General features: G+C 46.0%; 1 protein-coding gene and 1 long non-coding RNA gene across 2 annotated transcripts; one reads left to right on the plus strand and one right to left on the minus strand.

Annotated features, from left to right (window-relative positions):
- The first annotated feature begins 3,543 nt into the window (after positions 1–3,543).
- On the plus strand, positions 3,544–45,093 carry LOC137561642 (potassium voltage-gated channel subfamily KQT member 1-like). Its single transcript, XM_068272953.1, has 6 exons — positions 3,544–3,632; positions 13,663–13,738; positions 16,139–16,233; positions 26,660–26,700; positions 26,877–26,938; positions 43,702–45,093. Exons 2-6 carry the CDS (start codon positions 13,706–13,708, stop codon positions 43,858–43,860), a joined length of 390 nt encoding a protein of 129 aa, XP_068129054.1. The 5' UTR covers positions 3,544–3,632; positions 13,663–13,705; the 3' UTR covers positions 43,861–45,093.
- A 15,840-nt stretch (positions 45,094–60,933) lies between these two features.
- LOC137564171 (uncharacterized) lies at positions 60,934–67,515 on the minus strand. The gene is made up of 2 exons (XR_011030543.1): positions 67,398–67,515; positions 60,934–64,684 (listed from the first exon to the last, which is right to left on the minus strand). It is a non-coding gene; the product is annotated as an uncharacterized lncRNA (long non-coding RNA).
- Positions 67,516–68,147: the final 632 nt, after the last annotated feature.

Raw genomic sequence — 68,147 nt, forward strand, 5'->3', positions numbered from 1 at the left:
ACAAACGAAACAAATGTGAACGGATCCAATGTTAACCTATGGAACCGGTCACATGCGTCCGTTTGTTTGGAAACGTTCCACACGATCCACAACTTTTTCCGGACCGATAAACCCAGCGGACCGCAAACGGAAGATGAAGCCCTGCATTTGAGGGCAATGAGAGAACAGAATGTTTCTTCACGCTAGTAGTGAAAAAACAGACCATTCGGAGCGCAAAATCCACGGGGGGGGGGGGGGGGGGGTTTGGGGGTCAACGTCTGGGGGAATGTGGGGACGCAAACTGGGCCGTACCTGAGCGGGCAAGCGGGTGGGTGAGGGAGGGTGCCACGGCTGTGTGAGTGGGTGAGGGAGGGATAAAACATACCCAGGTGTCTTCTTCATTGCAGCCGGGTGGTAAAGAGGGTTTCTTCTAGGCTTCCGTCTTCTGTGACTAGTCATATGACACGTGTAGTCACATGACATGGAAGACAAGACGTAAGCCTGGAAGAAACCCTCTCTACCGCACGGCTGCAATGAAGAAGATGCCTGGGTACGTTTTTAACCCTCCCTCATAGACAGATGGGAGGGCAGGGGAGGTACAAAGAGAGGAATAGAAGAGGAAATAGAGGAGGATATAGAGAACAAAAGAAGAAGAGAATAAAAGGCAAGGGAATATTTAATATCAGTGGGGTGGATTTGACCAAGGAACAGGTGAATTTACTTGATAGAGGGCTTAATTTTGCTCCAGGGAAAACTCTTAATAGGTTCGAAACTTATGTGGATATAAATAAATATGTACGAAAATCAAATATGAAAAAATACTTTCTAAGTAAGCCGGTAACACAAGGAAGCAATGAGGCATCACAAAACGTGTACAGACACACAGGCCTAAGGAATAGATCATTATTTAATCCACAAGACACTGGGAAGAGCAGTACCATTGATACATTTAAAAGAGCGGTCTTAAAGGATCTGGATAAAATTGAGGCCAAATATAGTAGAGGGAAAAGAATTATGGATCAACAGATTAGAGATCTGATAGCTGAAAAAGATATAGTGTTGAAGCCAGCGGATAAGGGGGGGGGGGGGGGGGGTTAGTGGTGATGAGTAAATCCCAATACAAAACCGAAATGGAGAGAATTTTAAATGATGGGCATACATATGCTAAACTACCTGGTAACCCAATTGTGATGTATACAAATACTCTTAAGAACATTTTACTCAGGGGTGAGCGGGAAGGGATTATCAACACCCAAGAATTTAATTATATGCTTCCCAATGTACCTAGGACCCCGGTTATTTATTTTAATCCAAAGATGCACAAGGATACACAGAACCCCCCTGGTCGGCCCATTGTTAGTGGGGTTGAATCAGTTACACAACGAGTTGGTGAATATATCGACATTTTTTTACAAGAGGAGGTCAGGAAGTTACCTGCACTATTAAAAGACACCAAACATTTATTGAGGAAATTAATGGATATTGAGGTGGACCCCGATGATTGGCTGGTTACAGCTGATGTCTCGTCTCTGTATACGGTCATTCCACATGCCAAAGGCATGCAAGTGGTGCACGAGGCTATGATGAGGGGTGCCACTTTAGATATTAGACAGGTTCAATTTATTTTGGATCTCCTTAAGTTCTCATTGGAGCATAATTATTTTTGGTATAATGGGGAATTCTTTCTGCAGAGGGAAGGCTGCGCTATGGGGGCAAAATTTGCCCCCAGCGTGGCAAATCTGTATATGGGGAAATGGGAGGAGTTGGTATTAAGTGGAGACACGCACAAGAGGATTGTACACTGGTCCTGTTTTATAGATGATTTATTATTTATCTGGAGGGGGCCCAAGGAGGAATTGGAAGTGTTCTGCAGTGAGATGAATTGTATTTGGGAAGAAATTAAGATCACGTTCACGGTAAGTATGGATAGGGTGCAATTCTTGGATTTGGAATTATGGAAGGGGGAGGGGAAGCTGGTTACGAAAACTCACTTCAAACCGACAGATAGAAATGGGTACATTCCGATATCGAGTTGCCATCATGAAAGGTGGCTAAATAATATCCCCAAAGGGCAATTTATTCGCCTTAAGCGAAACTGCACCTTTCAAACGGACTATGTTAGTCAAAGTCAACTCCTTATTGAACGGTTTGTGGAGAAGGGTTATGATAGAAGACAGGTAGAAAGGGTGGCCATGGAAGTGGGGGGGCTTGATAGGGGGGGTACTAATTGATGAAACCCACAGACCCCCCATGAATCAACAGGAATATGCTATTCAGCTGGGATTTAGTCAACAATACAGGCAGGTGGCGAGAGTGGTTAGTAAGCATTGGAACATAATTAAGATGGATGGGACATTGGGTAAGTATTTGCCGTTGAAACCATCCTTCATTTATAGAAGGGCACCAAATTTAAAGTCCCAGGTGGTCACCAGCTATATAGATCCACCTTTAAGATCAGGAGGTACTGACCTATTGGGCCAAAAAGGCTTTTTTCCCTGCAGAAAGTGCAGGGGATGCTGTGAAGCTAATGCAGTAAGGGGTGATCAGTTTATAGGGAGGAATTCTGGCCGTGTTCACAAGTTAAAACAGTGCATCACATGTACTACAGTAGGAGTGGTTTATGTCCTGTGGTGCCCATGTGGTTTGGAATACGTGGGCCGTACCACTAGGGTATTGCATAAGAAAATAGGGGAACATCTCTATAATATAGCTAGGGGTTTTGAATCACACAGTGTCTCAAATCATTTCAAAAAATTTCATGGTTGTAATCAATCTCTGTTGAAATTTATGGGAGTGGAGAAATGGGTACCAAAATGGAGGGGTTCTAGTAAGCAGAGGGATATCTCAAGGGCAGAGGGTAGATGGATTCATAATTTGAAAGCCTTAGCCCCCACTGGATTAAATATTGAATTTGATTAAAATTGCTTTATTTCTAATGATTAGGGTGGGGTAGTTTGTAAGATATCCACTAGATGGCATTAGAAATGGATGTATGCATGAATATATAGCAAGGAGAGATAAAGCAAAGAGCTAATTAAAATGTTCAATGGTTAATATTAGGGGGTGGATAAGCTATGGGTAGGGTTATTATGTAAGTGATATTGTTCAACTAGTTTGTGCAGGGTGGTCCTGATATGGTAGGGTTCAATGACAATGTAATTAATGTGAGGCAAGTGATGGTGGCAAGACCGTCGGATTTGACTAGGAGAGGGGAGGGGTTCACGGCGAGGAGTATTTCTGCGGCTGGCGTACTGGCAACGCTAGCCCCTGATGAGTCCTGGTGACGAAACGCGTAGGGCGGAGCCAGTACGCCTGACGCAGGTCACGTGGTGGCAGACCCGGAAGTCCGGAGGCGCGGGAGTCGGCAGAGCGGGACGCCGCGAACGGCTGAGAGAGTTCTAGCGCATCTAAATTGGAGGGACTTGCCGCTGTGACATGCCAACTTACCCCTAGTGGGATCTTGTAAGTTTTATGAGTGCGCGAGAGGCGCAGTGTGTTTTTTAATTTGGAACTGACATGCTGCGCGATGATGTTGTTATATATGTTTTATTAAAGGCTGTTTTTTACTACAACTGGATGTGTTCACTGATGTCCTGAGTGACACACATATTCTGATGCGAGATTGCCACCTGTGATACGGTGGAGTCGATCTGGTGAGCCTTTTAACTTCTAGGGCAGTGGGGATCACGTGTGAGCACTTTTTTCATCACCTGCACTGCGGAGTCTTGATATACCTGTTGGCCTTACAGTATTACGCTATGTAAAGTTGTTTTCATGCAGGTTGTGTTATATGAATGAGCGCGCAGTGGAGTGCATAGCACCAGAAGAAAAGATATATAGACAAGTTACTTGTTATAGTTAGTTTTTCTTCAGAGATCCGCTTTAAGGCCCGATTCACATTAGCGTTACAAAGCGGACCGTAACGGACACTGTACAAACGAAACAAATGTGAACGGATCCAATGTTAACCTATGGAACCGGTCACATGCGTCCGTTTGTTTGGATACGTTCCACACGATCCACAACTTTGCTGCAGCAACAATTTTTCCGGACCGATAAACCCAGCGGACCGGAAACGGAAGATGAAGCCCTGCATTTGAGGGCAATGAGAGAACAGAATGTTTCTTCACGCTAGTAGTGAAAAAACAGACCATTCGGAGCGCAAAATCCACGGGGGGGGGGGGGGGGGGGCGGGGGGGTCAACGTCTGGGGGAATGTGGGGACGCAAACTGGGCCGTACCTGAGCGGGCAAGCGGGTGGGTGAGGGAGGGTGCCACGGCTGTGCGAGTGGGTGAGGGAGGGATAAAACATACCCAGGTGTCTTCTTCATTGCAGCCGGGTGGTAAAGAGGGTTTCTTCTAGGCTTCCGTCTTCTGTGACTAGTCATATGACACGTGTAGTCACATGACATAGAAGACAAGACGTAAGCCTGGAAGAAACCCTCTCTACCGCACGGCTGCAATGAAGAAGATGCCTGGGTAAGTTTTTAACCCTCCCTCGCCAGCCCGGCTGCTGCACCCTCCCTCACCTGCTGGAGTGGCAAACGGAGCAAAAACGGATCCAATCGACAGGTGATCAGATCTGTTTTCACGGATCCGTTTGCCAGTGTGTACCAAGCCATACGGATCGGGTGAAGCGGAGAACGGATCTGCTTTACCAGATCCGTTAGGATGAGTTCACACTGTTTTTTTTAAGCTAAACTGTTATACTAGATACCCACAATGAAATTTTCTGACAGATTTACTGTCAGATCGACTATTTCCAATAATTTCACAGAAAAGCTTTGAGAATCAACCCCTATGTATCTATCTAAGCCATATATTACTGTGTGTGTTTGTCCAAGTACCAGAGGTGCCTTGCTCTCTAAAGTCAATTAGTGTTTGCTGTATATCGTCTTTTATTGCCTTCTTAGGTCTTTAGATGAGTTTTTATGTGTCTGTCTTTGTCTGTCACTTTGTGTAACTCTTTGTTTTGTCTCCCCGACAGCACGATGAGCAGGTGAGGATGTGTTCGGGTTGATGTGTGTAAAAGTGGGCAGAATAGCAGTCATAACTTTCATTATGTCATTTAAAGCCCAACTAAACCCAAACAAGATACATTCTCAAAGCAAATCACAATCATTATTGTAAGTTAGGAGTACAGCAAAGTCCCTGCTATCCGAAACTCAGGCAACTGAAAATCTCAACTCCATGCCTGAGGTTGGTTTCACACTGAAAACCAGCGTTAGCGATGTGCAGAGTTGCTTTCTCCGCACTGCATCGGTCCGCCAGAAACAGGCCTTCAGGGAACACTGTGTTAGTACGCGGTGTTCCCTGTCTGGCCACTAGCCAAGCAGGAGGTGACGCGCGCTTGAGGTCACTTCCTGCTTCGGGGTATGCGGAAGTGCACAGAAGCATATTATAAAAATACACTGCTGTCACGTCGGTAATTCTTTTAAAATCCACGCGCCGCCATAGACTAACATGCTTCTGGGCCGACGCAGTTCGCCGCAAGTTGACGCAGAAGGGGCGCGGTAATGTTATTTTGAAACTACGATAGGGGATGTGGTGAAAACGTCAATTCCATTGCATCGCGGTGTACCGCTGAAGTATGAAACTCTCCATAGAATTTCATTGCCCAGCGGTGGGGTGCGGTAAAAATACTGCACCTCACCGCCCTGGTGTGAAATTGCCCTGAGAGGATGACGGGGACTTTTTGGGGGAGGGGGATTTGCCGGGCTTAAAATACTCACTGCTAATCCAGTGACACCCTGTAGCTCCTAGAAGCTTTATAGAATCTTTGCACGGCTCCCAGTGTGTCACGTGACCCGACCCAGTCAGGTGACACGCTGGCAGTCGTACACAGAGGACACCAGAAAGCCGCCAGGAGCCCGCTATAGGACATTGCTAGAGGAGTGGTGAATATTTAATGATTTTTGTGCTTTTTAGGCCAGTTGCCTTGTAATTTGTGCTTTTTAGGCTGGTTGCTCAAGCAACCAGCAAGCACATGTATCCTGCATCAGACGATCCCTGCTGTGCCGGAAACTGGGGACTCTGCTGTATTATCTTTCAAAATGAGCTTTGACGTTCAGACTGAAAATCCCATTTTGTAGCTCAGCTTGTCAGCAGCTGTGCACCTAGCCATAGATGACCTCTGTTGCCCCTTACTGGCTACTTGCCTCAGACTGAGGTCTTACAAGTTGCTCACCACCTACTTCCTATGAATTTCAAGTCTGCCTTCTCATGTAGGCACATTGTTTTTACTGTAATACAGGGAAGCTGTCATACAAGGATTGCTTTGGGTATCACATGGCCACACCTTATTGACCTGCCCAGCAGCCGAATACCCAGAGGAAAGGAAGAGAACGCTAGTGGAGTCCAGGCCATGTTACAAATATCCTGTCCACTACTTCTACATTCCATTTATATCATCCTTACGGCTTTTAGAATTTTTCTTGTTAAATTGTAAGTTTAGTTTGGTTTTAACTAAAATGTTGGTCAATAGGCCAGATGCTATCTATGAAATCAAACTCAGTAGCCCACTTATACACATGTGCCCCTGCATGATGGAGTGTGTGTGCGCAACTCCCTGAGTGTGCATGCTGTGAGTGACTGCTGAATGAGAAGCAACTCCCTGAGTGTGCATGCTGTGAGTGACTGCTGAAGGAGAAGCAACTCCCTGAGTATGCATGCTGTGAGTGACTGCTGAATGAGAAGCAACTCCCTGAGTGTGCATGCTGTGAGTGACTGCTGAATGAGAAGCAACTCCCTGAGTGTGCATGCTGTGAGTGACTGCTGAAGGAGAAGCAACACCCTGAGTGTGCATGCTGTGAGTGACTGCTGAAGGAGAAGCAACTCCCTGAGTGTGCATGCTGTGAGTGACTGCTGAATGAGAAGCAACTCCCTGAGTGTGCATGCTGTGAGTGACTGCTGAAGGAGAAGCAACACCCTGAGTGTGCATGCTGTGAGTGACTGCTGAAGGAGAAGCAACTCCCTGAGTATGCATGCTGTGAGTGACTGCTGAATGAGAAGCAACTCCCTGAGTGTGCATGCTGTGAGTGACTGCTGAATGAGAAGCAACTCCCTAAGTGTGCATGCTGTGAGTGACTGCTAAAGGAGAAGCAACACCCTGAGTGTGCATGCTGTGAGTGACTGCAGAAGGAGAAGCAACTCCCTGAGTGTGCATGCTGTGAGGGAATGCTGGATGCGAAGCAACTCCCTGAGTGTGCATGCTGTGAGTGACTGCTGAATGAGAAGCAACTCCCTGAGTGTGCATGTTGTTAGGGAATGCTGAATGAGAAGCAACTCCCTGAGTGTGCATGCTGTGAGTGACTGCTGAATGAGAAGCAACTCCCTGAGTGTGCATGCTGTGAGGGAATGCTGGATGCGAAGCAACTCCCTGAGTGTGCATGCTGTGAGTGACTGCTGAATGAGAAGCAACTCCCTGAGTGTGCATGCTGTGAGTGACTGCTGAATGAGAAGCAACTCCCTGAGTGTGCATGCTGTGAGTGACTGCTGAATGAGAAGCAACTCCCTGAGTGTGCATGCTGTGAGGGACTGCTGAATGAGAAGCAACTCCCTGAGTATGCATGCTGTAAGTGACTGCTGAAGGAGAAGCAACACCCTGAGTGTGCATGCTGTGAGTGACTGCTGAAGGAGAAGCAACTCCCTGAGTATGCATGCTGTGAGTGACTGCTGAATGAGAAGCAACTCCCTGAGTGTGCATGCTGTGAGTGACTGCTGAAGGAGAAGCAACACCCTGAGTGTGCATGCTGTGAGTGACTGCTGAAGGAGAAGCAACTCCCTGAGTGTGCATGCTGTGAGTGACTGCTGAATGAGAAGCAACTCCCTGAGTGTGCATGCTGTGAGGGAATGCTGGATGCGAAGCAACTCCCTGAGTGTGCATGCTGTGAGTGACTGCTGAATGAGAAGCAACTCCCTGAGTGTGCATGTTGTTAGGGAATGCTGAATGAGAAGCAACTCCCTGAGTGTGCATGCTGTGAGTGACTGCTGAATGAGAAGCAACTCCCTGAGTGTGCATGCTGTGAGGGAATGCTGGATGCGAAGCAACTCCCTGAGTGTGCATGCTGTGAGTGACTGCTGAATGAGAAGCAACTCCCTGAGTGTGCATGCTGTGAGGGAATGCTAAATGAGAAGGAACTCCCTGAGTGTGCACGCTGTGAGTGACTGCTGAATGAGAAGCAACTCCCTGAGTGTGCATGCTGTGAGTGACTGCTGGATGAGAAGCAACTCCCTGAGTGTGCATGCTGTGAGGGACCGCTGAATGAGAAGCAACTCCCTGAGTGTGCATGCTGTGAGTGACTGCTGAATGAGAAGCAACTCCCTGAGTGTGCATGTTGTTAGGGAATGCTGAATGAGAAGCAACTCACTGAGTGTGCATGTTGTTAGGGAATGCTGAATGAGAAGCAACTCCCTGAGTGTGCATGCTTTGAGTGACTGCTGAATGAGAAGCAACTCCCTGAGTGTGCATGTTGTTAGGGAATGCTGAATGAGAAGCAACTCCCTGAGTGTGCATGTTGTTAGGGAATGCTGAATGAGAAGCAACTCCCTGAGTGTGCATGCTGTGAGTGACTGCTGAATGAGAAGCAACTCCCTGAGTGTGCATGCTGTGAGTGACAGCTGAATGAGAAGCAACTCCCTGAGTGTGCATGCTGTGAGGGACTGCTGAATGAGAAGCAACTCCCTGAGTGTGCATGTTGTTAGGGAATGCTGAATGAGAAGCAACTCCCTGAGTGTGCATGCTGTGAGGGAATGCTGGATGCGAAGCAACTCCCTGAGTGTGCATGCTGTGAGGGACTGCTGAATGAGAAGCAACTCCCTGAGTGTGCATGCTGTGAGGGAATGCTGAATGAGAAGCAACTCCCTGAGTGCGCATGCTGTGAGTGACAGCTGAATGAGAAGCAACGCCCTGAGTGTGCATGCTGTGAGGGAATGCTGGATGAGAAGCAACTCCCTGAGTGTGCATGCTGTGAGTGACTGCTGAATGAGAAGCAACTCCCTGAGTATGCATGCTGTGAGTGACTGCTGAATGAGAAGCAACTCCCTGAGTGTGCATGCTGTGAGTGACTGCTGAATGAGAAGCAACTCCCTGGGTATGCATGCTGTGAGTGACTCCTGAATGAGAAGCAACTCCCTGAGTATGCATGCTGTGAGTGACTGCTGAATGAGAAGCAACTCCCTGAGTATGCATGCTGTGAGTGACTGCTGAATGAGAAGCAACTCCCTGAGTGTGCATGCTGTGAGGGAATGCTGAATGAGAAGCAACGCCCTGAGTGTGCATGCTGTGAGTGACTGCTGAATGTGACATTTTCTCCGTGTTCTAAGGCAGTGTTTCTCAACACTTACAGTATTGGTGAGTACCCACATTGTAACAATAATCTTAAGAACCCCTTGACACGCACACACACACACACAGTATTTATTTGTTAGGAGTCCTCAACATTTGTTTATAAATGTTTTTCAAATATTCTTTTATGCTGGTAAAACACATATGAGCTGAAAATAAACCCCATGATTTACCCATACCTGGGGCTTCTTTCAGACTCCATAATCTATTTGGGCCATCATTTTGTTTGGGTTCCCTTCCTGGTGCCAACCCTCTTTAAAAGCTGCGATTGGGATCAGTCGAAGCTACAGCACATGCTCTGTCCCGTCTGCGCGCCTCTTTGGTTGCGCTCCCGAGCAGCTGTGTAGGGCACCCGTGGCCTGGAGTGGTCTGCGCATGTGCGGTTACAATTCTTGATGAACCGCGCATGCACAGAGCTCTCCCGGCAATGTTTGCTATGCACATTTGCTTGGGGGCGCAATCAAGTAATCGGAACTCAGTCTCAGTTTTTAAAGAGGTGCAACAGCAGCACAACAGAGGTGAGGCCTTCGGAACTGAAGGGCCACAAAGATAATGAGGGGTCAGAAGAAACCTCATTTATGCTTTATCATGTTTTTTTTTAACTCATGAACCGCATATATTATATTATACTAGTGACCTTAGCCTGTTTAAAATCGGGCTCTAGGCCTGTCATCGCCGTCACATTCGCGTGCACACCCGCCCACCCGGCTGGCCCCCCCTGCTCCTGTCCCAGGTTGTGCCTGCGGCACATGTGCAGTAGCACAAACGCAGGAACACACACACATATAGGGACAGGATGCAGAGACACAGGGGTTTTATTATATAGGACACACACACACACACACACACACTTTCTGTACTGTGCCTCCATACTCCCCTCAAAGCAGTAGGATTAGCCATACTATGCCAGGGGAAAAAAAACACATATATAAGTAGATAAATACTTGATCTACTTGTATAACACATGTATTATACTGTCTACGTTTTGATTTCAATTAATTTTTTACTAGTAAATGAAGAGACTTCTGTTCCTGGTGGGAACCATGTCTTTTGCCCACAGTTTAGACTAAATCCTGATGTCATTTCTGCCCTTTACTTTTTTTTTTTCTCCACCAATCGCTGAGTCACCTGAGCCTTACTTGTAAACTCAAGTGAGCAGGGGATCGTGTTTCAGATAGGCAGACAGGCAGGGAAATAAAGGGAAGAGGAGGAATATATTATAGATAAAAAAGAACCCCCAACATGCAACTGTTTGGCACTGACTACTAAAGAGCCAGTGCCTTTTAAAGGAAATATCAGGCAAAAAAAAAATGTAACATCAATTTCAGTTACATGGGGCTTCTACCAGCTCCATGCATCCATCCTGTGCCCTGGTAGTCACTCACTGCTGCTCCAGTCCCCCGCCGCTAGCTAGTTTCGTTTTTGCCGACCTCGGGGTCGGTGGGCCGCATTGCATACATTTTTAGGCATTCCCGCTGTTGCAGGAACATTAACACATACATTTTACGTGTTAGTGGTGCAATGGGTAAATATTTACGCGTTACACCACTAACGCGCAAAAATGTATGTGTTAATGTTCCTGCACCAGCGGAAATGCGTAAAAATGTATGCAATGCGGCCCGCCGAACCCAAGGTCGGCAAAAATGAGACTAGCTGGTGGCGGGGGACTGGAGCAGCAGTGTGACTAGGAGGGCACAGGATGGATGCATGGGGCTGGTAGAAGCCCCAGGTAAGTGAAACTAATTTTTTTTTTTTTTTGCCTGATAATTCCTTTAAGTATGTGATAACTCCAAATCATAAACAGCAGAAAAAGTTTTGAAAGTTTTGAATGCAGGATTAGCATCTTTATCACTTAATACACTCAGACCAGTTGTTGTTGAAATTTGATTTTTATGGTAACAATCCCGCTTTAAGTAAATGCAGCTCCCAAGTAGTATACTACAGAAACGTTTCCAAAGTTGGGATAATGCATGCGGCGCTCTTGTCAACACAAACATTTTTACATGAACCAACGTCTCTTTGTGAGTAGAAGAAATAGTGTAGTTGGTTTCAGCTCTTGCTATTTCTTTTACTGCAAATGCAATTGCACATACTGTGCCTTTTAGATTTGCCAGGAGGCTCTTCCAGTAGCCCGTTATAAGCCAGGCGCTGCTTTGTATTGAGTGCTTACTAATCTTGTGTGTATTAGTGGTCAATATGAGGGGTCAACTATGATGACTGCTGGCAGATATTCAGGGCCATCTATGTCTGTTGGCTAATATTGGGCGCAATCTATGACTGCTGGCTGATACTGGGGCCCACCTGTGACTCTGACAAATATTAGGGGTCACCTATGAATGCTGACTGCTACTCAGAGCCACCTATGACTACTGGCTGGCATGGGAGGCCAGCTATGACTTCTGGCTGGCATGGGGGCAGTCACTTATGACTGCAGCAGTCACAGGGAGGGGGTACCTATGACTGGTGGCATGGGGGCCCACCTATGACTGCTGGCTGGCATGGAGGCCCACCTATGACTGCTGGCTGGCATGGGGCCCACCTATTACTGCAGCAGTCAGGGAGGGGATGGGGGGAAATTATGACTGCTGGAATGGGGGCCCACCTATGACTGCTGGCTGGCACGGGGACGGCCTCCTATGACTGCAGCAGTCATAGGGGGCCACCTATGACGGCTGGCATGAGGGGCACCTATAACTGCTGGCTGGCATGGAGGCGGCCACCTATGACTGCACTATGACTGCAGTAATCATAGGGCGGCCGCCTATGCAGGCCCGGCGCTACCATAGAGGCAAAGGGGGCAATTGTCCTCAAGGTGTCTCCCCCACCAACTTACCTGTTGCTCTCCGTGCCTCTGCAGATTAGTATCTTACCTGCTGGCGGGTGCGCTCCTCTGTCAGAGGCTAGCTCTGAGCACTCCCGTTTTTATCCACTGCTGTCTGCATCTTATCTGTGACCCACAGCATGTTACTGTGTAATAACATGCGCCATGTCACGGAGGAGAGGTGCCCCTGTGAGGATGAAATCGGGGAGTGCCTGGAACTACAGACTGAGAGCAGCAAGATTGAGAGGCTCTGATAAGGACTATCAGGCTGCACTGTCACTCACTTAGCCATACTCCCTAAAGGTGGACATACACTGGTCGATTTGCCATCAGATCGACCAACAGATAGATCCCTCTCTGATTGAATCTGATCAGTGAGGCATCGTATGGCTGCCTTTACTGCAAACAGATTGTGAATCGATTTCAGCATGAACCCGATCACAATCTGTGGAGCTGCCGCCGCCGCATACATTACCTGATCCGGCCGGCGTGAGTCCCCCGGTCTCCGCTGTCTTCTTCTCCGCGCTCGGCTCCAGCTTCACTGAACTTCCTGTCCGGGGAAGTTTAAACAGTAGAGGGCGCTCTACAATTTATACTTCCTACTGAGACAGGAAGAAGTGAAGCCTGCCGGACTCGGAGCCCAGCGGAGAAGGAGCAGTGGTGACAGCGGGGGGCACGCGCCGGCGGAACAGGTAATGTATTGCGCCGGTTGTCTGGCATTCGAACACCGCTATCGACACACTCCCGACCCGCCGGCGATCGAGCAAAATCTTCCACACGGACAGGAACGATTGATTTCGGTCAGGAATCAATCGTTCGGTCAATGTTTGCGCAACGATTTCACAGCAGATCCGATCACAGTGATTGAATCTGCTGTATATCGGCGGGAAAGTCGTTAGGTGTATGGGCCCCTTAAGATGCAGTTCCTGAGAACTTGCCATTCCCAGCTCCACCTCCCCCAAACTGTTTTCCACTCATTGAGACAGAGGTGAGGTTGCATTCTTGAGAGCTGCTGCTTAGCAAAGAGTGTGGCCCAATCAGTATATGTAAATGGCCCCGATGTTTATACAGTGTGACTGTGCTTCCCTGAGTGTGCATGTTATGTGAGGGAATATACAGTGTGACAGTGCTCCTCTGAGTGTGCATGCAGTGTGAGTGAATATACAGTGTGCATGCTGTGTGACTTTGCTCCTCTGAGTGTGCATGCTGTGTGAGTGTATATACAGTGTAGCTGTGCTTCCCTGAGTGTGCATGTTATGTGAGGGAATATACAGTGTGACAGTGCTCCTCTGAGTGTGCATGCAGTGTGAGTGAATATACAGTGTGCATGCTGTGTGACTTTGCTCCTCTGAGTGTGCATGCTGTGTGAGTGTATATACAGTGTAGCTGTGCTTCCCTGAGTGTACATGTTGTGTGTCTGTGCTCCTCTGAGTGTGCATGCTGTGTCAACATGTTTGCTCTATGTTTGCCTTTTGCTGTGGATTATCTATGTCCTGACCTATCATGCTCTCCTACAGGCTAACAGACGCTCATCGGACTGCAGTTAAGGTGACACGAAGGATGCAGTATTTTGTCGCCCGCAGAAAATTCCAGGTATCAGTCAAATGCACTCGTATTGATTAAAAAAAAATGGCAAATTTCAATTTAAACAGAAACCATTTGCAGGAACAGAACCAGAAATGGGCAGGGACAGGAAGGGAAATATGCAGGGAACAGAGTAGAAATGAATGGACAGGAGTAGAAATGAATGAACAGAACCAGAAATGCGCAGGGACAGGAAGGGAAATATTGCACAACAGGCACTTCTGCTCTTATGGTGTTAGTACAGTAGGATAGTGAATAGACCTCAAAGTTTGCTATAACTGGCTTTGTTGTGTCATATCTGCCAAAGTGACTATGCCTAGTTAATCATACAAACTTTATGTACATTTTACTGCTCTTTGTGACCGGATTCAACTTTAATTGTTCAAACCACTGTTTCCAATTGATTTGTTTAATGATCTCACAAAGGGTGACGTGTATAGGCCCATACACACTGCTGACTGATGTCACCCGTCGGGGGGTCGGAACCTGATCCCTCGGGCATGTCTAGACCAACGATGACAGACACAAAGTCAACGGGGTAGCTGACGATTCACTCTGCTGCAGGGACAGAGGGGCGATGCAGGTGTTGTCACACGGCACGCTGGGAATCGGCGTACACAGTGGAGTTGGCCGTCGCTCGCCCAAGTTGATCCTCCTGGCAGATGCTGAGGTGGTTGTAATCGGCCGCCTCAGATGACTTTGATCAAGTGTGTGTTACGTTATGTGTTTGTACGTGACTCCTGGCAACCATTATGAAATAAAGGCCTTACTTTATCAAATAAAGACCTGTGTGTAAATGGTCCATACACATGCTCTACAAAAGTCACCACAAACAGACAACCAATGTCAAAGCAACAAAGGCAAATGACAAGTATTTCAAACAATGTTGTCCGCACACTAAGGCCTTGTTCACATTATAAATCGCCAGCGATATCGCAAGTGCTGAGTGATTTTTTTAAGAGCTTTTCCCTGGGATTTGCGCTTAGAAAATTGATTTTATAAGCGCTTTTTGTGGAGTGATGGATTTTTTCACTTCCTGACTGAACTCTTTGACCCGGAAATGAATAAATACAATGTATTTATTCATCAAAGCGCCCGAGAAATCGCTATACAAATCGCTTTTTCAAGCGCTTCGTGATTTCCCTATTTCTCGTCCATTGAGCCAAACGCTCAAAAAATTGTGCATGTAGCGCGTTTGCGCTTTTAATAAAATCAAAACGCTCACATGTGAACACGGTCATAGGAAATCATTACACAAGTGCTTTTAGAGCGATTTGCAATTTGAGTCGCAAAAATCAGCAAACAATAATAGTGTAAACAAGCCCTTAAGGTGGCCATACATCTAGTATTGATGGGCAGATTCGACTAAGAGAGAAATCTCTCTCTGATCGAATCTGATTACAGAGAGATCTGTCAGCTGCTCATACACCACAGGCCGACTTCTGATCAATTTCAGCATGACATCTCTTGGGAATCGGCCGAGCTCACCGCTGTTCCCCTAATGTATAAATGTGTGTGCATTACCTGTCCTGTGTCGCGGTACCTGTCCATCTGCTGAACCCGCTGCTCTTCCATAGCCGCATATACGGGTATGAGGCTAACGGGAGAGCAGGGATTCGGAAGATGGACGGGCACTGCGACACAGCACAGGTACTGCACACACATTTATACAACGGGGAAACAGCGCCGGGGGTTTCGCCGCTCATCCCAATATTGCTCGCCGATTGAGCAAGTCGGCCCAATATCTTGCAGCATGTCTGACTGATATATGCAACCAATTTCGGCCTGAAATCGGTCATATTGTTGATCAGGCATGCACTTGGCAGCACCGATTTTCATCCAATTCCGATTATAATCGAATCGGATGGTTGATTGGCCACCAAGTTGCCAGATGTATGGCTACCGTAATACAACAGAGGGGCCAAAACAATTAATATACACCAATAATAATTTTCAAAGGGAGGTAGTAATGGACTTCACTTTATTATATATACCAATGTGCTGGGCAACGCGTTTTGCAGGTGTTACCCGTTTCTTCAGGCAGAATAAGGAGTAACTGACACAAGCCCTTTGAAAGCCATCACTTCACACATTTAAATTATATTGTACACATGTGGCTGACCGCACAGTGTCTGCCCAAATGTTGTCTGAGTTGATCCGCTGGGTGGATCGGGCCAAATGCCCAATATGGGTCGTTTGTCATGACATTTTTTTTTTAACATGATTGCCATCCGAAATAGCAAATCTGTCATTCATCTGATGTTTCAAATGCCTTTTGTTGAGCATGTGTACATAACTTTAATTCAGCAAGCTTCTAACTGCGTAGGGTAGTCCACCGGAAAGGTGGTATATGATATAGTGCAATTGCTATCCTAGCAGTGTTTCATCTATTTCTCCCCCACCTCCCAGCAAGCTCGGAAACCATATGATGTGCGGGATGTGATTGAGCAATATTCCCAGGGACACCTGAACATGATGGTCCGCATCAAGGAGCTGCAGAGGAGGTAGGTAGCGCTACAGCCCATGTAAGTGATGTACATGGAGGGGTGAAGAATATATTAGATCAGTCTCTGGAGCGATACGCTGCTTCCACTAATTATTAGGATTGCTTGGTTCAAAATATTGTGGATGCCATTTAACCCCTTCATGCCTTCATGCCACACACCAGTACAAAGTTTGTCACTCTGCAGTATTTAACTACCAAAAACATTTTAAAGACTAAATGTAGCCATACATCAGATGACTAGGTAGCCCATCGACCATCCGTTTAGATAATTATCAAATTGGAAGAAAATCGGTGCCACCAAGAGTATGCCTGATCGACGATGCAACCAATTGCGGACCGCGGCGGAACACCTGGTGCTGTTCCCTCCTCCACGCCCCCTATGACCCCTCCCCCGTGCAGTATACTTTACCTTCCGTGTCCGCTGCCGGCTCTGTCTTCATACACATGCCGGCATTGGCATTATGTAGCCGCAAGAATGATGTTACATGTGCCCATTTCTATGATGGTAACCACATGGGCCGCATGTATGAAGACAGAGCCAGCGGCGGACATGGACGAGTAAAGTATACTGCATCCCCCCAGTGGGGGAGGGACGACATTTTTTATTGGAGTGGTGGGCGGTGGATGCGGCGTCGCAAGGCCGATTCCCGAGAGATTTCAGGCAGAAATTGTTCGGGAATCGGCCTGTGGTGTATGGTCAGCTGACATCTCTCCGATCAGATAGAGATCTGTCTCTTGATCAATCTGCCCATACATCTTCATGCAGATTCGGAAACAGCAAAGATTAAAACACTTATTTTTAAAATGGGTGATCTGTTTAATTATTCAATAAAAAGATCTGCAAATAATACAAAGACAGCAAATGTCTTCTTAATCACCAACAAAATGTTGTAAGTGCTATCATACATTGCCTGGATGCAAGTTTAAACAAATTATTTTATTTCCCCCCAAATTTCTGGAATACCTAACATTCTGCCAAATATGGGTTCATTAGGGCTGGTTTCCACTACATGTGAATTCACGTGCATTTTCTGAACACAGAATCGCAATAGCGATGTATTTCAAGGGGCCTGTTTCTACTGTATCCAGCATCTGTATGCAGATCTGTGCAGAAAAAAAATCTGTGTTCTCAGGTTTCTGCATGACATTTTCGTGTGCGTTTGAGGTTTTATGTGCGTTTTCATTAATGTAATTAGAAACAAGACTAAAAAATTTGCATGCAATTTTAGGTCCAGAAAATAGCATGCACATTTGCATGCTTCTATTGGAAACGGGCTTTTGCAGTATCCCCAAAAATTAATAAAAATGTATACCCCCAAAATAACTTGTTTTAATTTAGCCTACTTTTGGTTTTGGTGGGGGGGTTTTTTGCATATTTTTTTTACATATATTTTTGAATGTATTTTGGAGTTTTGTTTTTTTTACAGTACAATTACAGTATTTCTTTCTAGTTATTAACCTTCCTGGCGGTAGTTCGAGGTAAGCCACACAGGAGGTTTTCTCGGGCCCTGCTGGGCCGATTTGCGCAATTTTTTTTTCCGCTGCGCACTTTGCTAGCTGCGTGAGCACACCGATCGCCACCCCCCTGCCCCGATTCGCCGCTATCCGCCGCGCCGCAGAGTCCCCCCCTAGACCCCTTGCGCAGCCTGGCCTATCAGCGCCAGGCAGCGCTGAGGGGTGGATCGGGACTCCCGATGACGTCACGACGTTGACGTCATCCCACCCCGTCGCCATGGTGACGGGGGAAGCCCTCCAGGAAATCCCGTTCTTTGAACGGGATTTCCTGATCGCCAGAGGCGATCGAAGAGGGTAGGGGGATGCCGCTGCAAAGCGGCTATCATGTAGCGAGCCCTAGGCTCGCTACATGATTTTAAAAAAAATTAAAAAATGGCTGCGCTGCCCCCTGGCGGTTTTTAATAGACCGCCAGGGAGGTTAAGCAAGCAGGACAAAATATCTGGAGATTAGAAGACAAAAACCGGAGGAATAAAATAAAAAAAAAAAATACTACACCTGGTGCATCCATGGTAAAGGGGCATCTTGTGGATTATGCCCTTTTTGTACCTCATGCCCCTTGCACCTCTTGTGTCTCCCTGTGTCCACTTCTGTCCTCCTCTATGCCTCTTTGTGGCCCCCTTGTGTCCTCTATGCCCATTTGTGTCCCCCATGTCCTCCTCTGCATGGGCACAGTACAGGGAGTCCCCGACATTGTGCGGATTGGAGATTCGTATTGGCAGGCATTCACAAGTCAGGAACTCTCTGCATATGGACTAATAAGACCCAGTGACTTTTTCCCCTGCTTTTGGGGGAGAAAAAGTGATTCTTATGGTGGCCATACATGGTACAGTTTTTCTTTTTTTTTTTCGATTAGATAATTTAAATCGATTATTCCATTAGATCAAATATAAAGATTTTTCCATCATGTCCGATCAGATTTTTTTCAAAAAGACGGGATAATCGTTCAGATTTCTTGATCAAAAAAAAAAAATTCTACTTTCATTCGATCATTTAGATCGAAAAAACGGGAAAATCGAACGTTTTTATTGTATCGTGTATGGGCACCATTATAGTCCAAAAAATACAGTAATGCATTGTAACCTTCTTTAACCTCTTGAACCCCAGAGGTTTATACCACCCTAGTGACTAGGCCATTTTTTACAATTCGCAACTTTAACGGTTTATCGCTCAGTCATACAACTTAGCATCCAATTGAATTTTATCTCCTTTTCTTCTCACACAAATAGAGCTTTTTTTTGGTGGTATTTGATTGCTGCTGCTATTTTTAGGTTTTTTTTTCAATTAAACAAAAAAAATTTTTTGCAAAAAATATTTTTTATCCCCCCTTAATTGGCCCTACACCATTTACATATGCCTATGATAAGGATTAGATTGTAAGCCCCTCCAAGCGACAGTTAAGAGACCAGGCTGTCCTCTGTACAGCGCTGCGTAAGATGGCAGCACTATATAAATATATAATTACCTTTAAAAAAAAAAAAAAAGCCTGCCAGCGCTGATCAGCAGCTGGCAGGCTGATCGCTGGGTCCCGCTGTGTACAGTGACGGGAGTTCATGCTCGTGTAAGCTCCCTTCATATCTCTTTTCCTCGCAAGATGATGTCTATAGGCGTCACGGAGGAATGACAGAGCCGCTCTCCCGCCGCCATCCTGCATTAGGTGTTTGGGAAGCAGTTAATTGTCCAAACATTAAATCCAACCCTGACTTTTCACTGCATCCTGACATTGGCCTAGTGCACACCAGAGCGGTTCTGCTGCGGTTTGCGATCCGCTTGCGGGTGCGGATCCGCTAGGGTAATGTATTTCAATGGGCTGGTGCACACCAGAGCGGGAGGCGTTTTGCAGAAACGCATACTCCCGGGCTGCTGCAGATTTTGGATTGCGGATGCGTTTCTGCCTCAATGTTAAGTATAGGAAAACCGCAAACCGCTCTGAAAAACGGCACGTCAGAGCGGTTTGCCAGGCGTTTTTTGTTACAGTAGCTGTTCAGTAACAGCTTTACTGTAACAATACATGAAATCTACTAAACCAAAAACGCTTCCAAAAACCGCAAAATGCTAGCTGAAATGCTACAGAAGAAGAAGAAAAAGCGTTTCAAAATCTGCTAGCATTTTGCGGATCTGCTAGCGGTTTTTGGTGTGCACCAGGCCATTAAGGCCTTCCAACAATATCCTGCGCCTGAATCATGTAAGATAATTATGTCTACCCTATTGTGGGGGAGCCAGTAGTGACAATGTGACACCAGGAACAAACTATGATTCACTACTGTCTGCTTGACATATAAACTTTATTAAATACTGTACACATACTATACCCAACCCATTAAAAGAGCAGTACTGCGGTGCAAGCCTAAGCTAAACACAGCCGGCTGTGTCACATACACGGATCTCCACTGCATACAGCCACACTTCCACACTCACTGATGTTTATACTCCCGGGAGTTTTTATGAAACAGTCTGCATGCAGCAAGCTAGAGTCACATAGCACCAGGAGGTCAGTGGTTAGTCATGCAGGGGCTGTAGCCAGATTGTTAGTGCAGCAGTTCCACGTTAATGGCTGGCATGCGCCTCATCAATGTTTTCATGCAGCGTTAATGGTGCTGGACAAAACTTGCATCGAGCGCATAAAGCATAATATGGGTTGCCACTGAGGGCTCTCACCACCTCCTACGCAATGTCCCACTTCGCTGTAACTGCTCAGCAGTCTCCCGTGGTGCGCTCTGTGTCCTGCTTAGTCCACTCCGCTGTCATGGGTATACAGATGCCGGCATACTTGCGCTATGAATCACGCTTCCTGCTGTTCACAGTCTCGCTGTTCGAGACCCGGATGTGACGTCACCGCACTGCCCCAGCATCACTAGTATCGGCCGCCCACCGGCCTTCGTCAGATGATAGTGGGCGGTTGTTCAACGTTCCATTTTAACCTCCCAGCAGTGCTTGTTATTTTGCATACTCCTCCTCACCAATATACGTTTTCTTTTTTTATATTTAGCAAAGTTACTTTTTCCTTAGTCCCATTATTCCTTCCTTGCCATAATTGTCCCAACATTACAACATTGCAACATTACGGCGTTTTAACGTTTTGACATTTTGACATTATAGTCCCGTGCAGCAAACCAGGTGTTCAGGATTAAAGGGGAACTCTTCACCTCCTCACAAAAGTCCTCTCATCTTAATATGTACTGACAGTTATAGGATGCAGAAAATTTCTGTCTTAATCTGATATGATGGCAATTCTGTGTGCCTCATCTTTCATGCAAGCAACAGTCATTCATCATACACCCACTGTCTAACCTCAAACCTGACTACAAGTGTGGGGCAAGAGGTCACTTCAGACAATATTGGGATGGTTGTTAATCACTGAGGGAGGAAAGGGGCTAAAGGGAGGTCAGAGTTTAACCCAAGTGGGATGACTGTTCCTAACCTAAAGATCCAACTTGATTCAATTTGACACAATTGTCTGTCAAGGTCGCCCCCCCTAGAGGGTATCTGCATTTTGACTATGCCTTTAAATCTTAAACCCTCTGGGTTTTTTCCATGATTCAACATAAAATGTAATCCCAAGGGACTGGTCTCATCCCCCTCTTTTATATTATGTACATGTTGCTGAATTCGTTTTTTGAGCAATTGTGTCGTCTTTCCTACATAGTACAGCCCGCAAGGGCATGTGATCATGTAAACCACGTATCTACTTTCACAGTTGATGAACGCCTGAACCTCATACGTTTTCCGTCCTCGTGAATCACGAAACTCACTCGTTCGATCAACTAAATGGCACACACTGCACCTTCCGCACCGATACATACCCTGCGGTCGCATGGAGGGACCCAACCACATCCGCGTCGATTGTGGTGTGACCGATTTAAACTCAGATCTAACCAACATATCGCGGAGATTCGGCGCTCGTTTTGCCGCTAATTTAGGATAATCTCCCACTGCTTCGACAATCCGCGGGTCCAATCGCAACAAATGCCAATGTTTCGCCAACGCCTTTCTCAATTGGTTCCAGTGCGTGCCATACTTAGTTACAAGTCTAACATGATCACCTTTTAATTTTTGTTTACGTCTGTTGGCTGTTAGTAAGTCGTCTCTTGATGTTTGGTCTACTCTTTGTCTCGCAACATCCAAAGTTTCCTCATCGTAACCCCTCTTTCTGAATCGTTTTGTCATCTCAGTCGCCTCCCTGTTATAGTCATCATTGTTTGTGCAATTCCTACGCACTCTCAACAGTTGCCCTACCGGGATTCCTTTCAATAGGGATGGAGGATGAAAGCTAGTTGCATGAAGTACAGTGTTTCCTGCAGTGGGTTTTCTAAACGTTGTAGTCTTCAGTCTGTCACTTTCCTTCCGTATAGTTAAGTCTAGAAAGGTAATCTCCCGTTTGTCGACAGTGTGTGTCAGGACAATGTTCCTATCATTCATATTCAGGTGATCTAAGAAGACCGCCAAGTCCTCTCCTGTACCTCTCCAGACCAGGAGGACGTCGTCCACATATCTTATCCATGTGGCGACGTGTGCCCCAAACGCCGCATTGGGATAGACCTCCTGGCGTTCCCAAAGGCCCAAATGGAGGCACGCGTAGGCTGGGGCACACGCCGCCCCCATCGACGTCCCCCTGATCTGGCGGTAAAAAACACCATCGAATCTAAAACAGTTACAGGTGAGGACCATCTCGAGGAGATCCATGATCAGCTGACACCTACCTCTCTGTACCATGGCTACGTTCTTTAAAAAGAACTCAGTTGCCCTCAAGCCCACATGATGTGGGATCGATGTGTACAGTCCTTCCACATCTATACCTACTAGTAGGTCACTAGGTCCCACTCTTAAATCCTCCAACAGGCACAATACGTGTCCAGTGTCACGTGCATATGAAGGTAACCCCTCAACCAGATGTTTTAAGTTTTCATCTAGGAAAGTTGCCACTTTCTCAAAGGGGCCACCTATGGCCGACACAATCGGCCTTCCCGGTGGACACTCAGCATTTTTATGTACCTTGGGGATGAGGTATAGAACTGGAATACGGTAGGTGTCCACCTTCATGAACCTCCACTCATCATGATTGATGTATCCGGCTGTCAGTGCCTCGTCAAGTTTACCATTAAGTCCTCGCACTATATCAGGAAAGGGATCTGTTGACAATTTTTTATACACACCATCGTCCCCTAACTGTCTCCACACTTCACTCAAGTATAATTCTTTACCCCACAGGACAACATTCCCGCCCTTGTCGCTGGATCTCACCACAACAGAATCAGCGTGTCGCAACTCCTGCAACGCCCGATTCTCTTCGGGAGTTAAATTAGGCCGAACTGATGGCTGCCAGTTTAGGGAACGCAAATCCCTTTCAACCGCTTCACCGAAGGTCTTTAAATGTGGGTTCAGCGACAAGGGCGGAAAATACCTTGATCTAGGTCTCAAATTTGTAAACGTCACTGGTTGTCCATCATGATCCTGTACATCAGGTACATTAGAGTCCAGCAAGGCTTCTAAGTCAATGAGGGCCTGTCTATCAGAAACCGTTAATTCTGTGTCAATTTCATTGTCATCATCCCTTTCTCTGTCGCGGTCTTGAGACTTCTTGGCCCACATTACTCTAAACATTACTCTTCGCAGAAAAAGTCTTAAGTCCTTGTAGACCTCAAAATGGTCCCCGTGATGTGTAGGGCAGAATGACAACCCCCTATTTAAAACTTTCCTATGGGACTCATTGATCTCGAACTCTGATAGGTTAATAATATTGAGTGTTTCATGGACCGTAGCTTCATCATGAATCTCCATCTCTATGGTTTCTTTTTGGTTTTCACTGCCCGTGGAAGATTTTCCCGTTTCAGAATCGATTTTGGGGTTCGTTTCTCTTTCCTCTTTTTCTTTTGCTGTTTCTTGACAGACAATTGTGTCAAATTGAATCAAGTTGGATCTTTAGGTTAGGAACAGTCATCCCACTTGGGTTAAACTCTGACCTCCCTTTAGCCCCTTTCCTCCCTCAGTGATTAACAACCATCCCAATATTGTCTGAAGTGACCTCTTGCCCCACACTTGTAGTCAGGTTTGAGGTTAGACAGTGGGTGTATGATGAATGACTGTTGCTTGCATGAAAGATGAGGCACACAGAATTGCCATCATATCAGATTAAGACAGAAATTTTCTGCATCCTATAACTGTCAGTACATATTAAGATGAGAGGACTTTTGTGAGGAGGTGAAGAGTTCCCCTTTAATCCTGAACACCTGGTTTGCTGCACGGGACTATAATGTCAAAATGTCAAAACGTTAAAACGCCGTAATGTTGCAATGTTGTAATGTTGGGACAATTATGGCAAGGAAGGAATAACGGGACTAAGGAAAAAGTAACTTTGCTAAATATAAAAAAAGAAAACGTATATTGGTGAGGAGGAGTATGCAAAATAACAAGCACTGCTGGGAGGTTAAAATGGAACGTTGAACAACCGCCCACTATCATCTGACGAAGGCCGGTGGGCGGCCGATACTAGTGATGCTGGGGCAGTGCGGTGACGTCACATCCGGGTCTCGAACAGCGAGACTGTGAACAGCAGGAAGCGTGATTCATAGCGCAAGTATGCCGGCATCTGTATACCCATGACAGCGGAGTGGACTAAGCAGGACACAGAGCGCACCACGGGAGACTGCTGAGCAGTTACAGCGAAGTGGGACATTGCGTAGGAGGTGGTGAGAGCCCTCAGTGGCAACCCATATTATGCTTTATGCGCTCGATGCAAGTTTTGTCCAGCACCATTAACGCTGCATGAAAACATTGATGAGGCACATGCCAGCCATTAACGTGGAACTGCTGCACTAACAATCTGGCTACAGCCCCTGCATGACTAACCACTGACCTCCTGGTGCTATGTGACTCTAGCTTGCTGCATGCAGACTGTTTCATAAAAACTCCCGGGAGTATAAACATCAGTGAGTGTGGAAGTGTGGCTGTATGCAGTGGAGATCCGTGTATGTGACACAGCCGGCTGTGTTTAGCTTAGGCTTGCACCGCAGTACTGCTCTTTTAATGGGTTGGGTATAGTATGTGTACAGTATTTAATAAAGTTTATATGTCAAGCAGACAGTAGTGAATCATAGTTTGCACCAGGCCATTAAGGGAAGGTCCAGGTTGATTGAAGGAATACTGAACTTACCCGTAGCTTGTAATGGTCCCCCGCAGACATCCTGTGCCCGCGCAGCCACCCACCGATGCTCCGGCCCCGCCTCTGGCTCACTTCTGGAATTTCCGACTTTAAAGTCAGAAAACCCCTGCGCCTGCATTGCCGTGTCCTCGTTCCCGCTGATGTCACCAGGAGTGTATAGCACAAGCCCAGTATGGTCTGTGCCTGCGCAGTACGCTCCTGGTGACATCAGGGGAAGCGAGGACACGGCAACGCAGGCGCAGGGGTTTTCTGACTTTAAAGTCAGAAATTACAGAAGTGAACCGGAGGCGGGGCCGGAGCATCGGTGAGCGGCTGCGCGGCACAGGATGCCTGCGGGGGACCATTAGAAGCCCCCGGTAAGTTCAACTCATTTTCCCCCGACCCCCCTACAGTATACCTTTAAAAAGCAAAAATCTACTTACCTGGGGGCTTTCTCCAGCCCCTGGCAGCCGACCTTTGCCCTCCCTGCAGCTCCGGTAGCTCCTGGTTTCCTACTGTGTAGTAGCCGACCTCGCCAGGTCGGCATGTACTTGAGCTTCAGCGTTTGGCTCATGGAGTCGCACTGATGTCATCCGGACTGTACTGCGCAGCGCAGTACAGTCTAGTCTGGATGACGTCAGCGCTCCTCCTATTAGTTGGCTGCTTTGTCTGTTCCTTTTACTGAATGTCCGATTGTTAGTTAATGACCGCTCCAGGCTGGTCTTAAAATACAGAATATCTCACGTGTTATACCAAATCTCTAATCTTAGGGAATTGACATTTATTGAGGGAAGTAACCTCAATAGTCGGCATCTTTACTTTTCCATGTGGTAAAAGTCTTAGTGAATTGACATTCAGCTGTTTTCTGCATTACTGAATGTGGTAATGCTTAGTGAATTGCAGCCTACGTGTGAGAATACTCCTTCCTCGAAAACTACACGGATACATTTTTACTTGAATCCCACTTTATCTGTTTAACCCATTCAAATGAAATCAGCTTCAAATGAAATTTTTCGTTAGAGGAGGTCACTGCACAAGCAGCTTTCAGTCGGGATATCTCGTTTGGCTGCCGGCTTCTTTTACTCAACCGGTGGCACTGAACTTCCAACAGGTCTTCTGGGTCCCGATCACGTCATATCATGTGATCCAGGAGACCGTGTCAGCGTTACAGCACCACCTAGTGGTGGAAGAGGGGTGATGGAAGAGACTCTTCCATCACCCCTCTTCCTCTACTGGGTGGTGCTGTAACAACTACATGGGCTCCTGGATCCTGATCATGTCACATCATGTGATCAGAACTGAGAAGACATGTCGGGGTTAAATCGCCGCTGCGGTGGAGGATGAAAAATCTAATCCAGCCACCTGGATAGGTAACAATAAAAGCCTCCTGCCACCAGCTCTGCATCCCCCCCCCCCCCCCCGGCAGACACTCTCCCCCAAGTAATGGGGGTCCTGCCAGTCACTTATTTACTGCCTACCACTTGTCTCTCTACTAGTTGTTGCGGTACTTATCCGTTAGCCGGGCGCATCCGGCAGGTGGCGACAAAACTCCACCAGAGTTACATCTTTCCCTACTATCCATGTCGGCCTGGAGGGGGAATAGTAATTAGCACCACCTGCCGGATGCGCCCGGCTAACGGATAAGTACCGTTGTTGTTTTTTTTTGGGGGGGGGGGGGGGGGGGGAGTCATGTTAGAGAAATTTAAATAAAAAGAGCCATACTAATAACAGTTGGAACTAGAATATCAGTCTGTACATTTTCTCTTCTTGCAGACTTGATCATTCGCTGGGAAAGCCGGGGCTTTTCCTTCCAGGTAAGAAAAGTGTGTGTGTTTGTATATATGTGTGTGTGTGTGTGTGTGTCCGTCCATGTGTGTGTGTCCGTGTGTGTGTGTGTGTGTGTGTATGTGTCCATGTCATTTCTAAACTCACATTATATAATGGTATTATAATGACATTATGATAATGACTGTGTCATTTTGTTCTGCAGAGAAAGGAGTGGATAAAGGTTACTATACAGTCGGGTCCAGGCTTATGCGTCTGGAGGAAAAGGTAATGGCAATGTAATGTAATGGTATATATTGGCCATACACAAGAATAATTTTGTGGCGGACTCAGTCACTTCAATCATATCTGCTACAGATTGACCTCACAAGCCTGACTGATGTCAACTTACAGCTCATCGACTGAAAGCATGATTGAGTGAGGCAGTACTATTCATACTCGTCTCTAGGTTGTAGCAACTCGGAGGGAGAAGTAAGTTGGGGTCTGGTTGTAGCCGGCACCCACATTACACCATTTATAATGCTGCATGGTCATAAACATTAGGTCTATGGTGGCAACTAGTGCTACGTACACACATGCGACAACGATCGTTCGTTAAGAACGACGAACGAACTTTTAATTGATGAAAGAACGACCTAAGTAAAGATAGTTTTAAAATGTGTGTAACGATCTGATCGTTAGAACGAACGTTACATCACAGAAAGCAACTATTGCGCCTGCGCATAAAAATGAGAAGTTCCATGGAGAAATAGTGAAATGCGCATGTCAAGCCTAGTACGAACGATCGTTTCCAACGATGTACTACTTTTGCAAACAATCGTCGTTGGTTAAAATCCGCCGAGACAGAACTTTCTTTTGTAGCGATTTGGCTCGTTCGTCGTTTGCCTTAATAGTCGGTGGTTCGTTTTTTGTAACGATCGTCGTTGGTAAAGATCGGGGAACGATCGTTACAAACGACTATAGTCGCATGTGTGTACGCACCTTAAGGATGATCAGAGATATGCAAATTCTTCTGATTTGATGCACATTTATGCACATTTTATGCAAATTATGCAGCTTGAAAATGGACCAATCAATTTTGACCTGAGTTTAAATTGATTGGTCCATTTTCAAACTGCATACATTTGCAGAAATATTCACATAATTTCAGAAGAATTTGCATCTCATTGATCATCCCTAGTGGCAACCAGGTTAGGCACAGCATAGGGAACAGTGCGTGCTGAAGTGAATTGCTTCACGGATGCAGGGTTACAAAATGCAAGAAATGCAGGCTTAAAAAATGCATGCATGGAAAAAACGCATGCAAAATAACTGCATGCAAAAAATGCAAATACAAGGAAGAAAGTTGAGCGCATAGATGCAGGAACTGTAGGCACACGAGAATGCAAGCAAAAATATATGCATGCAAATATGAGAAAGAAGTGTGAGTGGATAGATGAGCCAGACAAAGGTGAACTGTCCAGATGCAGGGCTACAAAATGAAAGAACTGCAGGCACACAAGAGTGCATGCATGCAAAATAATTGTGCATGGAAAAATGCAGTGATAGTCTAGTTTAGGAGACCCAGCAGGAAACCTCATAGTAATATTCCGCTAACGTGATTGGGTGGAAAGCACTTTCCCGAACAGCTAGGTTTGAGATAGGTTGTAGCAAGCCACGCCAACACTATTTGGCCAATCACAGCACTTTATGCTGTGGGTGCTGTCATTGGAGAACTGTTCCCTATGAGGTCTCCTGCTGGGTACCCTAAAATAGCGCTAACATGCAAATACAAGGAGGAAGGTTAAGTGACTAGAAGCAGGAAATGCTGGCACACAAGAAAGTATGAGAAAGATGGGTGAGCACTAGGGATGGTCAATGAGATGCAAATAATTTTGAGTTGATGCAGGATTATGCAAATATTGAACACAAATTTATGCAGCTTGAAAATGGACAAATCAAATGTTTCTTCCGCAGAATTTAATTGGTTCATGTTCAAGCTGCATACATTTGCATACAAAATGTGCATAATTCTGCATCAACTCAAAATTATTTGCATCTCATTAACCATCCCTAGTGAGCGCATAAATTAGCCAGACAAAAGTTTGACTGGTGTTGAAAATTGTACACACCTTATATGACATAAACAAATTGCTGCATTACTTCCCAAAGCCAGCCACTTAGCCGTGACACAGACAGCAATAAAAACTACTGACAATATAAGCACTGAATGAAACACAACAAAACTTAAAGGACAACTGTAATGAGAGGCATATGGAGGCTGACATATTCATTTCATTTTAACCAAGACCAGTTGCCTGGCTATCCTGCTGATCCTCTGCCTCTAATACTTTTAGCCATAGACTCGGAATAAGCATATGCAGATCAGGTGTTTGACATATTTGTCAGATCTGACAAGATTATCTACATGCTTGTTACTGGTGTGATTCAGACACTACTGTAGCCAAATAGATCAGCAAGGCTGCCAGCCAACTGGTATTGTTTACAGCGTCTCGTTCCGCATGTCATATATGGCCATTCCTGCCACTGATCATTGTTCAAAAACACTGTGGCTACATGAAGCTGCCACATGTATCTCTAAATGCCTTACCTTGTAATACAGGCTGTCATTGTTACCCTCTTTGCATATAAACATTCACCCACAGGGCTGACAACTGTTCTCTGACTATTGAAGGTGAACCTCCCACAATCCAAACATGCCCCCTACCCACTCCCATACTAGAGCAGAGCAAAACGGACCGGATCCTAACAGAGGGGAACAGATCCTATGTTAATCAATAGGACCCATTCACATTGCTCTGTTAGAACGGATCCATTGGGCACATTCCAGGGAATGAACCACAAGTATGGGGAGGCTGTGATAAAAAAATCCTAGACAAGTCTCATCGACCGCTCGCTAACAAAGTCACAGATCAAAAACTGATGCCTATTAAAAACTGATCCATTTCACAGATCAGTTTTTACACAGATCAGTTTTTTATTCGTCCAGGGTGAACTGGGCCTAATTCACACATGATTACATTATTAGCCAATGAACATGCCTTTCTTTTGGATAAGACACACAAACTCTCACGCAATCATTTCCAAGGCTGCATTTATGGCAACCAATCACAATTTACAAATAGTCATGGCTCTCATGTTTGTCATGCTGTTTCCAGGTCTCACACATATGATGTCATGTCTCAGACATTCCCTGTGTATACCAACCAAATAAATACACTTTTTGATTTAAACCAACTTTATTTACAACAGACATGAAGGGTGCATACACACATCCAATTTATTTGGCCAACCTTTGTCCAATTTTACCATCTCCATATAGCATGAGGGCCAACACATTTTGAATACTAACAAATTGTGTAGGGAAGCTCTAATACTGCATGGCAGTGGTAAAAATTACCAATCAAAATTGGATGTTTGTATGCACCCTTATGCTAGCTACACATTTATGAGATTTTTGGCAGATTTACTGTCAGATCAATTATTTCCAACATGTCCGATCTGCTTTCCGAGCATTTTCCGATCTATTTCCTATTGAAGTGAACAGAAAACGATTGGAAATAGATCGGACATCAGATCGGACATGTTGGGAATAATCGATCTGACAGTAAATCTACCAGAAAATCTCATAGTGTGTACCCAGCATAATGCTAGGTACGCACCATCCTATTTTCTGTTAGATTCTTCTGTTAGATTTACCTATAACATGGAAAAAAGCTATCTGGCAGGTAAATCTAAGAGAAAATCTAACAGAAAATTGTGTGGTGTGTACCTAGCATTACACATACAGAGACATCTGAACATGCTGCTCAATTTCACACATAAGCCTGGTACACACTTTGGACTTGATTCACAAAGCCGTGCAAACTGTTTAGCATGGGAGTGCTAAACAGTTAGCACGTGAAGTGGCGTTCGCGGGCTTTTGCGCGTGCAAAGTGCCGAGATTCGCACGATCACGGACTTTTGTGCGCGCAATTTGCCATGATTCACGGCAAATTGCATGCGCAAAAGTCCTCGATCGCGCGAATTGCGGCACTTTGCGCGCGCAAAAGTCTGTGAACGGCACTTCACGTGCTAACTGTTTAGCACTCCCATGCTAAACAGTTTGCACGGCTTTGTGAATCAAGCCCACTTTGAATTATGATTGGCCAATCACTAACCAATTTTACCAACTCCATGTACTATGAGGGTCAACAGATATTGAATACTATGAGCAGATTGCATAGCTACACTACATGAAGGTGATTGTGCTACATGGAGGTGGTCAAATTGGTCAATGTTTGGCCAATCATAATTGAAAGTGTGAACCAGACTATATTTTTACAGCGAGGCAGGGATCACACTTGAGTATTCAGAAAATGGTAACAGTTTTCCACAAATGATCAGGGCTGTGAAGTCGGCACAAAAATCATCTGACTCAGTTTATGAAACCTCCGACTCCAGGTACCCAAAATTGCCCCGATTCTGACTCCTCGATTTCGAGTCAATAGTTTAATTTTTACAAACGCTATGGATTTGGTTAAAAAATCATCCAACTCTGACTGACTCCTCAGTTTTTTGAAACCACCGACTTCAACTCCAGGTACCCAAAATTGCTCTGACTCCTCAACTCTGACTCAACAGCCCTACATGTAATGCTTTGCATTTTCTGCACACGTCAGCCAGCTGACTGTTGGTAGTAGGAATTGCACGCGGTGTGTGAAAAAAGCAACAAAGCCACTATTTATTGCCTGCTTGCAGAATATTGCCCGGTTCACATTAACGCTAAAACACGGTCTATTCCCGGGTCGGAAGGGAACAGATGTGAATGGATCCAATGTTAACCTATGGATACGTTCACATCCATCAGTTCAAATGGATCCGTTCCGCACGATCCGCTGAACGTACCCCAAGTTTCCTGCTGCAGCAATTTTTCCTGACCACTGAGCCCAATGGAACGAAAACAGACGTTAAAGCACTACATTGGGGGCAATGAGAAAACTGAACATTTCTTTCACTTTGGGGGGATGAGGGAAATGGAACGGAAGCAGTGGAAGGCAAATGGAGTGAAAATGGATCCCACCGACTGGTAATCACCAGTAATCACTGGTGATCTGTAATTAAGTGGTAAAACTGTTTGCTACTTCAACGCAAGTGTGAACCTAAGTGAACATTAACCATTTTCCATAAGAATTATTATATTCCCTAAGCTTCATTTTATTGCACAAAGGCCGGGTGCACACATGGCAGAAACGCTTGCGGAGCAGGAAAGGCTGCATTTTATGCAGCAATGTTAGTCTATGTGACGCAGAAGTACTAGCATTGATTTACAGTAAGCGTTCGCAGACGCTGGTAGTGTTGCATAATATGCAGGCTGGCTGCCAAATGCACATAATGAAAGTCTATGGTAACGCATATGCATTGTGTTTTCATGCGTTTTTCATAAAAAAGTAAAGATCTGTGATATGTTTCCGCTTCCTGTTGTCTTCCTAGTAATTTGCATAAAGTTAAACACATGCGTTTTCCATTAGTGAACCGCAAATGCATTAAAACGCATGCAAAACACATGTAAAACGCATCAGCGCGAAAAAAATGCAAAACGCACCAAAAGCACAATAAAACACAATACAAAAACGCAAACCCACGTTCCTAAAACGCTTCCTTTTCACGCTATGTCTGATGTGAACCCAGCCTCAACCAGAGATGCTCCTGCTTTGCCGTATACAACAATGCCTGCACATCACGTGTCTGCATGCCTGGTCTCTCGCACATGTGCAGTGGTCTAAATTTGGCGCTTAATTTGATGAAAGTCTCATGGCTTAGCTGTAATACATGCAAGCACACTCACAAAACACTTAGGCCCAGTGCACACTGGGCGGATCCGCCAGCCGCATCCGCCTGAAAATCCGCATGGCTAATGTATCTCTATGGGCTGGTGCACACCGGCGGTTTGAGGTTTTTAGCAAGCCGCAAACGTGCCTCTTGTGCCCCAGCCCATAGAGATACATTAGCCATGCGGATGCTGATGTGAATGCAGCCGGCGGATCGCATCAAGATCCGCCCGGTGTGCACTGGGACTAAACTCTGTCATCCGCACCCAAATCCGCTAGCGCTTTGTGGATCTGCTAGCGGTTTTTTTGTGCGCACTGGGCCTTACATCATTTTTGTCTCAGTTTTCAAGTTCCCACTAGTGCACCTGTAAATAAATACTACTAATGATTATAAAAATAACTATAAATAAAATAAATAATAATAATGATATATAATTAATGTGAAAATAATAAAGTACCAACATGTTCTGTAGCGCTGTACATAGTTTTGAAGCTCTTATGTAGCTACAGTATGCTCCCCATTATTTGTTTTGTACTCTGTACAATCAGGACATTCAGCAATACAAATCCAGACAATTCTGATGGGTGGTTTGGGACATCAACAGCACTTGTACGTGTTCCTATCATAAATTACCGGTGCATCAGGGCTGGAACAAGCTAGAGCGCTTTTTTGAGCGTTTAGGGAGCGCTTTAAATCGCTGGTGATTTCCCTAAACGCTCTGCCAATGCACATAAATGTAACAAATTCCACAGTAGCGATTGCAGTTAGCAAAATCGCAATCGCAGAACATGCAGCATTTTGGGAGCGTTTGCACTTCAGTGTAAAGTATTCCATTTTAAATTACTGCAAACTGTTTCAAAAATTAAAACAGTTTGAAAACACCAATCAGAATTAAAAATCGCAATCGCTGGCAAAATGATTAGACTTTTTAAAATCGCTACCAAAATTTATGGAAAACGCTCATGAAATCGCTTAGAAAACACTGCAATTTTTAGTGGGTTCCAGGCCTCAGGAGGAGATCCCTGCCCTTGCAAGCTTACAATCTAGAAGGTAGTGGGTTGGCAACATCAGGGAAGGAGACACAGGAGAGGCAGAAAGCCTCCAATGCTACATAGAGCAAATGATAGGCTTGTTTGTGCAGGTGTGTTTTGAGAGAACATTTGAAGATCTCCAGGAGAGGGGACGCTTGTGAGAAGTCCTGGATGCAGGAGTGTGAGGAAGTGACTAAGCTAGAGGACAAGAGGGCCTCCTGGGAGGAGAGAAGGTTTTGGGTGGGATGGCATTTGGGGTGGTATACCTATGAATATGCTGCCAGGAGATTTGGGCACAGGATAAAGCTTACCCTGCTCCTGCATAAATGTAAGCGTCGTTAATTACTGTTCCTCCTGCAGGTTGCCGTGGATGGTGGGGAATGATCTAATTCGGTTTACAGCAATTGCTGACGGCCGAATTACAGTGTTTTAAAAGTAATTTGAGTTTTAACTTTTGACGGCGCCTAAATTACTCACTCATTACGGCCTATGGAGGCGTCCGCTGCGCCCAAATCTCCTGCGCTATTTTAACAGCACTCATTGGGGTGTTGTGCCTTCATGCTCATCAATAAAACTATATATATATTATAGACAATCAATAAAACGTTATTATATACTATATATATAGACACACTCACATGAAGTATTGTTAAAAAGAATAACTGCAGAAAATTATGGTATTGAAAGGTTCGTAACTGATTTTTTTTTCTCATGGCTCCGCTGTGATACATGCATGCATAGCAACGATATTAAAGATTTAAAAAAAAAACGGATTTTATTTGTTTTTCAGGCTTTAAATTCACACATAAGCAGCATTAGATGTATATAGATTGTAATAAAGGTTTTTTTTAGCGAAGACGACTGGTAATACGTGCCATACATCTTTTTTTCTATAAATGAGTCTTTCGATAATTATGATGAAATGAGTGTACGGTAATAGTTGGCACTGGGGTCAGTTAGCCTGGCACACTGCAGACCCCCTGCCCCCCTTACATTACACTTACATTTTCCCAGGCCTGAATAATGTTATTCAGGTCAGTGCCCAGTGCCCCCCCCCCTCCCACTTTTGGCCTTTTGTTTCCCATTTGGCCAGATTAATTGAGAGTCTTGCTGGCCTAGTGAAGTAGAACGCAGGCTGATGTCTTGGCAGTGCCACGGCCCTGGCATGATCGGCTGGCTGGACTGGCTCAGTGCAAGCATTGTCTGTGCATCCTGGAATCAGCCAGACAGCCAGCAATACACAACCCCTCCGTTTACTCCACATAATGAGTGTCTCTAATTATCTGTGTGTCACTCAGCAACTTGTCCCCAAGTCACCCTCTGACAGGTGAACCCACAGCCCCTTTTCCATGGAGTCCTCGGGTGCCCCCATCATCCAGAGCACAGGCCCGTCCTCTCTGCACTCCTCTGCAGCAGATAAATAGACTCTGGTCCCTGTAAATGACCCAGACTCTGTCCTTTCCAAATAACTGATATATGAAAGCCCACAATCCAGGGAAAGAAGTTATTATTGTATTTGGATAGTGTGGAATGCTTCTGTTATCATTATGCTGTTATATATAGCAAGAAGACATCAGACAATTCACATCACTTATTGTCCCTCAGAGTCTGATGACCCTTACACAAACTAGGGACAGGTTTGGAGGGAAAGCTGATTCATCTATTAATTTGTATCTGGGGTATGGGGGGAAACTCATGCAAACATGGGGAGAACTACAGTGACCAGATGTCCCACTTTACCCTGGACACGTCCCAGATTCAGGGTCACATGTCCCGGGCTGCAATTTGTCTTGAGAAAAGTCCCGGGTTAATCCCTGGATGACCCGGCTGCAGCACTCTGGACACTTACCCTGCCTCTGATTTGCCTCCCAGTCTGCCTCCTATCCGCCCGCTTTGGTAACAGTAACATGGCCAGTGTGGTGCAGCATACACATTCCCCACCCAGCAGGGCCAAGCGTGCTGCTATGCATGTGACTTCACTGACGATGTCAGACACAGAGCTGCAGCAGCCCAGCAAGACCAGGATCAAATTGACACGTTACGAAGGTACAGTTGGTAGGACTCCCAGTGTCACCCTCCCTGGCTCCCAGTGTCACCTTCCCCAGCTCCCAGTGTCACCTTCACCGGCTCCCAGTGTCACCCTCCCTGGCTCCCAGTTAGTGTTGGGCGAACATCTAGATGTTCGGGTTCGGGCCGAACAGGCCGAACATGGCCGCGATGTTCGGGTGTTCGACCCGAAGTCCGAACATAATGGAAGTCAATGGGGACCCGAACTTTTGTGCTTTGTAAAGCCTCCTTACATGCTACATACCCCAAATTTACAGGGTATGTGCACCTTGGGAGTGGGTACAAGAGGAAAAAAAATTAGCAAAAAGAGCTTATAGTTTTTGAGAAAATCGATTTTAAAGTTTCAAAGGGAAAACTGTCTTTTAAATGCGGGAAATGTATGTTTTCTTTGCACAGGTAACAGGCTTTTTGTCGGCATGCAGTCATAAATGTAATACATATAAGAGGTTCCAGGAAAAGGGACCGGTAACGCTAACCCAGCAGCAGCACACGTGATGGAACAGGAGGAGGGTGGCGCAGGAGGAGAAGGCCATGCTTTGTGAGACACAACAACCCAGGCCTTGCATGAGGACAAGAAGCGTGCGGATAGCATGCTTTGTACCGCCATGCAGTCATAAATGTAATAAAGATAAGTGGTTCAATAAACAGGGACCGGCAACGCTAACCCAGCAGCAGCAGCAGCACACGTGATGGAACAGGAGCAGGCGCAGGAGGAGAAGGCCATGCTTTTTGAGACACAACAACCCAGGCCTTGCATGAGGACAAAAAGCGTGCGGATATAGCAGCAATGCTTTTTGCCGCCATGCAGTCATAAATGTAATACAGATGAGAGGTTCAATAAACAGGGACCGGAAACGCTACACCATCCCAGATGTTCATTGGTCATGTTACTTGGTTGGGGTCCTGGAGTGTTGCGTAGTCATTTCCAATCCAGGATTGATTCATTTTAATTTGAGTCAGACGGTCTGCATTTTCTGTGGAGAGGCGGATACGCCGATCTGTGACGATGCCTCCGGCAGCACTGAAACAGCGTTCCGACATAACGCTGGCTGCCGGGCAAGCCAGCACCTCTATTGCGTACATTGCCAGTTCGTGCCAGGTGTCTAGCTTCGATACCCAATAGTTGAAGAGTGCGGATGGATTGTTCGACACAGCTACGTCATCTGACATGTAGTCCTTGACCATCTTCTCCAGGCGATCGGTGTTGGAGGTGGATCTGCACGCTTGCTGTTCAGTGGGCTGCTGCTGCATGGGTGTCAGAAAATTTTCCCACTCCAAGGACACTGCCGATACCATTCCCTTTTGGGCACTAGCTGCGGCTTGCGTTGTTTGCTGCCCTCCTGGTCGTCCTGGGTTTGCGGAAGTCAGTCTGTCGGCGTACAACTGGCTAGAGGAGGGGGAGGATGTCAATCTCCTCTCTAAAGTCTCCACAAGGGCCTGCTGGTATTCTTCCATTTTGACCTGTCTGACTCTTTCTTCAAGCAGTTTTGGAACATTGTGTTTGTACCGTGGATCCAGAAGGGTATAAACCCAGTAATTGGTGTTGTCCAGAATGCGCACAATGCGTGGGTCGCGTTCAATGCAGTCTAGCATGAATTGAGCCATGTGTGCCAGAGTCCTACCAGAATCCTCATCATCCTCTTGTGAGCGTTGTGATAGTTGTTGTGATGCATCATAGTCGTCACCTTCCTCCTGGTCTGCTTCTGCTGACCATTCGCGCTGAATTGTGGAAGTCCAACGTGCACCGCTCTGGCCCTCGTCAGTGGTGGCATGAAATTCCTGCTCCAAATCCAGCTGTTCCTCCTCCTCTTCTTCGTCATAGCTGCTGGGGCCAGCGTTCCCTGAGGCGGATGGCCTGATGTTGGTACCATCACGCTGATCGTTTTCTCCTTCAGATTCCCCCAGTTGCATCATGACAGCTGTTTCCTTGATTTTCAACATTGACCTCTTCAGTAAACACAGCAGTGGTATGGTAATGCTGACTGAAGAGTTGTCACTGCTCACAAGCAACGTGGATTGCTCAAAATTTTGGAGGACTTGGCAGAGGTCCAACATGTTGGCCCAATCGGATCCACAGAAGCTTGGCAGCTGTCCGGATGCGCCTCGGTACTGCGCCGTCATGTACTGGACCACTGCACTCTTCTGCTCACAAAAGCGTGCTAGCATGTGCAGCGTAGAATTCCAGCGCGTAGGGACATCACACAGCAAGCGATGGTGGGGGAGATTGAAGCGCTCCTGCATCTTGGCGAGTGCCCCCGAAGCAGTACTGGAATTTCTACAATGTTTGGCCACTCGACGCACCTTCAACAGAAGATCGGCCACGCCTGGGTATGTCCTCAGGAACCGCTGAACTACTAGGTTCATCACGTGCGCCAGGCAAGGGATGTGTGTCAGCTTAGCCAACCTTAAAGCGCGAATGAGATTACTCCCATTATCACACACAACCATGCCCGGTTTCAGGTCCAGCGGTGCCAGCCACAAATCCGTCTGTTCCTTTATTCCCTTCCAAATTTCCTCCCCTGTGTGCTGCTTATCCCCAAGGCAGATCAGCTTCAGCAACGCTTGCTGACGCATGCCAACAGCTGTGCTGCACTGCTTCCACGATCCTACTGCTGCTGGGTTAGCGTTTCCGGATGAGGTACAGCTTTGAGATGCGTTGGAGGAGAAGGAGTCAGAGAGGTAGGTGCTGCTGTTGTTATCCAGTGGGAGGGACGGCGGTGCAGCTGTTTGCGGCGTGGGCAACACCCGCGCCGTAGCAGGTGAGGAATCGCTGCCAGGCTCCACAAGGTTCACCCAGTGCGCGGTAAGGGAGATGTATCGACCCTGGCCGAACGCACTCGTCCAAGTGTCAGTGGTGAGGTGAACCTTGCAGGCAACGGCATTCTTCAAGCTTCGGGTTATTTTGCTGACCACGTGCTCATGCAACTCAGGCACTGCAGAGCGCGCAAAGTGGTAGCGGCTGGGAACCACGTAACGTGGGATGGCCACTGACATCATGCCCTTGAAGCTGTTTGTCTCCACCACTCGATATGGCAGCATTTCGCAGGCCAGAAGCTTGGCTATGCTGGCTGTTACTGCCACGGCCCGGGGGTCATTTGCTGGCAATTTCCTCTTGCGCTCAAACATCTCCGACACAGACAACTGAACCGTAGCGCTGCACACGGAAGGGCTGTTGGTTGTTGTGTTTGATGAACACTGGGAGACCTCAAGAGCACTACTCCGGAAAGTGACAGTGTCAGCGTCGTCTGATGTTTGTGAATGTTGTGAACCACGCAATGGCTGGGCTACTGCTGCTGCTGAGGCGGGTCTGGTGGTGAGTCTGGTGAACCCAAGGGAGGCAGTGTTGCTGGTACCCTGTCCTGCCGCGTTTGCCCACAGAGTGGGATGTTTGGATAGCATGTGGCGGCTCATGCTGGTGGTGGAGAGGTTGTTAATACTTTTCCCCCTGCTCAGGCGGGTCTTGCACACCTTGCAAATCGCCATGGTAACATCCTCAGTGCAGTCTTCAAAGAAAGCCCAGACTTTGGAGCACCTGCCTCCTTGCTGGCGATTTCTGTTTGCTCCTCTTTTGCCTCTCACTTGAACTTCCACGCTTGTGGTGCCTGAAATTGCGCGCCGCCTACCTTGTGGCACAAGGCGAACTCGTGCAGCAGTGGGTTCTTCAACAGACTCATCTGTGCTGCTGCTACGACGGCGATGTTCTCGTTCACAAACAAAATCTGGGTCTATGTCCACATTGTCCATACCCTCCTCTTCCATCTCCTCAAACTCGTCATATGTCATTGTGGGGGGCCGCCGCCGTGGAGTAGAGCTCCCCAGAACAACCTCTGCGCAGCTCACTCCAACGTCGTCTTCCAGATCTTGTCGGCCGACCTCCTGCAATTGCAACCCCTCCTGCCCAACTTGCTCTGGGATTTGGGTTTCCGAGTCCTCCTCGGACTCGCCTTGTATTTCAGTGCGCGGTGCATTTCCCACAGTTAATGGTTGTGAAACCGGGCACAACATTTCTGGCTGTTCCTCCATTGACCTTTGAAAGGTGGAAGTTTGTTGGGCTGGGAATAGCTCCTGCGAATACCCCATTGTGTCCTGAGGTAATTCATCGGACTGGTTATCTGGCAGTTGTGTGCGTGGTGTCGCTGCCGGTTGTGTCAGCTTTGTGCCCACTGGCTCCTTGTAACTGGCTGAGGACTCGGACCTCGTGCGTGATGTGCTGGTGCTGCTTAACCCACTGCTGGACGCTTGAGAGGTCATCCAAGTAATTATCTGGTCCTGTTCTTTTGGATTTGTGAGGGTTGTTGTCCTGGACAACATGGGCGGTATTGAGTGGGTTTTCTTGGGTGCTCCCCTCTGGCCTGTACGTGAACCGTCAGGGGAAACACCTCTTCCCTTGCCCCTTCCTCTTTCACCGGATTTTTTCCTCATTTCACTTATCCTTACAGTACACGCTGACTGGCAGCAGTACAGTGGCAGTACAGAAATGCTATACAGTACCACTATTCCCAGCAGCGACACAGAGCACAATGCTATACAGTGGCGGGTGAGCGGTGTACCACTATTCCCAGCAGCGACACAGAGCACAATGCTATACAGTGGCAGGTGAGCGGTGTACTACTGTTCCCAGGCCCAGCAGACACAGAGTGGAAGTAAACACAATGCTATATAGTCTGGCTGAGCGGTGTACACAGAGTGGCAGTACACACAATGCTATATAGTCTGGCTGAGCGGTGTACACAGAGTGGCAGTACACAATGCTATATAGTCTGGCTGAGCCGTGTACACAGAGTGTCAGTAAACAATGCTATATATAGCGTGGCTGAGCGAGGTACACAGTGGCAGTACACACAATGCTATATAGTCTGGCTGAGAGGTGTACACACAGTGTCAGTAAACAATGGTATATAGTCTGGCTGAGCGGTGTACACAGAGTGTCAGTAAACAATGGTATATAGTCTGGCTGAGCGGTGTACACAGAGTGGCAGTACACACAATGCTATATAGTCTGGCTGAGCGGTGTACACAGAGTGGCAGTACACACAATGATATATAGTCTGGCTGAGCCGTGTACACAGAGTGGCAGTACACACAATGCTATATAGTCTGGCTGAGCGGTGTACACAGAGTGTCAGTAAACAATGCTATATATAGCGTGGCTGAACGAGGTACACAGTGGCAGTACACACAATGCTATATAGTCAGGCTGAGCCGTGTACACAGAGTGTCAGTAAACAATGGTATATAGTCTGGCTGAGCGGTGTACACAGAGTGGCAGTAAACAATGGTATATAGTCTGGCTGAGCGGTGTACACAGAGTGGCAGTAAACACAATGCTATATATAGCGTGGCTGAGCGAGGTGCACAGTGGCAGTACACACAATGCTATATAGTCTGGCTTAGCGGTGTACACAGAGTGTCAGTAAACAATGCTATATATAGCGTGGCTGAGCGAGGTACACAGTGGCAGTACACACAATGCTATATAGTCAGGCTGAGCCGTGTACACAGAGTGTCAGTAAACAATGGTATATAGTCTGGCTGAGCGGTGTACACAGAGTGTCAGTAAACAATGGTATATAGTCTGGCTGAGCGGTGTACACAGAGTGGCAGTAAACACAATGCTATATATAGCGTGGCTGAGCGAGGTGCACAGTGGCAGTACACACAATGCTATATAGTCAGGCTGAGCCGTGTACACAGAGTGTCAGTAAACAATGGTATATAGTCTGGCTGAGCGGTGTACACAGAGTGTCAGTAAACAATGGTATATAGTCTGGCTGAGCGGTGTACACAGAGTGGCAGTAAACACAATGCTATATATAGCGTGGCTGAGCGAGGTGCACAGTGACAGTACACACAATGCTATATAGTCAGGCTAAGCCGTGTACACAGAGTGGCTGTAAACACAATGCTATATATAGCGTGGCTGAGCGAGGTGCACAGTGGCAGTACACACAATGCTATATAGTCAGGCTGAGCCGTGTACACAGAGTGTCAGTAAACAATGGTATATAGTCTGGCTGAGCGGTGTACACAGAGTGTCAGTAAACAATGGTATATAGTCTGGCTGAGCGGTGTACACAGAGTGGCAGTAAACACAATGCTATTTATAGCGTGGCTGAGCGAGGTGCACAGTGGCAGTACACACAATGCTATATAGTCAGGCTAAGCCGTGTACACAGAGTGTCAGAAAACACAATGCTATATATAGCGTGGCTGAGCGAGGTGCACAGTGGCAGTACACACAATGCTATATAGCCAGGCTAAGCCGTGTACACAGAGTGTCAGAAAACACAATGCTATATATAGCGTGGCTGAGCGAGGTACACAGTGGCAGTAAACAATGCTATATATATATAGTGTGGCTGAGCGAGCGGTGTACTACTGTTCCCAGCAGCGACACACAATGACTGGGGGGGACCCTGGCTAGCGTGGCTGGAGAGCGAACTACCCTGCCTGCCTACCCAAAGCTAAACCCACAGAGAAATGGCGGAGATATGACGTGGTTCGGGTATTTATTTACCCGAACCACGTGACCGTTCGGCCAATCAGAGCGCGTTCGGGCCCGAACCACGTGACCCGTTCGGCCAATCACAGCGCTAGCCGAACGTTCGGGGAACGTTCGGCCATGCGCTCTTAGTTTGGCCATGTGGCCGAAGGGTTTGGCCGAGCACCGTCAGGTGTTCGGCCGAACTCGAACATCACCCGAACAGGGTGATGTTCTGCAGAACCCGAACAGTGGCGAACACTGTTCGCCCAACACTACTCCCAGTATCATCCAGCGATGTGCAAGTTCACACGTGTTATGGAGGTACAGTTGGTGGGGCTCCCAGTGTCACCCTCTCCGGCTGCCAGTGTCACCCTCCCCGGCTCCCAGTGTCAGCCTCCCCAACTCCTAGTGTCACCCTCTCCGGTTCCCAGTGTGTCCCAGTGTCACCCTCCCTGGCTCCCAGTGTCACCCTCCCTGGCTTCCAGTGTCAACCTCCCCGGTTCCCAGTGTCACTCTCCCTGGTTCCCAATGTCACCCAGTCAAGACATTGTATGTGTGTTTCAGGTAGTTTTCTAAGCTTAAAGAGAATCTGTATTGTTAAAATCGCTCAAAAGTAAACATACCAGTGCGTTAGGGGACATCTCCTATTACCCTCTGTCACAATTTCGCCGCTCCTCGCCGCATTAAAAGTCGTTAAAAACAGTTTTTAAAAGTTTGTTTGTAAACAAACAAAATGGCCACCAAAACAGGAAGTAGGTTGATGTACAGTATGTCCACACATAGAAAATACATTCATACACAAGCAGGCTGTATACACCCTTCCTTTTGAATCTCAAGAGATCGTTTGTGTGTTTCTTTCCCCCATGCACTGAAGTTTCAGGCTGCTCTTTTCTTCCTGCAAACAGCTTTGCCCTTGTCTGTAATTCTTCAGTATGTGAAAGCCCAGCCAGCTCAGAGGACGATTTATCCAGCTGATTAGAGCAGCTTCTCTCTTCTCTCTTATCTAAATAATACACAGGCAGTGTGCATAGAGGGGCCAGGAAGGGTGAGTTCATAGCAGAACTACAACACTGAAGAACTTGGCAGCCTTCCAGACACAGGCCGACAAGTCTGACAGGGGAAAGATACATTGATTTATTACAGAGACTGTCATAGTAGAAAGTGCTGCAGTAAGCCAGAACACATTAGAATAGCTTTTGGAACATGTAGGATGATAAAAAACAGGATGCAATTTTTGTTACGGAGTCTCTTTAAATACTCTTGCTGTTATCTGTGTCTACATCAGGAAGTTGACCCCTCACTTTCTGCTCCACGAGAGTTGGCCCCCACAAAGCCTGAGGTGAACTCCAAAATGTATATGTTTGTCACCCAAACAGCAGTTAGAAGTAGATTTCTAATGGGAACAAACCTGTTCTTGTGGCCGCTTTCCAAAGTGGGACTTTTCCATTCTTTGAAAGTATTTCCTCTAACTTCCTCTTGGGCTCCTGTACAGGAACTGGGTAGAACAGTAGCTCTAACCCTGATACATTATATACAGAAAATTAGAAACAGTTTTACATTGTTTAATTTGTGGTGAACATTTTGTTTGCCAGTGATTTTTGCATTAACATGGCGGTTATATGTCCCTTTTCCTGTAGGTAACCCAGATGGACTACAAGCTAGATGAAATTCTGCGAGTCTTCCGTGCTAAATTGGTGCCAGAGGAGGAACAGCTGCTTCCCTCTGTGCCAGCGTCCCCAGGCCCACACAGATTACTGCACCCGTCTCACAGCTCGCCCATGCCTAGCCGTCGATAGGACCAAAGTTCAGTGCTCAAAGCACTTCCGAGGGCAAATGAGAACCTGGTTCCACCTGAACCAGGAGAAGGAGCTACACCTCGGCTAAGAGAGAAGTGCTCTGTGACAGACACTCCAAAGCTCCAGTAGAAAACCCAACTTACTTCTTCAGAGGTACCAGCAGAGATGTTACATAGTTCTCCAGGAATAGCACCAAGGCTGAACAAGGCTTGTACTGAAAACATACCCTCTACAGAGATAAGAGATCTCTACAAGAGTTACCTAATAACTATGCAAGGCCTTCTAGAGTATTGCTTTCCAAGATGCCATAGATGTCTATTACAGGCACCTCTAGTGTCACCAAGGATTGCAGGAGTAGTACTCTCCAGGATGTCACAGATCTCGATCGCAAGGATCTTTAGCCTGCAAAAGGTCTATTTCAGAAATATCCACCTGGGTGGCCAGAGATTTCCACATGGAGCACCAAGAGGTTACATGAGGCCAGTATTAGCTGAATCCATTAGATGTGCAGGAAGTATCAGCAGAAGTCACTTCCTTTCCATTAGGCCGGAATCAGGGAACTCATCAGAAATGTCAGAGATCTCCACAGATGATACCTAAGAAGCCAACAAGGCCTATTTTCAGAGTATCCACCAGAGATGCCACAGAAGTGGAATCTTTTTACACCAACTTCAGAGTGCCCACCAGAGATGGCACAAAGCTCTCCTAGGAGAACCTCAAGGCTTCACAAAACCTGACTAAAAATACCCATTTTTTACCCACTACACAAATAACCTTCTCGTTAAAAAATGGAGCATTCCTACAATTAGGTCACATATCTTGGGTGTCACAATTGTCAATTTACACAAGTGGTACTTCTATACCTCGGAACTTCGCACAACAAAACACTTTGGGCCTCAAGCCCAGGTTCACAGCCACATGAATTGTGTTTGAACGAGTGATCTATGGCAATAGTAATACTGACGTTGCTGGAAACAAAATATGACTGTATGAGATGTGATTATTCTAGTAGCCATGAGATTAAACATAGGACTTGTGTAACATGGAATGACGTGACACAGGAACGATCCTGCGCAGCAGCATTCGCCTTTTTATCAGATTATTGAGCACAGTTGCCTTACGCACACCTCAGGAGACGTTTGCCCCGTACATTTTGTCCTGTACTGGTTAATGCACCAGGACTCAACACTTATGTCTTGTTGTCCCTGCATGTGAATAAAAAAGACTATTTTCTGTGTGGCCCATTGCACCTTCATTACTAATAAAAGATCAGAGTAAAGCGGTACTGTTGTCCCCATCTGTCTGCAGACATGGTGAATCTACAACAGATAATCTACAACACAGGCCGAATGTGGCCCTCCTCACCTCCCATGTGGCCCTCTAGAGCTTCTAAAGTGCATGATTGTAAGCAGTAAAAAAATGACAGCCAGTTTTAGACAGGGTGCAGCAACAACCTACGGACCAAATTAGCATGAGGCCCCCTCCTGAGATCCACAACTCCTACCCCGTCCCCCGCGAGACAGACAAAACACGCACACCTTTTCACTCAACACCCTCTCTCCCCACATTGCAGAGAAGTGTAATGTTTGCCTGCTCCAGCGATGTGTCTTGTCTCTTCTGGCAGTCACACGCTCAGGCTAGAAACCCACTAGGAGAGCTTTTCTGAGCGCTTTGTGATTTGAAAAGCTCTAGCTAATGTAATGCTATGGGTGTGATCCCACTTGAGTGATGTGATTTTCTAAAAATCCCCCATAGCATTGCATTACCAAGAGCTTTTTGAAATCACTCACGCTTAAAAAGCGCTCCGAGTGGGTTTCTGGCCTAGTGCTTGTATATCTGCTTTCTGGTCATGTGACCTGCATCCAGAGGTATGCAGCATAGAGCAGGTGGCTGCCAGGAAAATCAGAGGAGACCTGAAGCAGCACTGGAGCAGGCAAATATTAAACTTAATAACAATATGGCCCGCAACTGAGACCATGTTTTAGATTTTGGCACCTTGAGTGAGTTTGACACCCCTGAGCTACAGGAATACAACGTACAGTGAACCTGAAGTCTGAAGGAAAGCTAGAGAGTTATGAGACATTATAACACAGTTCTGATGGGGTTCTGGGCCTAGCGTCCCACGCTATGTGTACATGCCACACGTCCTCTGCATCCGCTACACCAATCCCGAGGGCAAGCACAGTGCAATGTGGAGTGACCAGCCGGATGCAGGGTCACATGATAGGAGGGGGCGGGGCCACCATAGACATTTCATTAACAAACAATAAAATAGTTTAATTTGACAGAGAATGTACTCAAACCTGAGATTATCCATACCAAAGATGTCACCTTAAATTCTGCTAATATTGCTTATAATGGCAGAAGGAAAAACGTGCCATTACGGTATTCCCCTGATTATTAATGACTGCCAGGGGCATAACTACAAATCATGGGGCCCCCCAATGTTCCCACTTCTTACCTTGCCAACCCCTTGTGACCCTCACAGTCTGGGCCCCATCTTGCAAGGGTCATATAACTCATATAACAAGTGTCGTTTTTAAAATCTTCACACCATAACCAATGCAGCCTCAAAAACACCTGATCTGAAGGATGAGCCCTTTTATCGGAGGGAGTGAAGTAGTAGTTGTGGCCCCCGTACAGCTCTGGGCCCTCCTGAGGTCACATGGGCTGCTCCCCTGTAGTTACGCCCCTGATTACCGCCGCCCACTAGCTTCTCAACAACAGAACAAAGGAGAGCTGACACTGCTTATTCCACAAACACAACCTCTTAGAAAATGGGGAAAAAAGTAATCAGCTGAAAGCTGGTTGAGTGCATAACACTAGTGAGACAGGTGCTCCGGGCTGGATTTACCATAAGGCACTGTAGTCACATGCCTACAGGCGCCTGTTGTTGAAAAGGTGGCTCGCTTCCCTCTCCGAGTGTCTCCTTCCCTATGCAGAGTCCTGAGTAGAGCATAACTGAGAGGTCACTCACTCTGCTCTTGGCATTCCACTGACGAGATATCCCTTCAGTTGGGGGCACCTCTAGCCACTTAGCATTAGGTAGCCAGAGGAACCTTCTGTATTAAGGGACACCTGTAACTACCTATGACGGGCAAGGGAACTAAAGAAAAAGTGACAGCTGGACCAGCCAGCACACTTGTGGTGTGGTTTGGTAGGGGTTTGTAGGCTCATGCAAGGCAAAGTGTAGGGTGCCAGGACATCTGTGCTTATAGGCTCCTGGCCTGCAGGTGATATTTAAAGTCTAGGTTCACATGAGCCAAAACAGAGACCAGAGGATAAACATTTTTATCATTCATCCATTGCCTTCACTGCAGTAGTGGAATGCAAAGCCCTGTCCTGTACAACTTATCTGGACACTGCAAGGAAAATGGACATATATTCTATGGTCTTCCTTGCTGTCCAACACATACCAAAACAGAAGTGTCCAATATGATAGGGCTAGACAATACACACTATGACAGATTGACAATCTAGATGGTCACAGGCACAGCATAACATTCACCCAACATATTTTGGAGAGGAGTTGAGTCCCAGTTTGTACTGAATTATGCGCCTTAGCATTGCAGTTTCTAGTTTAAGTAGCTTTCAGGGTGATTAAACCCCCCTTTCCTTGGGCACGCTATTGAGATGAGGTAGCCTGAATTGTCCCCCAATGGTTAATAGGCAGAGGTACCCCAGTATAGGTGGCCAGATGTGATCCCCAGAGCAGGTAGCGATAGAAAGCCCCTACAGTATAGGTAGTCACATATGACCCCCTTCCCCAGTGCAGGTAGCCAGAGAGCACTAGCACCACCCACCGTAGGTAAGCAGAGGAGCCCCCAGTTAAGTAGCCCAAGAGGACTACCCCCCACCCCTTCCAAATTTGCCCATATGGTCCCCTGTGTACTCTGTATGGGTGCGTTTATCCTTCCTGCACCACTTCACCTGCATAACAAACATTACCATAGCAATGCTTATGTTAATCATGTGTGTGGGTCAAGCTAGTAATGCAATGCGGGTACACTTCTGGCGGTAGTAACTAATATTGCCGTGTGTTGTCAGCAGTTAGTACATCAACCCCCTAGTGCGGTTATTCCCCAGCAAGCAACCATATTATACCATGTGTGTGGCCACAGCTGTGCTAAGGGATAACTCAATGCAACAGCCAGCTCTCTACTACATGTGCCAAGCACTGGCAAGTGCCAGGCCAGAGTATGTGAGACACTGACAGGCGGTGGATTCACCATGTTCAGCAGGGTCAGAATTCAGGAAAGGCCCTAAGTCTCTGTGTCAGTGCTTTTTTGCACTGCCCATGTGCAGGGACAGACGCAGAGACACTGCGGAGAGCCGGAGGAGGACGGGGCCAGAAGGGGCGGTCGTGAGTGTGCGGGCGGGTGCGCATGCATGCGCGTGGCGGTATTAGTGACAGACCTAGCCCGTTTTTAAATGGGCTAAGTCACTAGTGATGAATAAACTCACAGTGAGATGGGGTGGGTAAAAGTGAGATGTGTAACAAGTAAAGTTTAGTAAAACTTAGAAAAAGAATCATCATACCTGGAATGGGATGGAGGACACACTCTGATTAGTGCACAGGAACAGTGCAACCAGGGGAGGACTGGGACCTTTTGGCCTAGGGGGAAAACACAAACTAGAGGCTCGTGTTCATGGTAGCCTCAGCATAAATGGTGTCACACATGCGCCCCACTTGCTGTATGCCGCTAGTCACATGGGGCGCCCATGCGGAAATACAGCAAGGACACTTACAGGACAGCGTGACAGGTAAAATATAACTGCACAAGCATCGGGTGTCACATAGTACATTTGGAGAGACGACAGCCAGGGGTTTCGGCCGTGTTCGTTGTTCGTGATTATCGCACTCTGTTACCGATGTGCACCGGATTAACCACATCAGCCTGAGATTTCCCAGCATCTCAGACTCTACCAATTTCCACTCCAAAACAAAAAGTTGTTGATTAGTTAGGCAAGCTTGTGGCAGCACTGATTTTCATCCAAGTCGATAGTAATTATCAAAACAGTTGGTTGATCACCGAGTCGACAGATGTATGGCCACCTTAATTCCCCAAGGCCCTCCCCCCACACACACACACACACACACACACACTTATATCCAAAGAGGGAATGTCCCTTCAAAAGAGGGACAGTTGGGAGCAATGATGGTGAGAGAGCAGGCAGAGTTCTTTTTATTCCCACTGACCCTCCAGGCAAGGCTTTGCTCTGCATCATGCCATGTATATTTACTAACTTTCCCGCCCTCTAATTGCTAATTGGGCTTTTATTTCCCTCAGCCAGCCTAGTGGTTCACCTTATACAAAAACCAAAATGCAGCAGGCCCTGCACCAGCCCTAAATCATTAAATGAGAGGCAGCCTGGGGGGAAATCTCCCCCCTTCCCCCCTGGCCAGTCCTCCCCTGAGTGCAACTAAGAAAAGCTTCCCAACAACCAAGAAAGTATAACTGGTTCCCCCTTCAAAAGGAAGGTGCAGTAGCTATGTTGGGGGAACTGTATGATCCTGCTCACTACTGTTGTCCTTTAAGCTTTCCACCGGTGGGTCCTGTCAGAGCAGCATACATCAAGCATGTGGTGGGTTTACCGGACAATGTACATATTTACAATGGAAGGGAAGCACACTTTCATTGTACTGTATGCTTCGCAATATGGTCACACCGCTATCTAACGCCCGACTTTTCAACGTCGGACGCTAAGGCTAGGTTCACAGTGGTGTGTTGCATAACGCATCCGCTTTAATGAGTGTAAACTGCAATAGAGACTGTACATTAAAGCCTGCATGCAGGAAATTAGAATAACGTGATCAGTTACAACGCAGTACTGTGAACAGGCCCATAAAACTATATGGGCAGTCAATTGACATGCAGAATTAATCTGCAATAGAACTGATGCACCGTGAACATGACCTTAATCTTTTGGAACTAGAACTAGCAGAATGTATTGTAGCAGGCTAAAAGAAAACATAAAGCATTCCTTCTGAGGAAACTATGCCAAGTCAATGTTTGCCTTATGAAAAAAAATTATAATAATCATTATCTCTGCTGATCCCTTTCGGCAGTTAGATGATTTATAGCTAACAAGGGACTGATTGTAGCTTTACACCAAGAGTTCAAGCTGAAGAGCACAAACTTTCTTCCAGTCCACCTTAACTTCTGTTCCCGCCCTTCTTCCTCTCAGCCTATGTCTAAAAACCCCACCCCTAGCCCCTGACAGGACTGGTTCCTCCTCCTGTCTGTCAAGCATCTGCAAAAAAAAAAGAAGAAGAAGGAGAAAAAAAAAAGTTGTGTAGAAAAACAAGCAGAGAGCAGAGAAGAAATTGGATTTGTGTAGGCAGAAAGCAGCAATTATTGCACAATCCTGAGCGTATATTGCCAAGCCAGGCGCACACGCAGCCCCCCTTTCCTCACACTGTGTGGTGGTTTTAGGCAAGCCAGTAAAGTTTTAGCTGCAAGACAGCTGTATGAAAACAACACAGACCTCAAAGTAAACATGTAGAAACATAGTAGTACTAAGCGAGAAAAAAAAAAACAGAAATCCCAGAGCATGATGGGTAATAGATCATGTTACACACTGACACATACAGCAAGGCTCACCACCCTTCACTGAGAAACTTTATCTACATAGGGGGATAAAAGCACAACCAACTACAACTTTCCACCGATCTTTGTGCAAATTATAAAATGATCAGCAGTGGGCCTTAAAAAAAAGTTAACATAAAAATATTTACATGAACAAAAATGCCAGGACACAAAACAGCAATCTAGATCTGTATTGCAAATTGTCAAATTTGGACAAAAGGTAATTTGAAAAGGTAATTTTAATTTAATGCCCGATCTATTATCCTGTTGAGGAGGCTTAAAGGACACTTGAACAAAAAGGGATATGAAGGCTGCCATATTTACAGGTGAAACTCCAAAAATTAGATTATTGGGCACAAGTCTATTTATTTCAGTAATTCAACTTAAAAGGTGAAACGAATATATGAAATAGGAAACCTTTGCAGGGGTTTAGGGTTAATTAGCTGACTTTGCGCCTAGAATATTTATTTATTTATTGTATTTATAAAGCACCAACATATTACGCAGCATTAGTTTAGGGTACAGACAATATTTAGGGTTGACATACAGCAATATGACAATACAGGAATACAAGAAAAAACAGATCAATATTGAACATTTTCACAATATTCTAATGGTCTGAGATTTTGATTTGGGTTTTTTCGTAAACAGTAAGCCATAATCATCAAAATTATAACAAATAAAGGCTTGAAATATCTCGCTTTGCATGTAATGAGTCTATATCATATAATAGTTTCACATTTTAAGTTGAATTACTGAAATAAATAGACTTGTGCCCAATAATCTAATTTTTGAAGTTTCACCTGTAAATATGGCAGCCTTCATATCCATTTTTGTTCAAGTGTCCTTTAAGCCTCCTCAACAGGATAATAGATCGGGCATTAAATTAAAATTACCTTTTAAAATTACCTTTTGTCCAAATTTGACAATTTGCAATACAGATCTAGATTGCTGTTTTGTGTCCTGGCATTTTTGTTCATGTAAATATTTTTATGTTAACTTTTTTTAACCTCCTTGCCGGTTATCCCGAGCTCAGCTCGGGGTAACCTGCGCAGGAGGATATCTCAGGCCCCGCTGGGCCGATTTGCATAATTTTTTTTTTTGTTACAAGCAGCTAGCACTTTGCTAGCTGCTTGTAACTTCCGATCGCCGCCGCTCGCGCCGATCCGCCGCAATCCGCCGCGCCGAGTCGCTCCCCCCCGCCCCAGAGCCCTGCGCTGCCTGGCCAATCAGTGCCAGGCAGCGTTGAGGGGCGGATCGGGATTCCCTATGACGTCCCGACGTCCATGACGTCGGTGACGTCATCCCGCCCCGTCGCCATGGCGACCGGGGAAGCCCTGCAGGAAATCCCGTTCTCAACGGGATTCCCTGCATACTCTGATCGCCGAAGGCGATCGGAGTGGGTGGGGGGATGCTGCCGCTTAGCGGCTATCATGTAGCGAGCCCTTGGCTCGCTACATGATTTAAAAAAAAAAAAAATTAAAAAAATGTGCGGCGCTGCCTCCTTGCCGGATTTTTTAGACCGGCAAGGAGGTTAAGGCCCAAAACACATTTTTTTGTGAATTTCACTACTATTTCCTGTGAACTACTTGCCGACTGCTCCACGCCAATTGGCATGAGCAGTGCGGCAGCCCCAGGACCGCTCCACGCCGAATGGCATGAACAGCCGTCTATGGGGCTAGCAGGAGATTACACGCAGGCTGCGCCCGCATTGCCTGCTTGGAAGGCGGAGCTCCATTCCACCTCGAGTCTCCCAGCGGCGATTGACGCTCGGGAGATTTACTTTGTACAACGCTGCGATCTGCAGCAGCGCTGTACTGGGGACATTGGCAGGCAAAATAGTGATCGGCTGTCATAGGCTGAAGCCTATGACAGCTCATCACGCTGATTGGCTGGCTGGGGGAGGGAGGGAGGGATATAGAATAAATACAAAAAAAAAAATAGTACATTTTATTCAAAATGTAATAAAATAAATATTTACAAAGAAACAACAACCAAACACCTGGGGGGGGGGGGTGATCAGACCCCACCAACAGAGAGCTCTGTTGGTGGGTAGAAAAGGGGGGGGGGAAATCACTTGTGTGCTGAGTTGTTCGGCCCTGCACCTTGGCCTTAAAGCTGCAGTGGCCATTTTAGTAATAAATGTCCTGGTCACTAGGGGGGTGTATACAACAAAGAAAAATCCACGGGCCTCAGATTGTGTCCAATCGATCACGGGGAGTCACAGATTAAGGTAGGGGCGTCATCAAGTCTCCAGTGCAATACAGTCCATACACATACAATCCAATCTGGACTCGACCCTTCTGTGATGAATTTCAGCTTTTTTTATTTGCTTTTCAACTGCGGTTATACAGCAACAAGAAAGCACAACGTTTCGGTCTGTCTGCCCTTTCTCAAGTGCCCACTAGTCTGAACACCAAAACCTAAGGCTCATACACACATCAGACTATAGTCTTTGGAAAATGAAAGATCACAGACCAATCTTACCACCTTTCATGTAGTATGCCATACCTTCACAGTCTTTTCAATGGAGCTAAACTCCACATCAGAAAAAAATCTTCGCAAGATGCTGCACACACAGATGCTGTACAGACACAAAAGATCAGTATCTGCAAAAGATCTGTTCCTGCCAAAGATCCATTCCAGCAAATTGCATTCTTATGCTACGTACACACATGCGACAACGATCGTTCGTTGAGAACGACGAACGAACTTTTAATTGATGAAAGAACGACCTAAGTAAAGATAGTTTTAAAAGGTGTGTAACGATCTGATCGTTAGAACGAACGTTACATCACGTAAAGCAACTATTGCGCCTGCGCATAAAAATGAGAAGTTTCACAGAGAAATAGTGAAATGAGCATGTCAAGCCTAGTACGAACGACCGTTTCCAACGATGTACTACTTTTGCAAACGATCATTGTTGGTTAAAATCCGCCGAGACAGAACTTTCTTTTGTAGCGATTTGGCTCGTTCGTCGTTTGCCTTAATAGTCGGTGGTTCGTTTTTTGTAACGATCGTCGTTGGTAAAGATCGGGGAATGATCGTTACAAACGACTATAGTCACATGTGTGTACGCACCTATAGTCTATGAAATCTGCAGATCATCATACACACCTTGTTTAACTGACATTCATCTGCAGATCAGACAATCATCTGCAAATCTGAAAATCCATCCTGGTTGATCTGATCTACAGATGAATGTCTGTTAAAGCGGACCCAAACCAAACATTTTTTTTAATTCAAAATATTTAGTTGCACCACTCTGACACATACAAAGATAAATAAACACTCCTTCAAGCCTATGAGCATTTCAGTGCATGCTTTTCACCCTTCTCTTTCCATAACTAGGGTTATACAGGGGGCAGCCATTTGCAATTCTTCCTTTGCTTGGACACCATCTACTCCACCAGTTTGGCGGAAAAATCCCGGCAATATGAAAGGAAGGGAGGGGTTCCTCCAATAAATGTAAAATATTTTATATTTGTCATCATGCAGCTGAAAAAAGGCTGCTATTTATTATTATAATTTAGAAAATAGATGTTTTTTCTGAAATCTTGTATTTTTAATTTGGGTCCACTTTAAACCAGGTGTACGATGATCTGCAGATATCATAGACTATGAAAGGGGGAGGGGGGGGGGAATACCGCGGTCCTCAACTGGTTAAACAATACCAGTTTACAGGGAGTCCTGCTGATCTCTTTAAAGAGGAGGTCCGAGGAAAATAAAAACGATTTACTTACCTGTGGCTTACTCCGACACCTGGCAGCAATCTTGTGCCCTCACCGCAGCTCCGCTCCCCGCCGGTGGCCCAGGGTCCCCTCCATTGCAGATGCCGACCTCACCAGGTCGGAATCTACTGCACCTGCGCAGAATATTCCAGACCACGTGAGCGTGATCGCGTTCAGCGCAGGCGCAGTAAATGCCATTTGGCATCTGTAACTGAGGAGACCCCGGGCCACCGGCTGGTATCGGAGCTGCGGTGAGAAACATATCGGCTGCCAGGGGCTGGCGGAAGCCCGGGGTATATAGTTCTTTTTTTTTTTAACTCCTCAAATTTGTCCTTTAACTGCAAATAGTTGTGATACAAAAATGTTGCCAGCATTTCCCCCTTCCACACCAAGGGCCCTTTCACACGAGCAGTTGATAGGCAGTGAAAAGACTGTCGAACTCTCACAATTGCTTGCTGCTGCCTGGTAACTGCTCACTGAGTTCAGCTGCCCATGTAAAAGGGCCCCAATTCTGTTGCGTTGCAACGGACAATATCACTGCATTGCAACACAATGATATTCCTATGGTGCATTCCACATTGAGTGCAGTGAAGCAGATTCCAATGCTTTCATGCACAGCATGCTGTGCACCAACGCGCTTACAGTGGCAGTGATGCATACTTTCATTGTACTCACTCTATGGTCTCACCACAGAGATAACTTTTCGGCTACATTGCATAGCGATCTTATTGAAACGTTATCTATGGGATCCAGAGCCTTCCCTCTGCTTGATTAACTATCAATCTATTAAAGCTGGACTCCAGTCACAAATATTTTCTAGATGTTTTTGTTTCAGTGCAGTTTGTCTGTGTAGAAGTTCCTTGTTTTGCTGACTGTTCCACGCCAATTGGCGTGAGAAGTGTGGCAGCCCCAGGACCACTCCACGCCGATTGGCGTGAGTGGCTGGGAATCAGCTTCTCAGGAGAGCGCGAGCGCTGATGTGCGCGCATCTCCGCTCTGATGACAGCTCCGCCTCCAGTCTCCCAGCGGCAATCGCTGCTCGGAAACTGTTAGAGGGCGAAGCCACCGTCTAATACCTATGTGCAGTGCTGCGATCTAAGGCAGTGCTGTACTATGGACACGTGTGGCACGGCTGTCCCCTTGGGGGACACAGGAGCGATCCGCTCACACCCGATCGCTGTGATAGGCAAACGGGGGAGGGAGGTGAATTAAAATAATAAAAATAATATCATAATTTAATACAAAAAATAAATATTTACAAAAAATAAATAAACACACATAGGGGTGATCTGACTCAACCAACAGAGAGCTCTGTTGGTGGGGAGAAAAGGGGGTGGGGGATCACTTGTGTGCTGAGTTGTGCGGCCCTGCAGCAAAGCCTTAAAGCTGCAGTGGCCTATTTAGTGAAAAAAAGGCCTGGTCAATATGGGGGTTTAACACTGCAGTCCTTAGGTGGTTAAATAAAATTGCTTTTCGGAATTTTTTTTGTAACAATTAGGAAACATTTCCATTAGTGCTGGCTCGCCCTCCGAGATGGACGCCGACACTCATGCTGATAAGAAATCACATCGAAATCCCCCATGTCTATGGATTTCAATAGGCTGTGTTTCCTTATTCATTAGTGGAGAAAGGGCCGGTTTCCACTACTAAAGTGATGCGAATCACTTCTGCCGCCGCCCGCGTGAATTGAAGAGATGGGACGCGGCTGCGGTCCTGCGAGAATCTGCAGCATGCTGCAGATTCTCGGATCGCTCTGCACAACATGCACACAGTGGAAACTCTTCCATTGCCGTGCATGTGTTTCAGGACACCCCCAATGGGGGGCTATGTAGCCGTATCGCACCACTCCTAGTGGAAACGGGGCCCAAAGCGCTACAAATCAATCCTGGTGTAAACAACCCTTAACTACTACACGACGGAGCCACACCGATGGGCATGAACGTGGCGACATCCCCAGGACCACCTAACGCCGATCTGCGTAAAGGGATTTGCAGGAGATTGCGAATGCATCTCCGCTTGGATGACGGAGCTCCGCTCTGTCATCAGTCTCCCAGCGACGATCACCACTAGGAGACTGTTAGACATCTATTTAGTCTGTACAGCGCTGGGATCTATGGCAGCGCTGTACTGGGGACAGCCTTGTGACACGGCTGTCCCCGAGATGCAGGAGAGCAATCAGCTCTCATTGGCTGCCGCCGATCGCTGTCATAGGCTGGAAGAGGGAGTTATATAAACATAATAAAAAAAAAGCTTTTCTTATTTAAAAATTAAACAAATATTTAAAAAAAACAAAACATCCTGTGAGCCATCACAGCCCACCAATAGGTGTACCGCCCTGCAGAGAGGCCTTAAAGTTGCAGTGGCCTATTTTGTAAAAAATGGCCCGGTCACTAGGGCGGTTTAAGCCCAGGGACCTCAAGTGGTTAAAGTACCCGTTTGGGAGTCCAGACACTGGAGTCCCAAATTGACACTATAGCCGCAGCTTATAATGGCCAACATTATCGTAATAGCGTGCGCGCGGGGGATGGGGGGGTTAAAGTTAGGCGTGAAGGAGGGTGTTTTAAGGGTTAGGCATCAGTAAGGGAGGGTTGAGAGTAGTTAGAGTAGTGTTACATTAAGTTGTAGTAAATTATCTGTATTATTTACTTCTGTCTTCTCAGACACGAGTCTGTGCTCCTCCTCCTTCCAATTCAAATAGCAGGACAAAGCAATCCAGGCATCATTTCCACCCACAGAGTGTGCTACTTAAGCTTGTTACACACATCCAATTTTGATTGGCCAATAGCTGGACAATTTTACCATTTTCCATGTTTTAGGAGACCTTATCTATACAATCTGTTTATAGTATTCAAAATCTCTTCTTTGTGGAGGTGGTAAAATTGGCTAGTCACTGGCCACTCAATATTAAATGTGTATACCAGGATTAAAATCCTTATCTGAACAGATTCTTGTCATGTCATCAAATTTTGAAACAGATTTTAGCTGCAGAAGCCTCATTTTACACATCACCAAAATAACATTTGAAGGCTCTGATTACTAAGTTGTTAGATGGTATTTGTGCCTGGAGATGAGCTTTAAAGTGTACCCGAGGCAAACCTCGAGTACCAAAACACACACTTACCTAAGAGGATAGAGACTTCCCACACTGCCCTCTGTTCCCAGTTGCACGGACCGTCCAAAAACTACCAAGGGCTTGTGGGTGATCACATGGTACTGCACGATCAGCTCAGTGGTACTGTGCAAGTGGCGCCACGCCCCCTCTCAAACCCAGGGAACCTGCTATCAAAGCCACACCCCTTCTGCTGCCAGCACCACCCCTTTTCACACTAGGATGTAAACAGGAATTGTGGGTAATAAAGATTTTAAGCGGGCAGAGCAGGGCAGGTTTGGAAAATTAATACTCAGTTGCAAATTAAAATGGAAAGATATTTTTGAGATTACATTATATACATTTGTAGCAACTTTCAATAGAATTGCTTCACAAGACTTTTTCTAAGTGGAATGTGACTGACTGAATATCTTGCTACTGTGTTATCTCTTAAGGTGCCCATACACTCGTCAGATTGGCAGCAGACAGATAAGAAATGCATCTGATGATCTATCTGATGCGTTTTTAGAACATTTTTTACCAGGATAGAATTCCAATAGATTTCAGTTTGAAATCTGTTGAAATTCGATCTGATGGCATTTTTTTGCCATCAGATTTCCATTAAGGCCAATGCAAACTGATAAGCAATCTCATCAGATCGACCTAAATTTTCCACCCTGCTAGTTCGATGGAAATCCATCGAAATCGATCGAAATCGGCCGTCGATCGGTCGATTGGCCAACCGATTTGCGATCGATCGATCGATCGATCGATCGGCCAGAAAACCGGCTGAGTGTATGGGCTGCTTAAATGTCCACAGGAGGGCAGACATATTTTCTGTCCAATACATACAGTATAATACACAATACGATGGGGCCCAGTCCAAACAACGGTTGGTTTATCAACAGGAGTTCCATCTCGGAGTACTGACCATTTTACCACCATGCAACACTCCATTTCAACTTAAGATCCAAATTCTATTGAACTACCGCTGCCCTGTTAAAGTGAACCTTAACTTATGGTGACGGGGGGCTGGTCAGTCGGTGGGAGCGTGACGCACATAGCCACCGACTGGCAGCCCCCAGAAACTAAACTGGCTGGCTGCGGGGGACTGGAGGATTGGTTTGTCCCGGAACAGGGCAGCTGCAGACGGCCAGTAGAAGCCCCAGGTAAGTTAAACATTTTTTTTTTTGCATCAATTAGGGCCCGTTTCCACTATTGCGGTGCGGAATCGCCGGGAAATCACCGCTGACGAAATCGCATGCGGATGCGATTCCGCATGCGGCTTTTGCCACGATTTCACATGCGGATTCGCATAGGGTAGTATGTATGCGATTTTAACCATGTCACTGCCTGTGTGAATTAACATTGGTCCCTATGCGAAATCGCGGGAAAAACGCATGCCAAAACCGCATGCAATTTCCCTATAAAATACATTGTATGTGATTTGCATAGCAGTGTGCGGGGAGCGAATTCTGACGGCTCTGCCGTGCAGTTTTTCCCCACACACAAACACGCTCAGCAATACAAACAAGTGGAAACAGGCCCATCCACTTGTATTGCTATGCGAATCCGCATGCGGACAACGCATGCGGATTCGCAATAGCGGAAACGGGCCCTTAAGGTTCCCTTTAAGTTTGTACCGCTCAATGCAGTGTAAAGCTATAAAGTTGTCATTTGTAGTCGACTGGGAAACCTCATACCTCTTCAGTAATAAAGGTATGATTGCATTGTTTACCAGACCATCTTCAGGTTTTATTAAGCGCATACCTGTAAGGGAAAAAATGCCCAATTTACATACTTACCTTAGGAATAATCCAGAGGATTCCCGTCCCTTCACCTCTAATCCATCGCTGGGCAAAGCATCCTGCACTTGCTCAGTGCGGCCACGAACTGACGGGAGCAGAGAGTAGTGCAGCAGGGATCTTCCAGAGGGTCCTAGCGCTGGATCGGTGGTCTCAAGGAGGACGTGGGAAGCCTCTGGAGGATCCAGAGGTTTCACTCTACCAAGGTAAGTATCTAACTTTTCTTTTTGAAAAACTACAGGTTTATTTTAAGCTTATTACTATATATCCATAAAGCATTCCTGATTTGTAGTTTGTATAGGAAAACACATACAGTGCTTGCCTCAATAGTAGAAAGCCTAAGGGCTTGTTTCCACTGTTGCGACGCGATTTCGCCGGCATTCCGACGCTTGTAAAAATGCATGCGGATGTGTTTCCGCATGCGTTTTTACCCGCGATTTCGCATGGCAGGGTGCCATGCGAAATTAACCATGACACTGCCAGGGCATAATAAAATTGAAAAAGGTGCGAAATTGCACGCGAAATCGCGGGGAAAAACGCATGTAACAAACGCATGCGTTTTTACTATTAAATACATTAGCGGCGATTCGCATGCATTCCACTCGCAGGCGAATTCGTTGCCTCTTTTGTGCGTTTTTTGACCGCTGAAAAAAACGCACCTCAACAACGCTACAGTGGAAACAGGCCCATCCACTTGCATTACATGTGCGAATCTGCATGCGTTGGACGCATGCAGATTCGCGATAGTGGAAACGAGCCCTAAAGATACTCCCAAGGCTTCTCTGATCCTCCTCAGGTCCATCGTTCCCGCAGTAGGTCCCTCTGAACATATTTATTTATTGTATTTATAAAGCGCCAACATATTACGCAGCGCTGGACATCAATTTAGGTTACAGACAATATTTAGGGGTGACATACAGCAATATGACAATACAGGAATACAAGAAAACCAGATCACACAGCACAGTATGAGCATAAGGTAATGCTTAGTCAGTCACTGGATGGAGCATGGAGTTTAGGCAAGTTAGGTTCACTCAAATGCATAGCATGGGTGCACAGTAATGGAGGTAGGACACAAAATGAGGAGGACCCTGCCCAAAGGCTTACAATCTAGAGGGAGAAGTAGGGACCCGAAAGGTAGGGGACCAGAGTTCAGCTGTGGGGTTAGAGCAATTGTGAGGGGTGGTAGGCCAAAGTAAAAAGGTGAGTTTTGAGGGCCTTCTTGAAGGTGTTGAAGGAAGGGGCTGCCCTAATGGGTGGAGGTAGGGAGTTCCATAGTATTGGAGCGGCTCTTGAGAAGTCCTGGAGGCGTGCATATTCAACAACAGCTTCTGGAATATGCTCTCGTAGCCATGCTCCCATCTGTACTGGGCAAGTGCAATTGTGGACCACCCATGCCCAGTAGTACGAGGCTGTTTGTGCACATATTTTTTCTTTGTTCTACTCGTCATGCGCTGACAGATGCACTCGTACATGGCCGAGGCTATGACCAACAACAAAGAGGAGGATCGTGCCCAGCAGTGGTGGGCTCCAGGAGAATGTGAGAAGCCTCTGGACTATTCAGGGGCCTCCTACTACTTAGATAAGGGTGGGCGCACACACACAGAATTCTGTTTGGTCAATCACTGGCCAATTTTACCACCTCCATGTAGTTCTATGGCCAACAGATTTGAATTCTATGAACAGATTATGGAGGTAAACCTCTCATACTACAAGAGCGTGGTGCGATTAGCCAATCAAAATTGAATGTGCATATGCACCCTATGTATCTAATTTAAAAAATAAAAAAAGTGTAATGCAACACGCATGTAACTTCTGCTTACCCTTCCCCACCACAGACAGAACGCACACACTAATAATTTTGTGCATGATTTTTATTTCTTTTTTTTTTGCCGATTGCATGACATTGAAATTCTTTTTTTTTTTTTTCAAAGGTAGGCAAAAAGAAAAAAAGCATTTTTTCCTCTTACAAATCATCTGGCTCAGTCTGCAATCTTTTTTTTCTCTACAGCCAAATTATTATAAAAGAAATGTAAAAAGTAAATAAAAAAAACAAACAAAACAACAACAAAAAAATAAAACCCTGCTAAACATCAGAGTAAAAGGAAATAGGTATATATAAACAGCATTTACAGTTGCACAAAAAAAAATGTTGCCACTTTGGCTTTCTGAAAAAAAAAATAATTTCTAGATTACATTTTTTTAAATCTTTTTTTCGTTTGTTTCCTTTTAAACATAAATAAGTTAGTACGAGGTTTCAGTGTCTTTGCACAGAGATAAACACGCACACACCTCAGACTTGGTCATGATATGCTACATACAAAAAAAGGACAATGCACGTATGTCACGAGGGAGGGATATGAGAGAGTACTATGGCCGGGTGCTTACGGCACCCAAGAAGTGCAGTACTGTCATATCGTAAGGCCTGCGGTGATGAAGGCAGGAGAAGATAACACGCCCCAACCTCCGCTGATGGGAGGATGGACTGCGCATCAGGAAAACTGACATTCTACATGTTTTCTGATGACCAGAGTGATGACGATCGGCCCCCTGTATCGTGTTAGGGGTGCATTGTACTGATCTTGGGATCCAGAATCCTACGGACCCCATTTTTTTCTCTAATAACGGAAATTGCATGAATATATAAAGCTTAGAACCAGACTCCTGTCACACAGTTGTGCCAGTGTACAAAAGACTAGATTTTTTTTCTGTTTTTGTTTTTTAACCTTGTCACAAAATTAAAAATAGATATATTTCTATGTACACACAAAGTAGAAATCAAATTAAAAAAAATACTGTGGGGCAATCTTTCAGCACAAGGAGAGGCCTGCACATTGTTACAGGAAAAAAGGAAAGTACCTTATTGGCTATTGTTGAATTGTCAATGTCAATTGGAATTTTTTTTTTTTTTTTTTAATTTCTGGGGGTTATTGAGTGCAGTACCCTGTGCAGCCTGCGGGGGGCACTGTACAATTCAAGTGGCAGAACTGCAACTGAGATTAGGGGAAAAACTGCCTGCAATTATAGTGAATAGTGGAAGTGCTAAATCAGAAACCCATATTTCTGGAGTCCTCCATGACAGCTCCTCGAGACTTAAGTCTTGTACACACATCCAATCAGTTCATAGTATTCAAAATCTGGTTGGCCCTCATACTACATAGAAGTGGTAAAAAAAAAAAAATCAAATTTGAATGTGTGTATGCACCTCAAGAGGTGCCTCCTTCTCCAGTAGCAGATAAGTCAGCTCACTTAGGGGCCAGGATGGAGGTTAATGCAGAATTATGGTTTTAAAATATGTACCAGGACTTTGGATGGTTATTTTAGAATATATTGGATACAACTGAACTTCAATGCCACCCAAAACTTTCTTGTTGGGTTCTCAATAGTGTAAAGAAGGTTAAGATCTTCTGCTCACTTTATATTGCTGCCTGGGCCCACATTAGGGAACCTTTCATCACGTTCTATTGCTCTCATAGGTTTGACAAAACAATGAGTAGAATTCTCTACAATATAGACACAGACAGCAACAAAGACGAGCTTTCCCTCAGAATGGTAAATGTAGTGGACACAAAAGACAGGAAAGTACGGGGAAAGCTCCACTTGCTGGATTGTACACGTTTTGCCAACTACGGCAAAACGTGCATGGCTGCAATTGCTATGGAAATGCACGTCGTTAACGTTTGCATTAATGCAAGTCCCAGTAGGCTAAATTCATCCTAAACAAAGCCGTCAGAGAGGTGAATGGCAGGGCAATGGAATACAAAGGACATTAGGAATTACCCATAATGCCCTTACATTTGCAGGATCCAGTATGACCAGGGGTATGTGCTCAGCTGTGGTCTGCAGGACTCTATGGAAAACTGCAAGGGGAACAATCAATATATGAAATGGATTCGCTGGGCACAAAGCATTACTGGAAACCCAACATATTTGAATAAAGTGGACACTATTCCAATGTGATGAATTCAGTACAGCGCCGTGTATAACAGGATTACTCAGGAAAAATAAAACAGATTTAAGTGCTGGAAATGCAGGCTGTAGACTATCACCACAACCATTTATGAGTGACCCGAGGGGCCTATACAGGGCAAACAGCTTATTTTCTCCGGTTTTAAAGAACTGTCCCATTCCAGTCCTGAAAGGTGAACAGACTATGGGGCAGATGTAGGCTGGGACAAAGCAAGCAAATTCTGATTAAATGTCTTTGCTTAAAATGCTCATTTTAAAAATGACGGGGTTGTGAACACCTTACTGACTTCTTGATGTCTATTCACTCCCAATTAGCAATAAACACTCCCCCTTCAGTCACAAGGGCATACAGGAAGGAGAGCGATTTTTTTGTCTTCATTATCTGAAGCCACAGTTCCCTGCTGACTGATAGTCCAATCAAAAATGATCAGCCTCTTGTAAGGAGGCGTGGCTTCAGACTTACTAAGAGTGGGTAGTGAGCAGACAGTAGGAGGTCAAAGAGGAGATTAAAATCAATGAGTTGGTGCTGCAGGCTAAGAAGCCCTGTGATAGCCGTGTTTGCCTACACTGCAGGTAAGGTAGCTGCACCAGGTTTAGGACCCTCTGGCTTACAAAGTCAGGAATGTGAAAAATAAAAAAACATCCAGAGGTAAAGCCAGGAACATGAAAATTAAATCCCCACTGTAAGGAAATTGGTCATATTCTGAAGCCCCTATTCAGGTTACAGCAGCAGAATAACATCCTCAATATACTCTGTATCCAGAAAATGCTCATACATCCCAATTTTTCCATGTCATCTATTAGCAGTGCTGCTGGTGGGAACAGGGATCCCCTCCTTACTGTATCCGGACAATTCATGGCCTTTTCCCCCACTGCATACAGTTACTTACAGTGAAACAGTGGCTGTTAGAGGCTTTGTCAGGTGGAAGAAACCAAGTGGAGAGGGGGATCCCTGTCTTGGTCAGCAGCCCCGCCCACAGATGAGCTGTTAAGTGCTGATCATACTGAAAAGTGCTATTTCTGAGCTTTTTTTCTGAAATAATGAGGAATTTATTGTGCAGTTACAGCATGAATGGCGACAGGGCTACTAGCAGTTCAACTCTTTCCCAGAATATTGCTTGTACTTTCTAAGCTGATCTAGCAAGTTTTAGTTGGTGCTTACAGTATGTAATCTTCTATCCAAGGTTAGTGTGTAAAAGCTGCCACAAGGGGGTGCACGAGAGCCTCTTGGCTATACTCTGTTGTTATCAGAGACCCTTCTGCACCAATCCCCAGAAATGCCCCTCCTCAATATGTCACAGGCCTCCCTGTGTGAAAGATTGTGAAGATCCGTCACATGATCTTGACCTTCAGCCCCCAAAATTCTCTTCACTCCAATTGGTGAGATACCGGCCACAGCCCCGCCTCCCCTCGCCCTTCTCTAAATCCTTTTATGTGCTACATGGGGGGAGGGGGATAGGGGTCAGGCTCATGAGTAGTAAGAGAAGCGGAAGGTGCCGAGTTGTACATTGCTACATGTGATGCCCATCATCTGTAGTGTTACTCTGTATCAGTGCTCTGCAGGATTCTTCCACCAGCGACAGAGTTCGGGGGCTGAGTGGGCGGAGTTCAGCCAACACTGGAGGAAGGGGAGGAGCCTTCCTGAGGGAGACAAAAAAAAAAAAAAAGAGAGAATTAAACACATAAAAACTGAAAGCTTAGAGACGCATTAATGCAATCTATCGCGGCCAAATTACACCTGAAATTACACCGTCATTTTAGGGTGATTATTGCCCTGACATAGGGATGGTCAACAAGATGCAAATAACTGAGTTGATGCAACTTTATGTAAATTAATACAACTTGAAACTGGACTAATCAAATCCCACATTGCCTTAATTTGATTGGTCAATTTTCAGGCTGCATGTATTTATGTAAAAATTAGCATAACTCTGCATCAATTCGTAAATTATTTGCATCTCATTGAACATCGCTACCATGAACACCCCATCAATGCTGTGTGGCCCGGGATAAAAGCAAGACTAACTAGAGATTGGCCATAAGATGCTGATAATTCCAGGAAGATACAAGTTAATTTCAAGCAGACAGACAAAAATCATCAAATACAGCATTTCACTGGTCCATTTCCAAGTTGCATTTTTAAAAAAAAAAAAACTAAAAAAGAACAAACATTTGCATCAACTCAATATCATCAGCAACTCACTGACCAGTAGACCTTTTTCTCTAGTGAGCCCATCACAGGGATGGTCAATGAGACGCAAATTGTTCCAAGTTGATGCAGGCTTAAAGTGGATCCGAGGTGAACTTTTACACATTGCATAATTGTGTTCCTTTCCTATTGTTTATAGGGCATTCCTCAAGACAAATACTTTTTTGTTTTAACACTCGAATTCCCTATAAACTAAAAAAGCCACACCCACAGGTTTTCAGAGAGCCTTGGCAGTAGCAAGGGCTCATGGGAGCTCAGTCTGGGCAGGAGGGGGAGGTGTTACTAGCCATTGATTTCAGAGGCAGAGGGGAGGAGGAGGAGGGGGGGGGATTAGGCTGATGGCTCAAGATGCAGATAAGCCTGCCTCTGTGTAATGTTTACAAACAACATGGCTGCTGTCATTGTATCACAGGAAGAAATAATCATATTCTATTAAAACTGTTTGCAGCTAGATTTGCTGTGTAAACCATCTAAACTTTAGATAAGATATATAGACAAGTTACTTGTTATAGTTAGTTTTTCATCTCGGATCCGCTTTAAGCAGATCTCAAACACAAATGTATGCAGCTTGAAAATGCTAAAATCAGGTTCTGCCAAGGTGGAATTTGATTGGTCCATTAGCGAGCCACCTACCTTAGCATGCAAGATCTACATAATCCTGTATCTCATTGATCATATCTAATGGTTCAAAATAACCCAACATGGGAGAGAGAAGAAGAAAGAAGTAGACAAAGTGAAAAAGAAGGGGGGGAAAAAAAGGGGGGGGGGGGGGAGGAGTACACAATTTTTATTATTTTGCATTTATACAGCAAAACCTATGTGATCCATTCTCTGGATCAAACAACTCTCCTCGCCCAGACAAAATCCAGGCAAATAAGGCGAGAAGGTACAAACTCCATGCAGGTAATCTTCGCCAGGATTTAAAGGACAACTGAAGGAGAAAAATATGGAGACTTCCATATAGATTTCCTTTTCAACAATACCAGTTGCCTGGCAGCCCTGCTGATCTATCTGGCTGCAGTAGAGTTTGCATCACACCTGAAACAAGCATGCAGCTAATCTTGTCAGATCTGACAATAATGTCAGAAACACTTGATCTGCTGCATGCTTGTTCAGGGTCTATGGCTAAAAGTATTAGAGGCAGAGGATCAGCAGGATAGCCAGGCAACTAGTATTGCTTAAAAGGAAATAAATATGGCAGCCTCCATATACCACTCACTTCAGTTGTCCTTTAGGCCCGGGACTAAAGCGCCACAAGTCAAAATTGCTAACCACTACACTCCAACCATTCCAACAATATAAAAAAAAAAAAAAAAAAAAACCAGCTGGACTATACATTAGCTTATGAACACCGCAGCCTTCCCTCCAGACACTGCGCCTCTCTGCATCCGCAAGGCACATCCACCCACTGGTGTGTGCTGCACAGCACGCCGCTCTGTGTCACACCTCACACCCCAAGGCGTACACTGCTGCAAACCACAGCACATTGTGCACTTTGTTTTCAAACAGCAGAAACGTCACAGCCACGCTCTGACACTCCACCACTTCCGGCCCCCCTCCCAGCACTTCCACTACAACTTGTTTACAGCCAGTCCCAGCTGCTGCACTCAGCACAAGCAGCCTTTCACATATAGATCATATCTCCTGACTGAACCCTGAGCTAGCCTCTGTGTGTGCAGTGCAGCGAGAGAGACTGCAGGGCTTCATCCCAGCTCCTTACAGGAAGAGGCACTGACACAGGAGGACACACACATTTCCATTACAGGGTAAAACAAATAAATAGAGAGAGATAGATAGATCTATCAAAATTTTGCAGCAAGCTTAATTTGCAGCCATGGCAACAGTACTGGCCTAGCAACTCACACCTTGCTGCAGGAGTAGTGAGCTGCACAAAGAAGGAGGCATTCTTGCGCATTCCTAACACCTGGACAGATGTGTTAGAAAGAATTTACTAGAAGAGAGGATTACACTGGAGATTTTTGAGTGTAAGCTTCTCAGGGGAGCGAGAAAAGAGGAAGTATTTACACAATAAAGACGCAGGATGTTTGGGGCACATGGCATGCTGCCGTTATGTTTAAATGACCCCCAGAGTGGCAGATTTTGGGTGCAGCAATGATGATGAAGATATACAAGTAGGTTACTTACCCGAACCCTTTACGTGGTGGGCCGGCTCTTCTTGGGGGTCTGCTCAGGAGGCAACGACGTCTCACCATCCTCGCTTCGGTGGCTCGTCTGCGAGCTGCTGGTGGAAGGGGGCTCTGAAGAGGGGAGACAAAGGGGGGTATTTAGCACATATTACTCTATCATCAAACTGAACTTTGGGCCTCCGAACGGAGCAGGCTCATCCACAAGGCAACCTAAGCAGGTGCCTGGAGCGTAGTGGGTGTCAGGGGGCCCAACTGTCACTTTCTCTGGCCCCTTTCCCATGTCAGATTCCCCAAAAGACCAGAAGGGGAGGAGAGCAAAACTACTACCTTGCCTAGAGCACCATTTCATCGCAACCTTTGCTTCTGAATGGGGTGCAATTACAACTCCCAGCATGTACTGCCCACCAGAATGACTGCTACACCTATAAGTCAGTTCTAAGGGATATGAAAAAGAGCAGCCAATCAGCTTCTCCCATTTCATTCATAAAACTTTAGGAGAATGTTATGTCAGGCAAAGGCAATAGATACGGCATGGAAGTATGACATACAAATACACACCCGCACAGCACAAGAGGGGGCGACCTGGTGTCACACATTCAATGCAGCACACAAATCTATGCGTACGGACCCAGACAGGTCACATGCTAGACAAACGGAGCCATTACCGCTGTCACAGCTCCGGAAACTAGCCAGCCGATGTCCCTGGAAACGGGCCACACACACACAAGCAAATGTTTCTAATGTGATA

Source organism: Hyperolius riggenbachi, chromosome 3, assembly GCF_040937935.1.
Source record: "Hyperolius riggenbachi isolate aHypRig1 chromosome 3, aHypRig1.pri, whole genome shotgun sequence".
In the NCBI taxonomy this organism is placed as follows: Eukaryota; Metazoa; Chordata; class Amphibia; order Anura; family Hyperoliidae; genus Hyperolius; species Hyperolius riggenbachi.

Coding starts and splice junctions, on each gene's coding strand:
- LOC137561642 (XM_068272953.1), top strand. CDS start 13,706: ATGCAGTATTTTGTCGCCCGCAGAAAATTCCAG. Junction 13,739..16,138: donor TCGCCCGCAGAAAATTCCAG/GTATCAGTCAAA, acceptor CCCACCTCCCAG/CAAGCTCGGAAACCATATGA. Junction 26,939..43,701: donor TTATGCGTCTGGAGGAAAAG/GTAATGGCAATG, acceptor CTTTTCCTGTAG/GTAACCCAGATGGACTACAA.